This window comes from Pan troglodytes, chromosome 4 (assembly GCF_028858775.2).
Source record: "Pan troglodytes isolate AG18354 chromosome 4, NHGRI_mPanTro3-v2.0_pri, whole genome shotgun sequence".
NCBI lineage: Eukaryota > Metazoa > Chordata > Mammalia > Primates > Hominidae > Pan > Pan troglodytes.
Window position 1 is genome coordinate 149,485,696 of NC_072402.2, and position 50,935 is coordinate 149,536,630.

The window sequence follows — 50,935 nt, forward strand, 5'->3', positions numbered from 1 at the left end:
CTGAACACACAATACCCACAGTTTATTATATAAATCCAAGCCTGAAAAGTCAAAATTTCCATTCATGCTATTATTAATTGGCAAACAAAAAAAGCTCTTAGTTTTTGGAACACAGGTTTGAATCTTGTTTTATCCACTTTGTGTAACTGGGGACCTTAATGGTTTAGTTTCTGTACTCCTTCAGTGTTACTGTAAAACTTCCAAGCATTTGTTGAGACACTACATAGCTAGGTCTTGTTGCTTTACAACCTTGGGATGTAGCAGTCAACATTCAGCATAGGTCAAAATTCTTAGGCAGGGTTGTATAGGGTAATTACCCAGGAGGCTTTCTAAAGCTGAAGTCTGTATTACCCTCCACCTCCAGTGTAGTCTATCAGTATAAAGAGTGTAGTTTATCACTTATTATAAACTTGATATTTATATCAAGTATTATAAACTTGATAACTTCAGTTCCTAAAGTATTCAAAATATTTTTTGATTAGTTGACAACAGTTAAGAACTCTGAGTATGCTTGTACAACATTGTGAATATACTTAATGCCACTGAATTATACACTTAAAAATGGTTAGAAAGAGGAATTTTATGTTCTGTATGTTTTACCACAATTAAAAATTGGGCATGGTGGCTCTATTAAGTTTATAATACTTGATAATTATCAAGTTTATACGTAACTTGGACAAAGCATCTGCTCTGATCCTTCCTCCTGCCACCCCACTTCAGCTTTCAACACTGTACCATGAGGTGCCTTCTTGTTGGCATCAGGATTGTCCAAGATCTCACATCAGGCAACGGTGGCAGGCAAAACCAGCCTGTGTCATGGCAGAATAGGTTAAAAGCCAACATTACAAAACTGAGACCATTTTTGCAGAGCACATTCCCAAACTATGGGCAAGACCAACAGCAGTAAAGTCAGCTTTTTATTGAACACATTATAAAACAGGTTTAGTCAAAAAGACCAAAGCCCATGTCATCATCAGACTCCTCAGATTCTTCTTTCTTTGCTTCCATTTTCTTCTCCTCAGCTGAAGCAGCAGCAATGGAGGGGGCAGGACCTCCTGCTGGTGCAGCACCAGCTGCTAGAGCAGGTCCACCAGCCCCTACATTGCAGATGAGGCTTCCAATGTTGACGTTGGCCAGGGCCTTTGCAAACAAGCCAGGCCAAAAGGTTCAACATTTACACTGGCTGCTTTAATGAGGGTATTGATATTAACCTCCATGATGATCACCTCGTCATCGTGCAGAATGAGGGCCAAGTAGATGCAGGCAAGCTCGGAGATGGAGGCCGTGGCGCGGGCGAGTGTGGGGCTGACATTGCCAGAGGTGGTGCTAGTCGCTGGATGAAGTGATGGCCTCACCCCAATGTGGCCTTAGCTTCCTTGGAAGGACCAAGCACCTTGGTGGCAACTGAGGAAGGGGCAAAGTATCATTTTTCACAATGTCATGATTGAACAATTATTTAACTTCTTTTTGCTTTGGTTTCCCTATCTGTTGAAATGAGCTGTTTGAAGATTAGATTAGTTTTTTTTTTTTTTTTTTAAGACAGTCTCATTCACTCTGTCACCCAGGCTGGAGTGCAGCGGCACAATCTCAGCTCACTGCAACCTTCACCCCCTGGGTTCAAGCGATTCTCCTGCCTCAGCCTCCTGAGTAGCTGGGATTACAGGCATGCATCACCACACCCGGTATTTTTTGTATTTTTAGTAGAGACGGGGTTGTACCATGTTGGCCAGGCTAGTGTTGAACTCCTGGCCTCAAGTGATCTGCCCAACTCGGCCTCCCAAAGTGCTGGGATTACAGGCCTGAGCCACTGGGCCTGGCCTTAGATGAGGTCTTATGTATATTTTATTCTTGTTTCTTTTTTCCTTATTGGGCTTTGAATTCCAAGTGACATAAACCTGAGTCTGATTCTGAGCTCTGCCCCCTTCCAGCTATAGGCCAGTCATTTAGCCTTTCTGAGCCATAGTTTCTACATCTGTAAAAGAGTTAATACTTCATAGAGTTTTTGTAAGGATGACTTGAAAAACTGTAACTAGCACTGTGACTGTCACATAATAGGTGCTTGATATATATGCTATTTATTCCTCTTCTAAGCCACAGAAAGTGAGGACTTCTAATATGTGGTACCAGAGTGTGCAGCAAAGAACCTTCTGCAAAGAGCTTTGGCTGCAGATGATCAAGATTTGCCATGGACTCCAGAACTCTCAAATCACTTGGAAATTTGTCTATGCAGCATTATCTGGTGTCATGCCTGAGATATTGAAGGAAAAGCCCCAGCCTTTCAGGGGTTTCTGAGAAGAATATGCCCCTTTTCTGTATTCATAACTGTATCTTCCTTCTCTGGGCAGTATTGAGAGTGGGTAAAAGAACATGGACTTGAAGTCAGAGAGTCCCAGCTTCTAGCCCTAGCTATGTGACCAAGGGCAAGTTGTTTCCCTCTCTGAGCCTGTTTTCATACTTGAGAAATAGGAAATAGGGATGTTGTGAATATTAAATGAGATCGTTCTTGGAAAGAATATTAGCAAGGTACCTGGCGCACGGTCAGTGCTCCACAGAGTCTGAGGAGGTGATGTATTTGCCAAGAGACAATGCCAAAGAAGGGAGGAATGCAATTAGGCATGTCTTTCTAAGCCAGTAAAGGGCCTCTTTGGATCTTTGTATGATTTTATTTTATTTATTTATTTTTATTTTATTTTATTTATTTATTTTTTGAGGTGGAGTCCTGCTCTGTCGCCCAGGCTGGAGTGCAGTGGCACAATCTTGGCTCACTGCAACCTCTGCCTCCCAGGTTCTAGCAATCCTCCTGCCTCAGCCTCCCGAGTAGCTGCAACTGATTACAGGCACCTGGCTAATTTTTGTATTTTTAGTAGAAGTGGGGTTTCACCATGTTGGGCAGGCTGGTCTCAAACTCCTGGCCTCAAGTGATCCATCCGCGTCAGCCCCCCAAAGTGCTGGGATTACAGGCATGAGCCACCACACCTGGCTTGGATCTTTGTATGATCTTTGCATGGTAAGGAGCAAAAGGCAAAGAGGTTAGCAGTTTTTGGGGAGGTGAATTAAAACGTGGATACCTCATTTTCAAAACCTCTTGTAAGGCTGGGTGAAGTGGCTCACGCCTGTAATCCCAGCACTTTGGGAGGTTGAGGTTGGAGGATTGCTTGAGCCCAGGAGTTCAAGTCCAGTCTGGGCAACACAGTGATACCTTATCGCTACAAAAATTTAAAAAATTAGGTGGGCTTGGTGATACATACCTGTGGTCCCAGCTACTTGGGAAGCTGAGGTAGGAGGATCACTTGAACCCAGGAGGTTGAGACTGAAGTAAACTGTGATCTTGCTAGTGCACTCCAGCCTGGGTGACAGAGCGAGACCTTGTCTCAAAAACAAGAAAACCTCCCCAAAACACCCCTCTCATATACCTACCTACAAGGGCTAATGTATTACATCCCTTTTGTTTTAAAGATCAAAATTTCTATATTATAGTTCCTCATATCACTATTAAAATCTATACCTAACACTAATTAAAATAATAATACAGGCTTTTTTTTTTTTTTTTTTAAATCACACAGCCAGGCATGGTGGCTCACACCTATAATCCCAGCACTTTGGGAGGCTGAGGCAGGAGCACTACTTGAGGCCAGGAATTTGACATCAACCTGGGCAACAAACTGAGACCCTGTCTCTACAAAAAAAAAAAATTAGCTATGTACAATGATGCAGGCCTGTAGCTACTGGGGAGGCTGAAGCGAGAGAATTGCTTGAGCCCAGCAGCTCGGGGTCACAGTGAGCTATGATTGTGCCACTGAACTCCTGCTGGGTGACAGAGTGAGACCCTGTCTCAAAAAAAAAAAAAAAAAAAAAAAAAATCACACAGTACTATAGGGCACACAGTGAAAACTAAGACTCTGCTGTCCTAGACAAAGTTCGTCTCCCTTAGCAATCATTAATATTCATTAACATTTTCTTGTGACTCCTTCCATACATAAGCTGTGCATGTACAACAGCAAAAACATATGGGAACAAATGTGTAGTGAAGATAACTAAAGCAATACATATGTCTTAATGGACATAATCACCCCATGCTATCCCTCTTCCTTTATTATACAAACCCAGGAATACTTTTCTCATTATTCTGCACTTTGCTTCCTTCATTTACTGATATCTCTTGGCGACTGCTCTATAACTATACAAGTAGATCTACCCCATTTTCTGTATGGCTGCATGACAGTCTACTGTAAGTATACTGTTTTGTAGTGCTCTACCTAACCAGTTTCATTCAGCCAGATATTTCGGTTGTTTTCTGGCTCTTTCTACTACAAACAATTCTGCAATGACTATTAGTAACTCTGCAGAGTTTTTTTTTTTTTAAGACGAAATTCTTTTTTTCTTTTTTTTTTGAGACAGAGTCTTACTTTGGTGCCCAAGCTGGAGTGCAGATCTCCGCTTGCCGCAACCTCTGCTTTCTGAGCTCAAGTGATTTTCCCACCTCAGCCTCCCAAAGTGCTGGGATTACAGGCGTGTGCCACCACGTCCGGCTAGTTTTTGAATTTGTTTTGTAGAGACGGGGTTTCGCATGTTGCTCAGGCTGGTCGCGCAAACTCTTGACCTCAGGTGATCCACCCACCTCGGCCTCCCAAAATGCTGGGATTACATGCGTGAGCTACCGCGCCCGGCATGCTGCATAATATTCTATATTACGTGTATATCACTGTTAAACAGCTTATCAATTGATGAACATTAAGTGTTCGGGTTTTAAATCTTCTAGCAATGCTGACAAAGCTGCAGTGAAAGTCTTGGCACATGCCTTTGTAAACAAATGTGGCTATCAACCAAGTGACATTATTGTTTTGGGGGATATACACAATTTTATTAGATTTTTAAATTGCTGCTGGGCGCGGTGGCTCACGCCTGTTAATCTCAGCACTTTGCGAGGCCGAGGCAGGCGGATCACCTGAGGTCAGGAGTTCGAGACCAGCCTGGCCAACATGGTGAAACCCCGTCTCTACTAAAAATACAAAAAAATTAGCCGGGCCTGGTGGCGCGCGCCTGTAATCCCAGCTACTAGGGAGGCTGAGGCAGGAGAATCGCTTGAACTCAGGAGGCGGAGGTTGCAGTGAGCCGAGATCACGTCATTGCACTCCAGCCAGGGCGACAGAGCGACGTCCGTCTCAAAAAAAAAAAAAAAAAATTGCTTGGCAAAAAGATCTGTATCACTTAAAACTCCCTCCAAAAGTGAAGGGTAGCCATGTCCCTCATCGCGAGTCACCTGGGTTAAATTACTAATCTGTAAATGTTAAATTTCGCCAATCTTCTCTTATTAGTGTTTCAATTCGGAGAGTCATGTTGTGAAATGCCAATCTCTTAGCCCACCTTTTAAAAAACTTTGCAGGGGTTCTCCAAGGCCCTCAGAATAAAGTCCAGATTCCTTTGCAGAGCTAACAGGATACAGGAGACTCCCTGCTCCAGGAAACTTCTAGGGGCTTCTCTCCTGGGGCCTGTTCCCTGGTTTTGGGAGCGCTCGGGCGACCGCGAGCCAGAGCAGCGTCTCGCTCATCTCGGACCCAGGCCTGGGGCTCCACTGACGCCGACGGAGCCGGGCTGCTGCGGGAGTGGAGCCCTGGGGGACCAGAAGGGGCTTTCACTTCGCTCCTGGGCCTCCCGAGTTCCAGGCTCGGGCTAGCCCCGCGCAGGGAGGCGAGCGGGCCCGGCTCCCCAGAGGCCGAGGCCGGCGCCCGTGCTCCTTCAGCTCGGCCTCTCTTCCCCGACACAGGCGCTCCACATGCTTCATTTCCAAAATTCTCAGCAAAACTCCGCGGGAGACCCTGGTCACATGCCTGGAACGAGAACAAACCGGGGCGTGTCTGTGCCGGACGGCTGGGAACCAAAGCTATTTCCATAGAAATAGGGCCGGCCAGCCTCGAGTTGTGGCCCCGCCAGTGCCTGAAACGCCAGGAGGAGGGGACGAGTTGCCTTTTAAAGGCGTAGCGACGAGAATAAGCCCCCACCCGCGGCAATTCGAGGCTGAACAATAGTGGTGCAGCTCGGGACGTGATGCGAGGGCCCACGCTCCACTGGAGCACGCGCGGACCACCGTGCCTCAGCTGCCACAAAGGGAGCCTCGCCACACGCCCGCGGCCGCCTCCCAGCGCCCGCCTAGAAGCGCCTGGCGGAAGGGCGCACTCTCAAGGCCTTCCACCGGCGACCTTCCGGCGGCAGCCTGCGCGCGGCGCAGGAACGACCCTTCTTCCTCTGCCCCGCAGCAGTGCTGAGTAATGGTAAGAGCAGCAAGGCCCTTGGCGGCCGCACGTAAGAAAAAGTTGTAATAAGAAGAAAACAACCCGGGAAACTTTACTACTTGGTTCGCCAGGTACAAACCTATGCGGAAAAGGCGGGCTACAGGCCTCGGAGACCAGACCCAACCAGTCAGGGAAAGAAAGAGGGCAGAAGCCGCAGGCTGCACAGCCTCACAACCGCCCAGAGGGCACGGCGGCCCTGGGGCTCGGTCTCTTCCGAGCAGAGCAACCTCCGTGTCTATCAGCTCCTTCCGGCGTTGCGATTGGCCACAGGCTGTCTTGGCCTCTCGGACGCCCGCCTCCTAGTTGCTAGGGGTTTACTTCCCCAAAGTACACGGGCCCCACCTTGTGGCGCAACCGCTCCTGCATGGAAAACGGATCTCCGCCCAGGGGAAGACGTGTTAACGAATAAGAGCAGCCCCACACATTTATTGGCTACTTTGAGTATCAGTCAAAGAACTGCTCACTCGCCTTTCTATTGTACTTTTCGGTTATTGGTCTCTCTTAGTGCCGATCTGTTACTAGGGAAACGAGATCCTCACAGTCTCATAGGCATGAGTCAAAGCCAATCAAGAGCCACGCCTTCATCCCCGAGTCAGTGCCCAATTACTGTTCGAAGAGCCTGGAGGATGCGGTCGGGATTGGTCATCCGGTCGCCCGACCTGGCCGCAACAAGTTAGGGTGAGTGGCAGTTATATAGACCGGCGGCGGAGCACGCGTGTGTGCGGGCGCAGTTGCGTGAGGGGTTTGTGCCATCCTTGGTGCTGTGGTGCAGAGCTAGTTCCTCTCCAGCTCAGCCGCGTAGGTACGCCGGGGTGTGGGCGGGGCAGGGAGGCCAGAGGACTAAGCCGAGCCGCAGCACTTGTGAGAGGGAGAAGTCTGAGTGGCGCTCGCGGCGGCCGCGCCAGTCGCGTCCCCCACCCCCACCCCCACCCCCACCCCCACCCCAACGGCCGCAGGCGCGCGCGGCGGACGGACGGGCGCGCGGCGGCTCCTCGCTCCCCCTCCCCTCCCGGCTGGGGCGCGTGGCCGTGTCCGCCGCGTGCGCGTGCTGCGTCCAACGGCCTCGCGGGGCAGGAGTAAGCCGCGGCCGCCGCCTGGGCCCCAGGGCGGTCTCTGGGGCCAGGGGTCCCGCGCCCAGCGTTTCCCGCCCGCCACCCTCTCCGCCACGCGCCCGCGACGTCTTTTCCTCCCCTGGCCAAGGGATCCAGTCGGTTCGGACCAGAAGGAGGCTTTCGTTTAGGGTGGGGGCAGCACTAAAGTCTGATTGGAGTCTTGCGGTCCGCGCGTCGCAGAAGTGCCTTCGGTTTTGCAGAGAGCAAAGAGGGAGCAGCGAGTGCACGGAGTGGTAGTAACAACCAATGTTCTTTCCACGCCCTCACTGTGTGTCCGGCACTGTGCGGAGCCACTTTTCTGCCTTTCATTTGATTCTTGCAGTGAACTGGCGAGGTGGGTACGGCTATCCTCCTTCCTTAGCGGCCCAAGGCACGGGTTTGGAGAGCAGGGTCACAGGCACGCACGGGAAGGGCGGGGATTTGTTGACGCCGGACCCTCTGACTCCGAGCTACCCGCTTCCCAAGCCTGTTTTTAGTCTTTGCCCCCAGAGCACTTGTCCCTCGGGGCAGCATCAGCCTCAAAAGGCCACCTGCCGAGAAGGCTGCAGCGGCATTTGTACTTGGGCTAGTTCTGGGCTTCCAGGGAGACAAGGGTTGGAAGTGGGAATGTGACAAAGGAAAAGGGTTTGGGCTTCCTTTCTACGTGTACTTGTACAGGCCCTGGGTAGATGTGCCGCCACCGTAGCTTCTGGAAAAAAGTAGGGAAAACGATGAGTAAGTGCAAATGAACATGGACTGTGTTCCTCATCGGGTTTGAAACTCAGATTGCTGATGGGAAATTCCCGCCAGCGGGAAGTTAGGCTCCGGTTTTAGACGTTGAATTTTTTTTTCTCTACTTTTTTTTTTAATTGGAGGAGACTTCTGCAGAAAGACCTTGAGAAGATTCACTTTATAGTTGAAGGGAATGAGGTGCAAAGCGACGAGTTTAAGATCTCACTAGCATCTGTGGGTTAAAATACGGAATTGGAATGGAAAGGTTGGCGCCCAGTTACAGTATACGTTTGACCTCTGTGGAGCGTGTCATGCTGGATGAATTACTGGTGTTGGAGATGTGTTGGAAAAAACAACTGTGACAGTCGAGATCTGTGGATGAAAGTTTGTGTACACTCCGTTTATTTAGCATTTACTCTGCTGGGTTCTTGTGTATATGCAGAAACAAGATGCTTTTCTTCAGGGACTAGAGCTTATATTTTTCTAGTAGTTACCATCTTTTAGATTATTTAAAAGCCAACATACTCCTTGGCTTAGTGAAATAAATCTTCTATGTTATAGAAACACTTCTATAAACATAAACATTTCTATAATCGTGTTCTAGAAACCCTTTCTATAAACATGTTTCTATAACAGTATTATAACAATGTTCCAAGTAACATTTACTTGGAACTTTCCTGGTGTGGCGATTCCGGTTACTTGCCCTTACAGACTGGTTAACTATGGAATTAGCATTTTAACTTAGACTTAAAGTTGAGCAATTTAAGTTGTCAAATGGAAAAACACTAGAATGACCTACATTTAAACTGTTTAAGCTTGAGTCCAGCTAATTTTATTACTGCTTGAGGCAAAATAGAATGAAATTACCTTACGCATTATTGAGGGAAAATTTCGTTAGTTTCTACTTAAAATATTAAAAAAATACAGTTCTTGGCCTCAGGCAAATGGTTATCACTTGGGCAGGAACATGAAAATTACGTGATTATTTCACAAACTGGTGCTCTAACTGATTACTTGTGTATTTATCAGGAACAAGTGAATTGAAGCAAATTGTGGTAATGTAAGGCTTGGCAAGGCTGCCCTACATCCCTACCAAGTCATAAGTCAGTTTTGTTGGAGCTGCTTACCGGTACAAAAGTCTAAGCTTTTGTACCTCTTACAGGTAGAAAAGTAGACAGTTCTTTGTTTAACTCAGTTTGCCGTTCCTGAGCTGACACTGCACCAGGGGAACGTTAGGAAATTTTGGTAATGTTTGTTTGTGACCTACTTAGAGCAGTTTTTCTTTTGTAACTTACGGTTTTTTTTTTCCCACTCGTTCTAGTATTTTGCATAGAAAGTGAACGGCAGAAGGCAGTTTTAAGTTTTTGTAAAAGTTTGTGAATTTTATATCGTCCTTAGGACTGATGGGGCTAGTGTTAAAAGATAAAATTTAACATAAAGCTTACATTTGTGACTAAAGCCAATTTTATATTTTTTTCTTTATTTTTGTCAGTCTGATAAAACTGCCCACTTGGTCTTTTAACATTTTGCAAATTGATTTTTTTTTTAACTTTCAGAATTTAAATAGGCATTGTATGTTTGTTTAATTATATTGTGCTTTGGCTTCCTTGGACGAAACTATTACTGACTTTACAAAGAAGAATGGATAATTGTGGAAGTAGGTAGGTCGAAAAAAAAAAAAAAAAAAAAAAAAAGGAAAGCCTCGCCCGCCCCCCAGTAATTTGTCAAAAGCAAGTGGGAAAAATCTCTGGTAGTGCAGTACTGCCCTTCCAGTACTCCAGTACAAGCCCTGGAGTTGAATTTAGATTCAGCAACTATTATCTTACATGTAGTTGGTGATCACAATGTGGTGGCACACTAGGTTTATAATTTTATATCTCAGAAATCAGCTATTTACTTTTTTTTTTAAAGTATTCTTGGACATCCTGTCTGTCTTTAGTTGGGAAGGTCAAGTTGCAAGCCAGGTGATAGGGTTAAGAGTAGGAATAATTCACACACACGAATAGTGTCTTAATATTCTGTCTTACAAGGTGGAAAGCAATTTCAAAAAAATTGCCCTCACAGCCTGTAGCTTAGTAAATAAGGTCTTTAGGCGACTTTGTGATAGAGTCCCTCTTCTGTGAGGTGGCCAGTCTGTCATGTAATAAGTTCTTGGTATGTGTGTTGTATCTTAGGTACTTAATCAAAAGTAAAGATTAAAGATGATTGACAGAAATTTGGCTTCCTGGATGGTATACACATCTACTTAGTAGGGATGTAATCTTTGGTGGCTATTAACTTCACTGGCTATATAAAGCATCATTATGTATTTGTGTAACCCTTTGCATATTTAGAGAGTGCTTTCACACATCTTTGGTATTACCATACTTTTACTAAAAAGTGAATTGGAGCTCTGAAACCGAATTGTCAGAACTATTTTGAAAAGCGTGTGGCCTAATAGGCCAGCTTATTTCCTTAATTAAAAAATCTTAGAGGGATTTTGAATCTGGAATGTATGAATGTGACACCTGCCTGCCCTTGCAGGCTTCTCCCATATGCTGTTTATGCAAAGCCATAGGCTGTGCCTTAAGTACACCCTTGTTTCTGCACTGAGGTTGCCTAGATTTCCCTGGAGTGTATCCACCTGTCTTGATCTGTTTAAGAATTTTGCGGATGAGCATTAGTATTAACTGTAACATATCTTTTCACATGATGAGAAAGAACAAAGATTTTTTAAAATTGTGAACCTGAGTAGGTTTTAACTTTGGAGTGGGGAAGGGATACACTAAGATAAAAGATAGTTGTTAAGTATTCTGATTCCTGAAGTTTTTTTTCTTTCAGGAAAACGGTATTTTTGAGATAAAGTAAGATTTGTGGAAGAGTTGCAATAGAGAGGTCTTGAATACCCATTATCCACTGTTAACATCTTATGTAATCGAAGTACATTTAACAGATCTGAGAAATTAACATCGATAAAATACTGTTAATGAAAGACTTTATTTGGATTTCCTTAGTTTTTCTACTAATGTCATTTTTCTGTTCTAGGATCCAGTCCAAGATGCCACATTGTATGTAGTCTCCTGATCTGTGTCAGTTTCTGTCTTTCCTTTTGTCTTTCGTGACCATGACACTTGATCTCATTTGGATTTGATGTTAAGGATTAGACTGAAGTTACAGATTTTTGGGGGAAGAATACCACAGAAATTACCCTTATCACATCAGATTGGGGGTCCATAATATATAACTGATTGAATTTAACCTGATGATTTGGTTCAGGTGGTATCTGTCAGGTTAGTGTTTTTTTCCCCTTTACATACTATTCCTTAGATGCTAGTCACCAAGTCCAGCTCACACTCAAGGAGAGAGGGGAATTAGGCTCTACTTTCTAGAGGGAGGAGAATGTGAATTTGTGGACGTATATTAAAGCTACTGTTATTATTTTGGGGGAGATGCTTCGAAGCCATGCAAATAAAGTTCCCCTCCTTAATTTTAGCATTTTAATGGATCTCGTCTGCAGCTATTATTACTTTGGGGTTCTAATGGTGATTTTTTTTATTTCCCTCATTCCTTCTACAGTATAAATTTTCTGTGAGGAAGATTTGTGCATTCTTCATGTTTTTTCTTTTTTTCATTTATATCACTATAGACCACGGATATTAATTTTATTCTTTGGGTTGTAATCCACAATTATCCTTGCTGATGTTTACTTATTTATGGTTATTATTTATTTTATATTTTTATAAAATATCGTCCAGGCTGTCTCACACTCCTGGGCTCAAGCAGTCCTCTTGTCTTGGCCTCTCAAAGTGCTGGGATTACAGGTGTGAGCCACTGTGCTGGCCACAGATTATTTTGTTGTTCATGTTGTTCCAGCTTTTTTTTTTTTTTTTTGGCTCCTTTGTCCTTTTGACACTTCCCTGTCTTCTCTGTTTTTTAAAAGCACGTTTTTTCTTTCATTAATTACCAAGTATTTCAGGCTCATCTTGTATTTTGCCTGTCTCAGGTCCAGAATCAACCATTTCTCCAAGGAGGCGTCAGGAAGAATTTTGAAGGGAGGTGACAGGTGGTGAATGCGAAGAGTTTGGAAAAATAGATTGACAATAGGCCCAGTGATGTTGATACTTTTCTTGCTCTAAGCACAGATGTTGGCTTCTGTATTCATGTTACTCCAGTTCTGGGAAAAGATTTTGTTTCTAAATTCCCACGATTTAGAGAACCAGATATCAAATGTTGGAATACATAACATAATCCTGAAACAAAATTTACAAAAATTTAATGTATTCTCAAGTTAGTACACACAAACACTTGCTGTTTTTCCTTGGTGTTTTTGACAACTTTATTAAAGTAAAAAGACTACTTAAATACTATTGTACTCAGAATTAACATTTGACATTTTGCATTGCCCTTTAAGACTCCTTTTTTTCTATATGGGCTTCCATTCCCTTCCTTCCAGGGATCTTTTTCACATCTTTCCAGGCTGTTTTATTGATGGGGAATTTTTAAAAATAGCTTTATTGAGGTATAATTGACAATAAACTGCATGTTTTTAAAATGTACTGCCTGATAATTTCAGACACCTTTTGTAATCCCAGCTTCTCAAAAGACTGAGGCAGCAGAGAGGATTACTTGAGCCCAGATGTTTGAGGCTGCAGTGACCTATGGTCATGCTACCGCACTCCAGCCTGGGCGACACAGGAGACTCTTAAAAAAAGGTATACCCACGAAACATCACCACAATCAAGATTGTGAACCTATCCATTACCCCCAAAAGTTTTCTCATGTCCCTTTTCCCTCTTTCTTGCTTGTTCCTCCCACCCTTCTCCCTGCAGGAAATCCTTGATCTTTTTATCACTGTAGATTACTTTGCGTTTTTTAGAATTTTTTTGTAAATACATTATGTTCTTTTTTTAATTGCTCAGTGCTAGTCTGTTGTGTAGGCATATCACAATTTTTTGGTTTACCTGTTGGTGGGCATTGAAACACGGCAAAAGCTGTGTGTTTCCAGCTTTTTGACTGTTACAAATAAAGCTTCTGAACTTTGTGTACAAGTCTTTGTATGGGTATACGCCTTTATTTCTCTTGAGTAAATGCTTAATAGGGGAATGTTTAGATCATGTAGTAGATGTATGCCTAACTTTTAAAGAAACTCCCTGTTTTCCACAGTGGTTGTACCATTTTACATTGCCACCAGTGATGTTTGGGGGGTTCCAGTTCTGCCAGTATGTTGGCTAACAGTGTGTATGGTTAGTCTTTTTAATTTTAGTTGTTGTGACAGGTGTTTAGTGGTACCTCACAGGTTTTAATTTGCATTTCTGTAATTGCTAGTGATCAGCATTTTTCATTTGGCATTCATATAATTTCTTTGGCGAAATATCTTTAAGTCTTTTGCTCATATTTTATGGGATTGGTTACTTAATTATTAATTTTTTTGTTTTGAGACAGTGTTTCACTCTTGTTGCCCTGGCTGGAGTGCAGTGGCGCCATCTCTGCTCACTGCAACCTCTGCCTCCTGGGTTTAGGTGATTCTCCTGTCTCAGCCTCCTGAGTAGCTGGGATTACAGGTATCCACCACCACACCTGGCTAATTTTTGTATTCTTAGTAGAGATGGGGTTTCACCATGTTGGCCAAGCTAGTCTCGAACTACTGACTTCGGGTGATCTGCCCTCCTCGGCCTCCCGAAGTGCTGGGATTACAGGCATGAGAGTACTTTATATATTCTGGATAGAGGTATTTTAAAAATTAGAGATATGGGTCGGGTGCAGTGGCTCACACCTGTAATCCCAGCACTTTGGGAGGCCGAGGCAGGTGGATCACTTGAGGCCAGGGGTTCGAGACCAGCCTGGGCAACATGGTGAACCCTCATCTCTACTAAAAATACAGAAATTAGTCGGGCGTGGTGGTGTGTGCTTGTAATCCCAGCCGCCTGAGAAACTGAGGCATGAGAATTGCTTGAACCTGGGAGGTGGAGATTGCGGTGAGCGCCACTGCACTCCAGCCTGGGTGACAGTGGAAGATTCCCTCTAAAAAAAAAAATCAATCAGTCAATCAATCAGGTAAATGCCTTGCAAATATTTACTCCTAATCTGTGGCTTGCCTGCTTGCCTTTTCATTCTTTTGATGGTGTGTTTGCAGGACAGATGGTTTTAATTTTGAGGCAGTCTACGTGATCAATTCGCTTTCTTCTTCATTTGCTTTTGATGTGTCTAAAATCTTTGCTTAGTGTCATGCAAGTTTACCTTAGAAGTTCAGTTTTGGGTTTTACACTTTGATTACACTGAATCATTTTGAGTTAAATTTTGTATGTGGTGTGAGACATGAATTGAGGTTCTGTTTTTTTTTTTTTTTTTCCATATGATATCTAATTGTTTCAGTACCAGTTGTTGAAGAGAGTATACTTTTTCCGCTGAATTGTCTTTGCACTTTTCTTGGAAATATAGTTGTCCGTGTGGATATGTTAGTGAACTCCATTCTGTTTCATGGATCCATTTGTCTCTTTATGTCCAGCCTGTGTATCTATGTACGGTATCTGGTATTTGTGTATACTAAAAACACTTTTAAATATATGTAACGTTATCACACAGTACATATTTGGCAACTGATATTTCTTTTTAATAATGTTTTTGAGTTATGTGCTCGCTTTCTGGCAGGCATAAATAGGGTGACATATGTCTTGGTTTGCCAGGGACAGTCCTGATTCACTTCAGTTAACCTGACACTATTAATAGTAGTTGTTTTCAATCTTAAAAGTGCTCTCATATGGTTGTCTTAGGTATAGAGGTTTCCCTAATGCAAATAAACCACAACTTAATATCCATTCCTTATTTGATGGACATGTAGATTGTTATCAGTGTTATACTTTACAGATAAGGTGGCAGTTATTTGTTTTTGTCTTGTGTGAGTTTGTTTTGTCTTGGGTGAGTTTCTTTTGTATATGTACCTAGAAGAGAACTGCTAGATTTTCATCAGAGTGTTTTTGATTTTATTAGATAATGCAAAATTGTTCTCCACTGTGGTTGTACCAGTTGAGACTTCATCTTCAGCAGTCCTGTAGGCTCTTTTTTTTACTTGGTTGCCAATGTTTGGTGTTGACTGAGATTTTAATACTTTGGCACATCTCTTGTAAGGTATCTCCTGTGAGAAGTGATTTTATTAATGGCATTTTCCTGGTTACTTACTCTGTTTTGTTTGCTGTCCATTTAGTACTTTCCTGAGAATTGGCTGCTCCATTTCATTTGCCTGTTTTTCTCTTGGGTTACTCTTTTAGTGATTTGTATGCAGGTTTATATACATTCTACTAATCTTTTATTATATGATATTTTCTTATTATAAAACTGGCACTGAAAATGGGCTATGAAGGCATTTGGCTACTTTTTATTCTGTTGGAGTGAGCTTTGCCATTAAAAATGCAGGTGGAGTATGGTCTGCCTTTATGTTTCCCTGCCCGTCTGTTAAAAATTGGAGGATAATGCTCATAGTTATTTCCCCCTCCGCCGCCAGCTGATGGAGTCTTGCTCATTCGCCTAGGCTGGAGTGCAATGGTGCGATCTTGGCTCATTGCAAGAGCTCCGCCTCCCGGGTTCACTCTGTTCTCCTGCCTCAGCCTCCTGAGTTGCTGGGACTACAGGCGCCCACCACCATGCCTGGCCAGTTTTTTTGTATTTTTAGTAGAGACGGGGTTTTACCGCGTTAGCCAGGGTGGTCTCTATCTCCTGGCCTCATGATCGCCCACCGTGGCTTCCTAAAGTGCTGGGATTACAGCTGTGAGCCACCACGCCCGGCTGATAATGCTCATAGTTCTTTAGACCCTTAACATTTTTCTGTTAACTTCAGCACAATTATTGACGGGGAGTTTCTTTGGAGTTGCTTTGCAATCTGGAAACTTGGGATCAAGTGGAAAATTTGAAAGTTAATGTAGTACAGTTGAACCATGAACAAACATGGGTATGAACTGCTCAGGTCCACTTGCAGATTTTTTTCAATGAATATATTGGAAAATTTTTTTTGGAGATCTGTAACAATTTGAAAAAGCTCACAAACTGAATAGCCTAGAAATAATAAAAAAAATTAAGAAAAAGGTATTTCATGAATGCATAAAATATATGTGGATACTGTTATTTACTACCGTAAAATATACACAAGTCTATTACAGCTCTATTACAGAGTTAAAATTTATCAAAATGAACCCACACAAACACTTTGAGACCATTCAGGGCACCATTTGCAGTCAAGAGAAATGTAAACAAATGTAAAGATACAGTATTAAGTTATAACTGCATAAAATGAACTTTAGTATATACTGTACTATAATTTTTTTCCTAGCCACCTCCTGTAAATATTGCAATGTGCTTGTGTTGCAAGTATCTGCTTACAACACTGTGTGATGCTAATCATCTTTATGTGAGCAGTTCTTCTCTCCAGTAAATTTGGATGCAGTAAAAAGTGATTTCTCTTCAATGAGTAGTTTTCATCATGTTTAGTACAATACTGAAAGCCTTGAATAACACCATGGGACCCATATGAAGTATCACTAATGATGCTGAAAGCACTCCCAAGAAACAGAAAAGTTATGACATTACAAGGAAATATTAAATTGCTTGATCTGTACCATAGGTTGAGGTGTGCAGCTGTGGTTACCTGTCATTTCAGAGAGACGATTTGTCTTTTAAACAGACAGCATAAACATATACAATACTGAAAATGTATTTTGCAAATGATTTTCTTATTTTCTTTAGCTTTATTGTAAGAATACAGTATATAATATAACCTACAAATAGTTAAATGATTGGTTATATTATTGGTAAAGCTTCTGATCACCAGTGTGCTATTAGTAGTTAAAATTTTGAGGAGTCAAGTTATACACAGATTTTCAACTCTGGGCTATCCATGCCCCTAATTCTCACCTTGTTGAAGGCTCAACTGTAGTTCATCCAAAAGGTAGATACAGTTTTATGTTAAATGCTTGGGATTTTTTTTTTAAACTCCTTTAGGAAATTCACCATTTTAATCTCTAGGAAAATAAGGAAAATATCCATCCAGGTGACACAAGAGAGTGGGATGTAGAAATGGTTTTCTTCTTTATAGCTAATAATTTTGATACTGATAGTAATAATAGCTAACATTTATTTCCTGCTTACTGTCAGGCACTTAATTGTTATAATTCTGATTTTAATTTTACAGACAGAAGAATTGAGGTGAGAGAGATTAAGTTACTAGCTCAAGGTCACAGCAAGTGAATGGTGTTGGAGAATTTTCCTTAGTGAGAATTGGTTAAATAAATTTTGGGGGTTTCCTTTTGTTGTCTTTGAAATGTTTATTCACTATTTAAAAATAACACTCAGTTTTAAAGTTCATTTGTCATGTTTTACTCATGTTAAAGGTAGCCTTTGACAACTCTTAAACTTTGTCTTAAATTTGGATGGTTCAGTTAGAACTGGTAAACTCAGGGTCATGTTTAATAATATGATCTTTCTAGATCTTACTGGTGTCAGTGTATATCATTCTTAAGAATATTATTTATATTTCAACATCCATTGGTGTATGCTGTTATATTAGGAACAGCCAAAGTCCATAGTTGTAGAAATTTTCAAAACATCTTTAGAAAAGGACTTAGTGTGCTGAGAGTGTTTATAAATGAGGGAGAATCTTGGAAATTTTTAGCATATATTTTCTTTTTTTTCCCCTCTGATATTAGCATGCGTTTTCATTGATAATGCATACATTTAAAAAAAAAATTATTCCCCCCCAGAGGTAATTCATAGATTTCATAAAATACCTGTCACAGTGGATTAGTAACTGGCAAAACACTGTCTTTTCTGTGACTCATCTTTTTTTTTTTTTTTTTTTTTTTTTTGAGATGAACTCTCGCTCTGTCGCCCAGGCTGGAGTGCAGTGGCGTGATCTCGGCTCACTGCAACCTCCGTCTGCTAGGTTCAAGCGATTCTCCTGCCTCAGCCTCCTGAGTAGCTGGGATTACAGGCGCACGCCACCATGCTTGGCTAATTTTTTGTATTTTTATTAGAGGCGGGGTTTCGCCATGTTGGTCAGGCTGGTGTTGAACTCCTGACCTCGTGATCCGCCTGCCTTGGTGTCCCAAAGTGCTGGGGTTACAAGCGTGAGCCACCGCACCCAGCCTTTCTGTGACTAATCTGTTTAAATTTGCTTACTTTAATTATTTTTAGATTTGATAGAATTGAGAGAGTGAGAATTCTTTCTCAAGAGGTATTATGTTCACGTTTCTCATAGCTTGTGTTTTATTTTTGGTCCAGAAAAGATGAAGATTTCAGAGAGATGACAATTTTTTAGGATTTATTACACTATATAGATTCAAATTGCCAAAATTTACATTTTCTTTCTTTTTTTTGCTGTGAATGATCAAATAAACAGATTTTTTTTTTTTTTTTTGGTAAGGCAGAGTCTTGCTCTGTCACCCAAGGTGGAGTGCAGTGGTGTAATCTTGGCTCGCTGCAACCTCTGCCTCCCAGGTTCAAGTGATTCTCGTGCTTCAGCCTCCTGAGTTTGCCACCATGCCTGGCTAATTTTTTGTATTTTTAGGAGAGACAGGGTTTTGCCATGTTGGCCAGGCTCATCTCAAACTCCTGGCCTCAAGTGATCTGTCCCTGTTGGCCTCCCAAAGTGCTGGGATTACAGGCGCCAGCCCCAATTTTTTTTTTTAACTGAGAATAACAAAATTACTCGCTAAACTTTCAGTGTGTGATCTTTGATCAGTGAAGAACTTACCTAAACATTCTTTTTTTTTCTGGAGATGGAGTCACGCTCTGTCGCCCAGGCTGGAGTGCAGTAGTGCGATCTCAGCTAACTGCAACCTCTGCCTCCTGGGTTGAAGCAGTTCTCCTCCCTCAGCCTCCCGAATAGCTGGGATTACAGGCGCGTGCCACCACGGCCAGCTAATTTTTGTATATTTAGTAGAAATGGGGCCTCACCATGTTGGTCAGGATGGTCTCGATCTCTTGATTCCGTGATCCGCTCGCCTCGGCCTCCGAAAGTGCTGGAATTAACAGGCGTGAGCCACCACACCTGGCCAACATTTTAAAATTTATTTATATTTATATTTATTTTTATACTTTATTTTTTTGAGATGGGGTCTTGCTCTGGCACCCAGGCCGAAGTGCAGTGGCATGATGATAGCTCACTGCAGCCTCAAACTTCTGGGCTCTAGCATTCCTCCTGCCCCAGCCACCTGAGTAGCTGAGACTTTCAGGAATGTGCCACTACACTTAGCTAATTTTTTTTTCTTCATTTTTTCAGAGATAGGGTCTTGCTTTGTTGTTGCCCAGACTAATCTCAAACAACATTTTTTAGTAATTAAACAGTGTTATGTCTGCTATCTTAATCTAAATGCTGGAAAACCTGCTAAGTCAGTTTTGATAGTTAGATGGTCAGAAATCAACTCTGCTAGTATAAAATTCTAACCTCTTCCCTTTGTGTGAGAAGGTTGAATAAAATTGTGTCTGTTATGTGTCAGACATTAAGTTTTGGGGCTAAAACGTTGGGTAAGAAATGGTCTCTGCTCTTAAAAAACTTAATATTTGGGGAAAAGTTTGTATTCTTTATTCAGTATGTTTTATCTGACCATAACTAATGTAGATTTTGTGAAGCCTTTGATTATTTTAATTTAGGACTTAGATTTTTTTTAAATAGTGAAGCAATATACTTTCATTTTTTTACTAAAAGGAAGTACATATTTAGTCATGTGGAACTTAAAAAAAGTACTGCTACTGTTTCCCTTGAGCTCTTTGGTGGATATTTATTATCAATAGATAATATATTTATTTACATTAAAGGAGTGACTTTAGGAGCCAGCTGCCACTTAAATGGAACTGTTTATAGTGTAAATGGGAAACTATAAGTGTATTTGAGGCAAATCTAATGTTGAAACTTAACTTCAGTACAAGAGTGTTGAAAATTTGGTTTGACTAACAGCTGTTGCATGTTTCTGAAGTTGACAGTCTCAACTCAAAGTAGAATGTTTGGAAAATTAAATGCTAATTGAGACCCTAATTTGCAAAATGATGTAAACTGTTAAAATATTAAACTAATGACGAAATGATCCACCTGCCTCAGCCTCCCAAGGTGCTGGGATTACAGGCGTGAGCCACCGTGACCAGCCAACTTTTAAAGTACATTAGTCTAAGACTTAGGATCTAGATTGTTACTGATATGCTCAATACACATGCCTGAAGGCAAAATACTCCTAGTATGACTGGGAAGCTTCTTCATATTGATCTTAGTGGCTGTAGTTTTGGGGACAATAACAGGCATTGGTGAAATAAATACTAATTGGGGTAGATATTCAAGAATGATGCAAAGATGGAACTAGATGAGAGTAAATATGTCTTCACAAATTGCTTGTTTAGAAATGGATCAACCAAAGTCAATCTATTTTGTCTACCCCTGTTTAAAAAAAAACCAGCTAAAATTTTTCTTTCTTTTCTGCGGTAGTTAAATCTGTATATATTCTCTGTTTGCCTGTATGTTTAAGTTTGGGATAATTTTATCTCTTCCCCCGTGAATGAAATGCTGGGATGATCTCATTGCAGGTTTTTTATTCAGAAAGTGTTTTTTGGTAATAGCTTACAATAATTGGACTCCTCATGGGACAGGTGCCTTTCTTGGCATTCAAAGGTGTTAATTTTACATTATCACAATTTTGATACAGTAGGAATTATTTTGAGTATAAACATCTTGTTTGTTAACTTTCCCCATTTTATTTTGAAATTTTTTTATTACATGATAGAATGAAGTAGTAAGCATATTTAGAATTTTTAGTCCTGTAGTTTGTTTTTAAAAGATGCTATACTAAAAGTTTATCTGATTTAGATGGGCCAGAAAATGTGATAGTTTGTCCCTGGATGTCAAAACTATGTTGTTTAAGATTATTGCCTTTGAATCTAATATTGCCTCAAATAAGAATGTGCTTGTAACTTTACAACTGGAACACTCTTAATTGGGTTTAATAACTTAAGAAAATTACCAGGTGCTGTGGCTCACGCCTGTAATCCCAGCACTTTGGGAGGCTGAGGTGGGCAGATCATGAGGTCAGGAGTTTGAGACCAGCCTGGCTAACATAGTGAAATCCCGTGCTAAAAAATACAAAAATTAGCCGGACATGGTGGCGCTTGCCTGTAGTCCCAGCTGCTAGGGAGGCTGAGGCAGGAGAATCGCTTGAACCTGGGAGGTGGAGGTTGTGGTGAGCTGAGATCGCACCACTGCACTCCAGCCTGGGCAACAGAGAGACTCTGTCTCAAAAACAAAACAAGAAAATTATGGTGGGAGGTATGTTGGAAATATATACCTTTAAGGTTCTTACGTCTTGAATATTGGGGATAATGATGAATTCTTCATAATGATTTCCCCCTTTTGTATTCATATGATTGCAGTACATTTGTATAAAATCTCAACTGGTCTGTATGGGCTCTGTTTGTTTTTATGATGTTTGTTCATGTTTTAAACAACTTGCTGAAATGATCTTGTCTCTGAGTTGGTTTCAGCTAAATGATTCGGTCTTTTCCCCTGTGTTTGATCCTTCAGGTTTGGACATATTTGACTCTTTTCCCCCCAGGTTGAATTGACCAAAGCAATGGTGATGGAGAAGCCTAGTCCCCTGCTGGTCGGGCGGGAATTTGTGAGACAGTATTACACACTGCTGAACCAGGCCCCAGACATGCTGCATAGGTAAGACATTTTTCTCCTGCATCATCTAATGTTGTCTTTTAGTATGTGGTACTTATCTTTGAGATTCTCCCACTCATCATCTTATGCTTTGTAGGGTTGTTGCGTAATACTTATTTACATATAAATATCCCCCAATTTTTTATTTGAGACAGAGTCTCGCCCTGTTGTCCAGACTGGAGTGCAGTGGTGCGATCTGGACTGACTGCAACGTCCACCTCCCCAGTTTAAGTGATTCTTCTGCCCCAGCTTCCTGAGTAGCTGGGACCGCAGGCGCTCACAACCATGCCCGGCTAATTTTTGTATTTTTTTTTTTTTTTAGTAGAGATGGGGTTTCACCGTGTTGGCCAGGCTGGTCTCAAACTCCTAACCTCAGGTGATTGATCCGCCTTGGCCTCCCAAAGCCCTGGGATTACAGGCGTGAGCCACTGCGCCTAGCCCCAAAAAATAATTTTTGAAAGTTAAACTAAGTTATCCAAACTTGTACATTATTGGAAAATAACAATTGAAATGTAAAGGTATAGTCATGCATTATTTACTAAGAATGTATTAAAGATTGCTGGAGCTGAGGTGTATGTAAAAAATAAGAATGTATTGAAGACAATCCCTGACTGTTCCTGTAATACCATACTTTTGTGTTGATGCGCTTTAAAAAATTAGTGTCTTCAGTAGAAATGATGCATGCTTATTGAAAATTAGAACACAGATAAATTATGAAAGTAGTAAAACCACAGAAACAATTTTTCTATATATATAGAAACATGTTTTAATATACTGTCTTAACTTTCTTACTTGATAATCTGGAGTCATCTTTCAGGGTAATACTTGTATCCCATTAATTTTAGTGGCTACACAGCTTTTTATAGAGATGTAGTGTACTTTAATCTCCTAATGATGGATCTATAGATTGCTTCTATTATTTTCTCTTACAATGTCGCTTTATACAAAACTGTCTATTTATGTGGACTTGTTAGAATAATTTCATAGAAGTTTCAGAATGTGTATTTGCTGGACCAGAACTATTTTTTCCCGTACACCTTGACCAGCTTGCATATTGGATACCACATGATTATCAGGTATAAAATAAAATTTATGAATGTTTTCAATACTGGTTCTGACATTGCTCTGACAATGGAATATATCTCGTGTGTGTGTGTGTGTGTGTGTGTGTGTGTGTGTGTGCGTGCATGTGTGTGTGTGTGTGAGAGAGAGAGAGAGAGTTAAGTCTCAGCTGTCTCCCGGGCTGGAGTGCAGTGGCAAGGTCACAGCTCACTGCAGCCTTGAACTCTTGGGCTCAGACGATCCTCCCACCTCAGCCTCCTGAGTAGCTGGGACTGAGGTGCAATCCACCATGCCCAGCTAATTTTTTGTAGAGACAGTTTTACCATGTTGCCCAGGCTGATCTCAAACTCCTGGGTTCAAGCAATTCGCCTGCTTCAGCCTTCCAAAATACTGGGATTACAGGTGTAATTGGTTTTTTTTTTAAGGCTTTAAAATTTCCAGAACATTTTTTCTCATTTCCTCCTGATCATTACAAAAATTTTTACTGAAAGGTAGGGCATTGTAAGAGAGTTAACTTCATTTTGCAGATACACTCAGAGGGGTTAAAAATTTGCAGGTACATATGCACATGACTATTAAGTGATAAAACAAGTCTCAAAGCTGTTTTTACCCTTTCTTTCTTTCTTTCTTTTTTTTTTGAGACAGTCTTACTCTGTTGCCCAGGCTGGAGTGCAGTGGTGAGATCATAGCTTACTGCAGCCTTGACCTCCAGGGCTCAAGTGATCCTCCTGCCTCAGCTTCCTACATAGCTAGGACTACAGGCATGCACTACCATGCCCAGCTAAGTTTATATGTGTGTGTGTATGTGTGTGTGTGTGTGTATATATTATTTATTTATTTATTTATTTTTAGTAGGTGGAGTCTCGCTCTGTCACCCAGCCTGGAATGCAGTGGTGAGAGCTCACTGCAGCCTCTTCCTCCCAGGTTCCGGTGATCCTCCTGCCTCAGCCTTCTGAGTAGCTGGGACTATGGGTGTGCACCACCACCATGCCTGGCTCTTTTTTTTTCTGGAGACAGAGTTTTGCTCTTGTTGACCAGGCTGGAGTGCAGTGGCGCTATCTCGGCTCACCACAACCTCTGTCTCCCAGGTTCAAGTGGTTCTCCTGCCTTAGTCTCCCGAGTAGCTGGGATTACAGGCATGCGCCACCACGCCTGGCTAATTTTGTGTTTTTGGTGGAGACGGTTTCCCTGTGTTGGTCAGGCTGGTCTCGAACTTCCGACTTCAGGTGATCCGCCCACCTTGGCCTCCCCAAGTGTTGGGATTACAGGTGTGAGCCACCGTGCCCAGCCTTTTTTTGTATTTTTATATTTGGTTAATTTCTTTCTACCCCATAGAATAAAACTGACATAAAACATAACAAAAAGAAAAAAGCATAGGCCAGGCATGGTGGCTTATGCCTGTAATTCTAGCACTTTGAGAGGCTGAGGTGGGCGGATCACTTGAGGTCAGGAGTTCAAGACCAGCCTGGCCAATATGGCAAAGCCTTCTCGCTATACTAAAAGTACAAAAAAAGGCGGAGGTTGCAGTGAGCTAAGATTATGCCATGGCACTCCAGCCTGAGTGACAGCACAATACTCTGTCTTAAAAAAAAAAAAGTGTATTTATCTGGAAGACAAATGTCAAATCTTAATAGTGGTTATCCCTGGATTAGAGCATTTTGGTGTGTTGCTTTCCTGGTGGAATATTATTTTAATGAAAATGGATCAAAGGAGGACATAGATGGGTGAAAACCATGAGGAATTGACTTTGACATTCTTAATTGCATCAGCAGAAATGGTTAAAAAGTACTTCTAAAACCACTTGCATGAGCTAGGTGTTTAAGGGGAACTGCTCACGCTTATTCTCAGATACATTAATAAAAGGACACTTGAAGTCTATGAAGAAGATAGCTGTTCCAGCCTTACCACACATTTTCTTCCTGAGTGAAAATAGGAACTTATGTATTGGTGGCCATCTTGACATGAAACTACAAGATCCTTCCCAACAGTATCATCCTACACTGAAACCTGGAACCAAATCCATTCCCATTCAGCAAATGTTGATCAAGTGGCATGTAGGGGATAGCGAGATGATTGCATACAAAGATGAAAAAGAAAACGTTTCTGCCAGGGCCAGGCGCGGTGACTCACACCTATAATTCCAGCACTTTGGGAGGCCAAGGCAGGCAGAATTGCTTGAGTTTGAGTTTGAGACCAGCCTGGGCAACATAGTTGACCTTATCTCTACTTAAAATAATCAGCCAGGCATGGTGGCATGTGACTGTAGTTCCAGCTACTTTGGGAAGCTGAGGTGCCATTGCACTCCAGCCTGGTCAGCAAGAGCAAAAAAAAAAAAAAATGTGCACATCAAAGATCATAGCCCCGGCACATCGAAGCTGCAATGAGCTATGATTGCATCACTGCACTCCAGCCTGGGTGACAGAATGAGACCCCGTTGCAAAAAAAAAAAAAAGTTTGCCAGTATCAGACGTGAAAAATAAACTTAAGATACTTGAAGATGACAAGTAAATCATCTTCCCATTTTACAGATTTTATGGAAAGAACTCTTCTTATGTCCATGGGGGATTGGATTCAAATGGAAAGCCAGCAGATGCAGTCTACGGACAGAAAGTAAGCATTTCAAGCCTTATTTAGGCTGTTAAGCAGGTAGAAAATAACTCATAAAATTGAAGTGGATCATACTTAATAGATTTGCTGATAAAGATCCAGTTTCTCAACTTTTTAGTAAAAGTTGATGTGTTTTATTACTGTTTGATTAATATATTTGTTGAAATACTTATGTGATGTCAGATTTGTTAATTTTGTATGATATATTCTAAAGCTTTTGTGTGTTGGAAGATAATTGGCTTTAGCATGGGGATCATCTTTTCTAAACTTTGAAAAGTGTGTTAATTCAGGACAGTTATTTAAAAAACTCAAGCGCTGTCACTGGGAATAGAGTATACAAAGAAACATCAAAATTCAGTCTGCATATCCTGTAATTTAAATATGCACATTCTCTTGTGTTGTGTTGGAAGTTTTTTTTTAGTTGGAGGTTATTTAAATTTTAAGGCATTCACAGTTGATTATTATTATTATTATTATTATTTTTTTAAGGAAATCCACAGGAAAGTGATGTCACAAAACTTCACCAACTGCCACACCAAGATTCGCCATGTTGATGCTCATGCCACGCTAAATGATGGTGTGGTAGTCCAGGTGATGGGGCTTCTCTCTAACAACAACCAGGCTTTGAGGAGATTCATGCAAACGTTTGTCCTTGCTCCTGAGGTATGTGTAGGAATGATTATTTTGTAGTGATCCAATACATGAAAAAAGAAACAATGAACTGTTGTGCATATCTTTAAAAACACTTGAAATTTCAGACTTACAGAAAACTTGGAATAATAGTACAGTAACTCCTATATACTCCTTACCTAGAGCAGCTGTCACCACTTGCCCACATGTGTATAATTCTTTCTCTAAAATAGTTTAGTGGGCATTTCCTAAGAATAATTCTCTTCCATTCTGTAGTACAGTTATCAAATTCAGGAAATGTTGATGCAATATAATCTATAATCCATTTTTAAAATTTGGAAATTATCTCAATAATGTCTTAACAGTAATTTTTTTTCCTTGTCCAACATGGAATCTATAATTACACATTGCATTTAGCTATCATGTCTCTAGTGTCTTCTAATCTGCACTTGTTCCTTAATCTTTTGTTTTTTTTTATTGCATTGACATTTTTGAAGAGCACACTTTTTTTGTAGGATGCTTTATGGGTGTCATTCAGTGCTTCACATTAGGCATATTATGTCATTTAGTTGTGATATGAATTTTGATTAGTTAGGTTTTGCCACTGTAAAGTTAAATATCTTTTCTCTCTCTCTCTTTTTTTGAGACGGAGTCTCGCTCTATTGTCCAGGCTGGAGTGCAGTGGCTCCATCTCTGCCCACTGCAACCTCCGCCTCCTGGTTTCAGGCCGTTCTCCTGACTCAGCCTCCTGAGTAGCTGGGACTATAGGCGTGTGCTACCACACTCGGCTGATTTTAGTATTTTTAGTAGTGATGGGGTTTCACCATATTCGTCAGGCTGGTCTCTAACTCCTGACCTCAAGTGATCTGCCTGCCTCAGCCTCCGAAAGTGAGATTACAGGTGTGAGCCACCATGCCCAGCCTTATTTTTTCTCTTTTTGATTTGTAAATGAAGGATGGGAGATTCTCTATCTTTTTATCTTTCTTGAACACTTATGGCATAATATCTTCCAGGTTCATCTTGCACTGTTCCTGGCCCAGTCCCTATTCTTGAATCAGCTGTTCCTTCAAGGAGGCCTGGTTCTTTTTAGTTATACTCATGAAAGGACGACAAGTTTATGTTGAATGATTGCATTTGTGTTTTCTTCCGGATTGGTCTAGACTGAACAAGGTTAGGAATCCTGTCTGCTTAAGCATGTATATAGAAATGGCATAGTAAGAAATTGTTGATTAAATCATTGTTTTCTCTAGCATTAATCTTAAGTTTTCTTTTTAGGATAGCAAACCTGAAACGCCTAAAATCTTTTAACCTTTGAATATGAGATAACTTTTTGTCTGTGCAAAATTACATGAAGCCATTATAGTCATAATTTTTAGAGGAAGGCTTAGATTAAAATGTAAAGATGTGGTAGACTTCTAAATATGCAAAGAATCACATGGAGTATGATTGTCAATTATAGGTTTAATTACAGTTTTTTTCTTTTAAAGGAAGTATCTAACTTCTTAGTATAATACACTATTATATAAACTGTCTCATTTAATACAGAGAGTATTGAGGTATATGTTGATATCTTTCTTTTTTGTTTTTTGAGGTAAGAGTCTCCCTGTGTTACCCAGGCTGGAGTGCAGTGGTAGGATCATGACTTACTGCAGCCTTGACTGCCTGGGCTGAAATGATAATCCCACCTGAGCCTCCTAAATAGCTGGGACCGCAAGTGCAGGCCACCATTCCTGGCTGATTTTTGTTTCTGCTTTTGTAGAGACTCACTCTACAAAAAACTCACTGTTGCCCAGGCTAGTCTCAAACTCCTGGGCTTAAGCAGTTCTCCTACCTCAGCTCTCCAAAGTGTTGGGATTTCAGGAGTGAGCCACTGTGCCTAGCTGGTACCTCTCTTTTTACAGAGGAGTAACAGCCTTAGAAACTGAATAACTCATAAATTATATAATTGGATCTGCACTCAGGTGTGTCTTATACCTACTGCGAGCAATCTTTTTCAGGCTGCACTACCCTTGAGTGTTTATATCAATATTTTTGGAGACACACTTGGGGAATTTTAAATATCTGCTGAAGTTAGGAATATGATTGCCTTTTTTTTTTTGAGACAAGGTCTTACTCTGTCGCCCAGGCTGGAGTGCAGAGGTGCAGTCTGGGCTTACTGCACCCTCCACCTCCCGGGTTCAAGCGATCCTCCCGCCTCATCCTCCCTAGCAGCTGGGACTACAGGTGTGGGCCATTATGCCTGTCTCATTTTTGTATTTTTAGTAGAGATGGGGTTTCACCATATTGGCCAGGCTGGTCTTGAACTCCTGACCTTAGGTGATCTGCCCGCCTCGGCCTCCCAAAGTGCTGGGATTGCAGGCATGAGCCACTGTGCCCATCCGGGATATGATTGCCTTATAATGTTTTGAGGTGTGGGCTGTGGCATTTACATACTTAGAGCTTTGTCAGTTTTTGGATATTTATCTTGTGGTGAGGTAAAGTGTTCTGAGCAAACAAAATGTATGTGAGTGTAGTCTTTTTACCGGCTATTGTAGAGTGGGCATTTTCAGTCTTGGCACTGTTGACATTTTGGATCAACTAATTCTTTGTTGTGGGAGCCTGTCCTGTGCATTGTAGGAATTTAGCAGCATCCCTAACCTTATAAGTTGTCAGTAGCATTCCATGTAGTGAATACTGAAATGTCAGCAGGGCATGCTGGCTCATACCCATAATTCAGAACTTTGGGATGCTGAGGCGGGAGGACCACTTGAGCCCAGGAATTAAAGACCAATCCGGGCAATATAACAAGATCCCGTCTCTACTCAAAAAAAAAAAAAAAAAGAAAAGAAAAGAGAAATTAGCCTTGCATGGTGGCGCGCCCCTGTAGTCCTAGCTACTTAGGACGCTGAGGCAGGAGGATTGCTTGAGCCTGGGATGTCAAGGCTGCAGTGAGCTGTGGTGGCCCACTGCATTCCCACCTGGCTGACAGCAAGACCCTGTCTCAGAACCCCACAACAACAAAAACTGAAATGTCTCCAGACATTGCCAGATGTCTCATGGAGGCAGACTTGTCCCAGTCACCAATGGTGTAGAGTGATTTGACTCTCTAAAAGTCTGTTGAATAAATTAAAACTTTCTGTTGGCATTGCAGGGGTCTGTTGCAAATAAATTCTATGTTCACAATGATATCTTCAGATACCAAGATGAGGTCTTTGGTGGGTTTGTCACTGAGCCTCAGGAGGGTAAGTAGTGAAATACTTTAAATTACTTGTCTAAATTTTTTTTAATGGCATCCGATTGCCCTTAAGAGACTATGGGTTTCTTTACTGTTTTCATTACACTCTGTTCTTCATTAATAACTAATTATGGTATATGAAGAGTCTGAGGTTTTACCCTACTTGAAGCTGCTAACAGGTTAGCTTATATCATGGATGTTAGTAGAAGACATAAGACTCTTAGGTCAGAAGGAGACAGGCTAACTCACAGCGACAGTAGTAGTATTTTTGCCACATTTACCAATAGGATGTCATGGAGAAGGCTAGGTGATACTTCTACTGCAGTGGGTTGTGTTAAAGGCATGGGACACTGAGTTTAGGGAACCCAGATCTATTACAACAGGCAGTAAACATGACTACTCTTTGTGCTGGAGGGAGATACTCTTCCAAAGCTGTTTGCTATATAAATGTTCTTGAAAGACAGTCTAGAAGAAAGGGTAGGCATGGAAGATGTGTAGATACAGAGACTTATGGAAAATTTTCTCCAAAATAGTAGAATTGAGTGTTGTTTATACGGCTGAGAGTATATTTATTTTGTAATACAGTTTTACAGATAAGCAATCATTTGCCTAGTAAAGTGGTAGAGCCTGCATTAGATAACTGCCTAATGTAATTTGGCTAATGTCACGTAGCCAGTAAGGTGACAGAGCCTGCATTAGGCTCCATGCTCCTAAAAACCAAGACACTACAGTAGCCTTAAAGTCTATCCTTAAGGCTGGGCGCGGTGGCTCACGCCTGTAATCCCAGCACTTTGGGAGGCCGAGGCGGGCAGATCACGAGGTCAGGAGATCGAGGCCATGCTGGCTAACACGGTGAAACCCCATCTCTACTAAAAATACAAAAAATTAGCCAGGCGTGGTGGCAGGCGCCTGTAGTCCTAGCTATTTGGGAGACTGAGGCAGGAGAATGGCGTGAACCCAGGAGGTGGGGCTTTCAATGAGCCGAGATCGCGCCACTGCACTCTCTAGCCTGGGCGACAGAGTGAGACTCCGTCTCAAAAAACAAAAAACAAAAAAAGTCTGTTCTTAAAAGCCTTAGTTCTGTCCTTAAAGTCAGTGCCATGATTTTACCAAATTGTCCTACTTTGTTTATTTATATGTTTTTCTTCACTGTTGTTTTGTGAACATTGCGAAAGTGAATGTATATGTGAATTCAGTAAGTACAAATTACTTTAAATATCTTTTTCTCACTTAGAGTCTGAAGAAGAAGTAGAGGAACCTGAAGAAAGACAGCAAACACCTGAGGTGGTACCTGATGATTCTGGAACTTTCTATGATCAGGCAGTTGTCAGGTAAGAAGATTTTGTTCACATGTCCGGGGCTGCATAAGAACTTGCATTGTCTAGTCTTTCCCTTTGTTGGAGGGCATTTACATATTCTGAGAATTACCTCAAAATAATAATTTCTCAGAAGAATGGTTTTGTTTCTGGTAATTTTGACTAAACAAAAATATGTAACTTGTTTGTTAATAGTAAATTGTACTATGAAGGCAATCTACTATTGCTTAGTTTAAATAGTATCAGTTTCTTTTTGGTTTAGTTTTTTCTTGGTGTTAAGTGAAAACTTGCATATTGTTTATCAAGAGTTGAATGTATTGAGGTATTAAATGCTTTGAGGGAATATGAAGTGGACAGAGACCTATTTAATTAGAGATCGGGCATAAATTGATATAAATACCAATATGTGAGTTAAGTAGCAATAAAGAATTTCATTACCTTAGTAAGTGCATCATTATACCTTTGGGTTTTTTCCCCCTTGTGATTGGAACAGAAATGTGTTTGATAGCAATAGAAATCCATATTTACTTGTTACCATGTTATACTGAATGTTAATATTCAGTGCCTGAAGGGTGTTTTCAAGTGTTTCTTAAGGTGTGATGAACTAATCAGGTTACTCACTTGGGTTGCTGGTTGAAAATGAAGATTCATGGTCCCACTGCAAACCTACCGAATTAGACTTTCAGGAGGCAAAACATCTGCAGTTTTGTTTGTTTTTGTTCTATTGAGACAGAGTCTCGCTCTGTTACCCAGGCTGGAGTGCAGTGGCGTGATCTTGGCTGACTGCAACCTCCGCTTCCTGGATTCAAGCAATCCCCCTGCCTCAGCCTCCTGAGTAGCTGGGACTACAGGCGCACGCCACCATGCCCGGCTAAGTTTTGTGTTTTTGTAGAGATGGGGTTTCGCCATATTGGCCAGGCTGGTCTGGAACTCCTAACCTCAGGTGATCTGCCCACCTTGGCCTCGCAAAGTGCTGGGATTACAGGTGTGTGCCCAGCCCCCTCTGCAGTTTTAACAGCATTCCTGGTTGATTTGTGTGGAATTTTAAGAATTGTATTCTGAATCATAACTAATATATTTTCTCCCCCAAATTCCTTATGTGCTTGAAAGAGTTTTTTGTGTGTTTGTGTTAAAAGCCACATATCATAAAATTTGCCATCTTAACCTTTTTTCATCTTAACCATTTTTAAGTGTAAAGTACAGTAGTGTTAACTGTATAGATGTGATTCTATGACAGATCTCTAGGACTTTTCACCTTACAAATTTTATTGAAGATAACTTTATATACCTTATAAACAGACTATACCCATTGAACGGCAACTTTCTTTTCCCCCCTCCCCCAGCCTATTTTGAGAGTTTTTCTGATGTTGTATGCTAAACGAATTGTAATAGTTGTGGGATTCCAGCCATAAAGTGGTTTGGTTCATTTTGATGTCCTGATTCATTTGCTTATCAGAATTTGCCAAACAAATGGATTCCAGTTAAGTTATTGAGTGGCATTTTTAAAATTACTTTTTAAAAACTCAGATATACAATTCTTAGATTTTTGTTTTGGATAGAAGGAGCTAACTCTATGTTCTGGTTTCTGATTAATAAATGATGGAGGAATTTTTTGTGAAATAAATGGTGGCAGAATGATATTTCTCAAATTTTCCTGTCAAAGTAATGACGTGGAAGAACATTTAGAGGAGCCTGTTGCTGAACCAGAGCCTGATCCTGAACCAGAACCAGAACAAGAACCTGTATCTGAAATCCAAGAGGAAAAGCCTGAGCCAGTATTAGAAGAAACTGCCCCTGAGGATGCTCAGAAGAGTTCTTCTCCAGCACCTGCAGACATAGCTCAGACAGTACAGGAAGACTTGAGGGTATGAAATGTGTCTTCATTTTTATTCTATTCCTAGTTATTTTTTTAAAAAAAGTTTCTGTTCTTTTGTATTGCTGTTTGGTTGACTTGTAGATATATTTTGATATTGGTGGTTCATTTCAGGGAAATTTCTTAGATATTGAGCCATACCTTTGATAAGAGAGAGGTAAGATGTGTATTAGTTTATTTCATCAAAAGAAACCACTCCCTTCCCCTAGGTAACTTGAATGCCTGTCAGACCAGAAATTTTAGGTGCCACTGTAGCACCCTATCAGTGATTCCTTTTCTATTTAATATTTAATCTTTTACACTATAAATTATTACATACTTGTTACTACAAGTGCATAACATCTTTTCAAGAAAAATAACATGGCAGAATATACTTTTTTCTATGAAATTTTATTGAAGATAACTTTATAGTGGAAGTAGAACTGAACTGCTGAAGTAAAACTTCTTTTCTAGTTGGCATACCTGATTTCAGAAGTTTTGAGTTTGTCCTCCTGAGTCTCGTCAGGGTGATTGTTAACTGAACTAACATTGAAACCTTTGCATTTGGTGCTCTGGGAAGGAATATAATTTTTAGTGCTGTGTTTATAGGCTCAGGGTTATGTCATTTGTTTGTTCAATAATTCAAATTCCTGCTGTGTGTTAGGCATTGTTCAAAGTGTAGGTATTATATTGGCAAAACAGATAGGGGTTCTTGTTCTCTGGCAGCTAATAGGTGAGTAGGAAAGAGCAATGTTGAAATGACTTTAGCTTGCAAGTGGAAAAAATTAGCTGGGCATGGTGGTGCCTATGTGTGGTCCCAGCTGCTTGGGAGGCTGAGGTAGGAGGATGGCTTAGCCTGGGAAGTCAAGGCTGCAGTGAGCTATGATTATGCCACTGCATTCCAGCCTGGGTAATAGAGTAAGACCTTGTCACAAGAACAAAACCATAAGAAGCAAGTGGAAAAGTAGGTTGGCTGGACCAGCTGACCACTAACCCTAGTGAGAGAGAATGATGGCTTGAATTAGAGTTGTGGCAGTGGAAATGGAAAAGAAATAATTAGGTAGAATAACAGGTTTTGGCGATTTTTAAATGTGCGAGAAAGGTGTTTATGATGATTCTACAATTGATGTAATTGAGTTGATGTTTGTACGGTGGATTGGATGGAATCACAGTAGGAAGAGCTGAGCTGATTTTGGAGGAGAGGGAATTTTGTTTGATTCACAGATTTGAATGAAAGTAGCTTTTGTTGGGCCAGGCGTTGTGGCTTACGCATTTAATCCCAGCACTTTGGGAGGCTGAGGCCAGGAGGATTGCTTGAGTTTAGGAGTTCAAGACCAGCCTGGTCAATATAGTGAGACTTCATCTCTACTAAAAAGAAAAAATAGCTGGACATGGTGGCACATGCCTGTAGTTTCAGCTGCTTGGGAAACAGGTGGGAGGATCACTTGAGCACAGGAGATGTAGGCTGCAGTGAGCTGTGTGCATGCCACTGCATTCCAGCCTGGGCAACAGAGCAAGATTCTGTCTCAAAAAAAAAAGTGAGTAGTTTCTTGAACCTAAGCCTCTCAGATTTGCTTGGTAGTTGATCATCAGTCCCAAGGAATTTCAGTACTAAATTTTGAATAGCTGAAAGAGAAGAATCTTAATATATATATAAACTCCATCCTGCCTATGAGAATGTGTTACCATTTGTTCTGTACAGGAAATCAAGAGTTAGTAGCTTTTATATTGTTTTGATACCTGGTATAATTATGTAATGTTGGTATTGCTCCCTTAGACATTTTCTTGGGCATCTGTGACCAGTAAGAATCTTCCACCCAGTGGAGCTGTTCCAGTTACTGGGATACCACCTCATGTTGTTAAAGTACCAGCTTCACAGGTAAGGTCCTAATAAAACTTGTACATTAGGCAAATTTACTTCTATTGTGGTAATTTGATTCAACAGAGGTTTAGAGAATGTGAAAACTGGTCAGGTGCAGTGTGGCTCATGCCTGTAATCCCAGCACTTTAGGAGGCTGAAGCCAGCTGATCACTGGAGCCTAGGAGTTTGAAACCAGTCTGGGCAACATAGTGAGACCCTGTCTCTACAAAAAATAAGAAATTAGCTGGGCCTTGTGGCATGCATCTGTAGTCCTAGCTACTTAGGAAGCTGAGGTGGGAGGATTGCTTGAGTCCCAGAGGTTGAGGCTGCAGTGAGTCATGATTGTGCCACTGCACTGCATCATGGGCGACATAGTGAGACTCTGGCTCAAAAAAAAAAACCAACCCAAATCAATGTAGAAACAGAACTGACATATAGGACGGAAGAGAAGGGTATAAGATGGTTTTTAATGATTTTTCTTGTGCGGGAATTGTCCATTTTGTAGTTTAAAACTTGTTAGCTAAGAAACTTCATTAAGAAAAAGGATAAGCCTGCTTTGTTTTAACACAAAAGTTAACTTAAAATTTTTCAGCCCCGTCCAGAGTCTAAGCCTGAATCTCAGATTCCACCACAGAGACCTCAACGGGATCAAAGAGTGCGAGAACAACGAATAAATATTCCTCCCCAAAGGGGACCCAGACCAAGTAAGAGCTCAGAAGGGCGATTTCTCGTTTGGGGGATTTTGAGGTGAGAGCTTATTTTGGGAGGGCAGTTGATATTTATATACTTTAAAATAAAAATATTGTAGGGTTGATGGAATTACCTGTTTTTAGTGTAGAGGGAAAACTATTGAATGTGAGCAGTCACTGAAAGATGTCTTCTTTCTCTTGTCTTTCATTGATGTTTTTGTCTCCTTTTAAGTCCGTGAGGCTGGTGAGCAAGGTGACATTGAACCCCGAAGAATGGTGAGACACCCTGACAGTCACCAACTCTTCATTGGCAACCTGCCTCATGAAGTGGACAAATCAGAGCTTAAAGATTTCTTTCAAAGTAGGTTATTGAGTTTTAAACACTAAATTCATCTAGTGTCTCTCTAGCACTGTCCAGTAGCAATAGAAAATGAGCCACATATGTAATTATAAATTTTCTAGTAGTCATGGTTAAAAAAAAAAAGGTAAAAAGAAACTGGATAATTTTAATAACATTTAACTTAAGGCATTGTCATTTCAACATGTAAGAATATTGTGAGAGATATTTTACACTTTTTCATAATAAATCTTTGAAATCCAAATGTGCCTCCCATAATTTTACACTTATGAGAGGCACATCTCAATTCAGACTAGCTATATTTATAATTCAAGTGCTCAGTAGTCACATGCATCTAATGGCTACTGTATTGGACTGTGTACATGTAATGTTTAAAGACAATGGTCTAAGTAGTTATCTGAGAATGTGTTTCACTTGCAGGTTATGGAAACGTGGTGGAGTTGCGCATTAACAGTGGTGGGAAATTACCCAATTTTGGTTTTGTTGTGTTTGATGATTCTGAGCCTGTTCAGAAAGTCCTTAGCAACAGGGTAAGCAGCTTTTTGTCTTGATTTTTTTTTTTTTTTTTTTTCCAAAAAGGGTTTTGGTTCTTTAGAATATATCTTTACAGCTGGGTCTTTATGTAAAGTGCAGTTTATTCCAACATGTTCAGGTAATTTATTCATTATTTGCAACCATTATTAAAAGACTTGCCTGGGGGTTTAGGAAAACAAAACTTATGTTTAAGTAACTTAGTTTTTGAAAACATGAATTATGAGAATGAGAAAATGAGTAGTTATCAGTACACTGAGATTTACGTAACTACCTTTCCTTGGTGGTGGCTTTTGGTGTACAGGAGATGAAATACAAACCTACTTTTAACTATTAACTAAGATAAGAGCCAGTTTGCCCAGGGCAGTTTTGGTATACTGCTGTTTTTAGAGAATAACTATTAAGAGCTTCTCCTTTAAGTTAATAAATTGGATTTGGAAGATAAATTATATAGTCAACCTACTTGGAACCATCCTTACTAACAGTACTCTTACTCTGTACGTTCTAATAATAGAAGAATTTGTAGAATGGAAATCTTACTGTGGGATCCCCAAAGAAAGCTTCCCTTCCTCTAGCAAAAAACTACTTTTTGTAGTAGTAGAGAAGAACAAGGGTATAAATAATATTAATTTACTAAGCTATACTTTTTTATTGAGGTGAAATTTACATAACAAAATTAACCATTTAAAAATGTACAACTTAATTGCATTTAGAACACATTATTGTGCAACCATTACCTTTAATTCCAAAAGTTTTTTACTAAAAGCCATAAGCTCTTTACTCACTAAGCAGTCATTCCTTGTACCTGTCTCCCCAACCCCTGGCAGCCACTAATCTGCTTTCTGTCCCTATGAATTAAAATTGTGTACTTGAAACCATATAATAAAAATATTGCAGATCAGTGATATTCTCCAGAATGTTAATGGGCATACTGCAAAGTTTTTTATTTTTTTATTTTTTATTTTTGAGACAGTGTCTCACTCTGCCACCCAGGCTGGAGTGCAATGGTGTGATCTTGGCTCACTGCAACCTCCACATCCCGGGTTCAAGCAGTTCTCCTGCCTCAACTTCCTGAGTAGCTGGGATTACAGGCACCCGCCACCATGCCTAGCTGATTTTTTTGTATTTTTAGTAGACATGGGGCTTCCCCAAGTTAACCAGGCTGATCTCGAACTCCTGACCTCAGGTGATCCGCTGACCTCGGCCTCCCAAAGTGCTGGGATTATAGGTGCGAGCCAATGCACCTGGCCATACTGCGTAGTTTAATGTTGTGGTTATAACATTATGTCAACCTGAGTATGCAGATATACATTATCTTTCAAATTATTTGACCATTTATTTTTGTGAAGCATCTCCTGCAAAATACTGTTTGAGAAATGAGAGAACAGTGGTTTATCTCACCAAAGCCACTGAAGAACCCAGAAATGTCCAGTAGGCTTTGTAGATAAATCCGTCATTCAGCATGTATTAGGCCTAGTGGCCACCCTTCATTTCATGGTATTGATAGAAGTCTACTATGCTCCCTTCACTAATTTTTTGTGTGAGCAGAAATAGCTTATGTAAGACTGATTGCCCTGGTGTATGACATACTGTAGTGTAGCTTACCGTTTCAAAGCTTATTTTTCCCTGGAGGCCTTGGTTTGTATTCTCCTTTCATCACTCATTAGTGTTGTGACCCATGGGACAAGTTACTTAACCTCCCCAGCCCTTAGTTTGCTAGTCCTTAAAGTAGGTATCTACCATCAGAGGGTTGTTGTAAAGGTTAAGTGAGCTAATGAATTTGAATAGAGCTGGGCGCAGTGGCTCACGCCTGTAATCCCAGCACTTTGGGAGGCTGAGGCGGGCGGATCACGAGGTCAGGAGATTGAGACCATCCTGGCTAACATGGTGAAACCCCGTCTCTACTAAAAATACAAAAAATTAGCTGGGTGTGGTGGCGGACGCCTGTAGTCCCAGCTACTCGGGAGACTGAGGCAGGAGAATGGCGTGAATCTGGGAGGCGGAGCTTGCAGTGAGCCAAGATCGCGCTACTGCACTCCAGCCTGGGCAACAAAGGGAGACTCCATCTCAAAAAATAAATAAATAAATAAATTTGAATAGAACACTTCCGTGACACATAGTAAGTACTCTTAGATACTCATTTTTAAGAAATTAGAAAATTACATTGCTGGTGAAGAGCATAAATTGAATATATTGAAATGTTTCGTAGCCCGTTAACTACTTTGGCTCTGTTAGGAGGAAACGAAGGCCAAGACTATCCAAAATTCTCAGGAGGTGTTAAAGAGCAAATTAAAGTTTATGTCAAATTAATGAAGTTTTTATTTTAAATGTATATGTACTTTGCATAAATATGTACAGTACCATCTTTTCACACTGGTTATGATGAGGTTTTATTCTAAGCCTCCAAATCTATGGAGAAGGTGGCAATTTTTTTTATTTTTTATTTTTTATTGGGACGGAGTCTCACTCTGTCGCCCAGGCTGGAGTGCAGTGGCACGATCTTGGCTCACCGCAACTTCCGCCACCCGGGTTCAAGTTGCACTCCAGTCTGGGTGACGAGTGAAACTCTGTCTCATTAAAAGAACAAACAAAACACTGAACTGTGAGAACTTAGCTGATTTATAATCTGCTGGTTCTTTTATTTTTCTGAGTCGGAGTCTCGCTCTTTTTCCCAGACTGGAGTACAATGGCGTGATCTTGGCTCACTGCAACCTCCGCCTCCTGGGTTCAAGCAATTCTCCTGCCTCAGCCTCCTTGAATAGCTGGAACTACAGGCGTGTGTCACCATGTCTGGCTAATTTTTGTGTTTTTTTAGTAGAGACGGGGTTTCACCATGTTGGTCAGGCTGGTCTTGAACTCCTGACCTCGTAATCCACCTGTCTCGGCCTCCCAAAGTGCTGGGATTACAGGCATGAGTCACCATGCCCAGCCTCTGCTGGTTCATTATTACAGCTTTCTTTATCTTTGATAGTGATAGCCAGCTCATCAGTACTCTAAGTCTGGTCACCTTGATTCTTACAGCCCATCATGTTCAGAGGTGAGGTCCGTCTGAATGTCGAAGAGAAGAAGACTCGAGCTGCCAGGGAAGGCGACCGACGAGATAATCGCCTTCGGGGACCTGGAGGCCCTCGAGGTGGGCTGGGTGGTGGAATGAGAGGCCCTCCCCGTGGAGGCATGGTGCAGAAACCAGGATTTGGAGTGGGAAGGGGGCTTGCGCCACGGCAGTGAATCTTCATGGATCTTCATGCAGCCATACAAACCCTGGTTCCAACAGAATGGTGAATTTTCGACAGCCTTTGGTATCTTGGAGTATGACCCCAGTCTGTTATAAACTGCTTAAGTTTGTATAATTTTACTTTTTTTGTGTGTTAATGGTGTGTGCTCCCTCTCCCTCTCTTCCCTTTCCTGACCTTTAGTCTTTCACTTCCAATTTTGTGGAATGATATTTTAGGAATAACGGACTTTTAAAGAAGCAAAAAAAAGACTGAATTTCCTTGCTTACTTTGCATATACAGACTGGATTTTTTTTTTTTTTTACAGCCATTTCCCCAAAGGAATGTCTTGCGTATTACTGACATTTGGTATGTTTCATTCATTGGAATATTTCTTATTTTCTACGTGTTTGAAAAGCCTGTAAGAAATACAGGATTTGATAATATTTTGAAGGCAGGAAAAACCCAAATTGTTTCTTCTTTGAGAGTCATAACTACCTTCTGGTGTGGAGAAATTGCCATTGGAAAATTTGACAATTTTGATTCTCACTGGTATGTTTAAAAACTGAATAAAAGGAATAGAATTTTTTTTTGATAAAGGATCACAAAACAATTCTAAAACCTACTGTTTTTACATTGAAATTTAAATTGTGATAATAGGTTTTAAATGTCTAGAATGCAACTGATAGGCTTTTCTTGAACTGTTAGTTTTTTTGAAGTAGTTTTTTCATGTTTAATTTGTATTTGTAAAAAAACAAAAAGCAAAAAAATTCCCAAAACCCAGATAACAACCAGAGCAAAACTGTTGTGCCTTCTATTTATCTTTGATTTCAGTCTTGGCAATTGTTTAAAAAAAAAAATCTAGATTTGTTTTATTAGGTTCAGAGTATGTGGGGAATTACAGAATCCCTCTTTCATCACTTTGTGTATGTCTTTTGTTAACATATTTGTTATGCCTTATTCTAAAATTGAGTCTCAAACTGGAATGCCTTTGAAGACAGATGCTTCTATAGAGGTTCTTTGACCTAAATAGTTCAGCATTTGTATTTTTATTCTGGTATCTAATCAGATTCCTAATCATAGCCCGTAAGAAGGAATGTTACTTTAATATTGGACTTTGCTCATGTGCTCGTGTCCGCATTTTTTTTTTTCTTAAAATCATAGCCATATGGTAAATTTTCTATTTTGTTATGGTTCTCTTTTATTGATGGGCATGCAGTGGGTGTTACTTGGAAATGGCCAATTTTTATTAAAATATTTCTGGAAGAAAATTTAATCTGGCAATATAGACTAATACTCGTTTCACATATGTGTTATTTGTTGAGTGCTGTGTGTGAGATGGGTGAAGGTTTTGTTCACACGTGTGAAACAAACTTCTGTGTGATTGTCATTACTAATTGAAGGGCAACCAGGTTGTAAAATTCAGCGTATTTATTTTCTTAACAGTATTCATCTTTAGGACTGTCGTTTGAGGATAGCATAGGAATATTTGGTTTGCATTACTGAGAAACTCTAGGTTTGCTGTGATGGTTAAGACCACAGTGAAGTTGGTATTACCAGTTTGGTTCCAGTTCCTCAAATATTTGAAAATTGGCAGCATCTCCTTTACATAAACTTAATGTAACTGAATCACATGGCTTTTTTGTAGGGTTAAAGTAACTTTGGTAACCACTTTTGGCCCATATCACTGATAATAGGAAGAAATACAACTTATACTTTTGTAGCTTATATTAAGCATGTGGTGGGTGGAAAAAAAAGTTTAGTCTGAGTCACTTTGGAAAAAAAGATTACTTTGTGGTAACTTCAAGGTCATAAATTATGGATAGCCTAGAAATTATCCTTCATGAGTGAATACTAAATTATACATTTCAAAACAGAAGTTCTTCCTACTTGGAGACTTAAGGGCATTAACTAGATGCAGCAGTCCTCAGCTTGGTGTTATCACATACTAGAGGACATTTGGAAATGTGTGAAATTTGGAAGGGTTGTTGGAGAGACATGCATCTGGCATTTATTGGGTGGGGTCTAAGGATACCAAATGTTGTGTAAAAATGAAGCAACCCCATTGAGAACACTGATAGTCCCTATTCCTGTGGGTGGGTGGAGCTGTGGGATTAGGAAAACTGGAATGAAGACTCATTCTTTTGAAACTCAGCCTCAGATAAATAACAAACTAGGAAATGGAAATCTGTTTCAAGAATTGCAGTAACATCTACTCTAAGGAATTAGTAATTTCACTTTTTATTATTTGTACCAAATGTATGTGTGTGTTGTGTATGTTGGTGTAAATGTGGAGAGGTGGTAGCAATACATACTGATGCTGCTTGTAATTTGTTGCAGGGAATTACTGCACAATCTCAGAAAATAGAAAGCTTCCCCAGTGCTTTCTGTCGTCAGAGTTGGGATGATTGTGAGGTTTTGAATGATAGTATTGGACCTAAGAAATAGGATTAGCATCATGATCAGAACTGTTGAGAATCCTTGTACAATTATGTACATTATTGCATGTAGAGTAAACCTGAGAGCTTAGAGATGTATACGTTTCCACTGCTGGAAAATCATTATAAGTTAGGGCAACATTTTCTATAGGTGGCAGCAGTAGGAGCTCATCACATTGAACATTTTCAGATTTTAAAATGAAAATTTTCATCCGTAGGAATGGCCCAATATATAGTTATTAGCTACTGAGCTTAGAACTCTTGACCCATGAGATTTTTTTTATTTTATTTTTATTTTTATAGAGGCAAGGTCTTGCTATGTTGTCAGGCTGGTCTCAAGCTCCTGGCCTCATCAGTTCTCCTGCCTTCCAAGTAGCCAGAACTACAGGTGTGCACCATTGCACCTGGCCTCATGAGTATTTTAGTTAGATAAGATTTGTTTGGTTCAGTGGGTCTTAGTTTTTTAAGACCTGTTAATTTGTAATTAGACATCTTGGGCCTTAAACTGTATTTTTGTTTTAGTGGTGAGGTTGGGTTTTACTTTGTGTATTCCAGCGTTCTCAACTTTGTCAGATATTGCTAGGGACCAGTGAGATCAATAATCCAAAAATAATAATTTGACTTTGGTTGAGTATGTCATTACCACAGTGTTAGTTGAATTGCACTTTAGGTTAGAAAAGTTAATTTTCACATCTGTGCTGCGGGTTAGGTGATATTGTCCTCAGCACAATAGATGAGGAAGAAACTGAATCAGAACAGTTAAATGACAGGCTTCCAAGTCATCCATGTAGCAAGGAGCACATTTGCCTCCCAAACTGATGCTTTTTCTCTAGAACCATAATGCCCGCCTAATTACATTTCAGTAGCATAGACCGCAATGAACTTCCTACTGTAGGGAGACTTGAGTCTGGAATACATTCAGAACAAGGTTAACATTACAGTTCTTAATTTCCTTTAGGGCAAACAAGATAATTAAACTTGGATTTTGTGAGTCTTTTTTTGATTTGCAGATTATATATGGTAACACAATAATGGTGGTTTGTTTTTAAGTTTTTTCTCATCAGGTTTGATAATTTAATGCAAACTTCAAATCTGGATGTGAATAATAATATTTTTATTATAGTATAATCCAGGTGAGTTTATAGAATTTGTGTTTTGTGCTTATAAACTGTCACCTTCTGATACTTTTCTTCATCCCTCTATTTGAAAAACCCTTGTAGAATTTAACGATTTAATGGAAAATGTTGCACTTTATAGAAAGCCATTTTAGAACTTACAGGTAACCTTTTTGAAGAGCTTAGATTTGTAGACCACTGTTTATGCTGAGTGACATTTCTTTTAAATGGTTGCATTTGTCAAATCTATAAAGATGTTTTTTATATTGCAGTTTTCTTTTTGTGCTACTTAAAGGAATCTTTGCAGTGCTGCATATAGATGAGATAATTGTTGACCTTTTTAGTTCAGCAGTTTTTAAACTTGAAGTAACATCAGCATTTATTTGAATATCAGGTTTTAGCTAACTGCCTAATGTACCAAAAAAAAAATTAGCAATGTCTTATGTGGGATGAGGGGTTAAGTTAAAGTTGCTGATCAAGTAATGGCCATGTGGCACAAGATGATAACTAAGAATTTCTGATTCTAAGGTAGTAATGCCTTTTGGGATTTATATTTGTTTAATGTTGAGATTCTGGGGACCATAGGTGGGCCTGTCAACTCTTAACAGACTATAGTAAAGGAGAGATGGTGGCACATGTGAGATAAAACTTGTTTATATTTACATTCTTATTAGTGGATAGATATCACTTCAGTACAACACTGAAATTAAACTGCCTTGTTCATGCTTTCATGTCTCAAATCAAGGCCTAAATGAGTAAAAAGATGATTACAGATTACCTAAAACCCTTAACCAGTTTTGTTTTTTGATTATGCATATGTGTTGGCTTGCAATTAGGTTTTTAGTTTCTGTTTATGTGACTTGTTTGAAAACATTGGATTCGTCTTCTCTCCACAGTTTCTACTTGAACCTAGTAGCTTATTTTAATTCCCTGTAAGAGGAAAATAATATAGGGAATCTGTTCAACTATTTCTTTAATAAATCATGTGACTTGGCCAATTACAGAAATTCCTAAGTGTAGTATTTTGAAATGTGGCCAGTGTCCCAGATTTGTAAGGTACAGTGTGCATACAGTGTGTCTTAGGATTTTTTTGTAAGTAAATTAAGGATGTTTACCAGAAATTATTGATTTACTGAACCAAGTATTTATTTTCAGAAGCCCACTTTTGGGGAAGGTTGCCTATATTTTTGATAGTAATTAGATGGAAGATTAAATCCTGTTTAACCTGGATAGAAACAGTTTTAACTATTGCTGATGTTAAAATCACTTTGGGGTGGGGTGGGGTGGCTCATGCCTGTAATCCCAGTGCTTTGGGAGGCTGAGGCCAGAGGATTGCTCGAGGCCAGGAATTTGAGACCAGCTTGGGCAACATAGCAAGACCCTGTCTCTACAGATAATTGAAAAGTGAGCCAGATGTGGTGGCGCATTCCTATAGTCTCCGTCTCTCAGGAGGCTGAGGCAGGAGATTGCTTGAGCCCAGGAGTTGGAGGCTGCAATGAGTTATGATCATACCACTGCACTCTAACCTGGGTGACAGAGTGAGACCCTGTCTCTAAAAAACAAAAAATTAGAAAACAACAAAAACCACTTCGGTTACTCACTGTCCTCATGCTTTGATGTCAGTTCTCCTAAATTTTAAAATTTTGTTATGAAGATTGGATGTACACTGATTTGGCCCTTTAAATGACATTATACCAAGAAGTTGGTAAAAGGGAGTAGGAGATGAGAAAACTTTTTGAAAAATCATTTGGTGCATGCTAAGGTAGCTTGTAGGACGTGGTTTTAAAAAATTCATGGATTTTGAAGAAGGATAGGGTGGAAGTAAAATTGAGCTGATAGCATAGGGATCATTTGTGATTTATATAGAAAATAATTATATTTTTGAGTGAGAAGCATCAGACTTAAATTTTTTTTCTTCTATTTTGGTTATTACCGCAAGGAACAGAGAAACTCTCAGAATTCTTTGAATCATAGAATGTTAGTGCTGGAAAGGACTAGGAAGTGACTTGTACAACCCCTTCATTTTACAAATGATCAGAGAGAATTGGTTAGTAGAGTCCCAAATCTGCTTTTAGAAGTAATACGGTGATCATCAGTTTAGATTCACTGTAGGAAGGGCAGCCCTGTTAAAGTTTGTCAGGAGAAAAAGGGAAGGTATCACTTTTTGTATGTTCACCCAGTTGCTTCTGTAGTTTTCATACCCCTGTTTTCTCAGTTTTCTTAGAACTGTCTTTAATGGCCCAGCTCTACCAGGGCTTGTTGTCTAAGGACATTAACTTGTGCTCCCCTCAGGGATGGGTTTACTACTAGCTGTCAGAAAGCTATTGGGTATCCTAATGTGTTAATAGCTGAAACTCAGCTGTAATTTCTCCTAAATACTTCAGCATTTTGCATTCTGTACATTGTGGTGCTTTTTCCACCTTGTATTGTTGTAACTGTAAGCTCCTAGGGGGCAGCAATTTGGTCTTAGGCGTGTACCCTGTTTAGTGCCTGGCAATGCCATGTTTATATCAAGGTCTTAATATTACTTTTGAGTTATTTCTCCCACTCTTCATGGAAGTGATGCTCCAGCCTTGCTAAAACAGAGGGTCCTCCCGATAAGCCAGGCATTGTGATTCCTTGGCTTCAAGTGCCTTCTCTCTTCCCTGAAGGTCCACTGAGATCTACAATCCCCCCTTTCCTCTGATCTCTTGCCATGTAAGTAATTTTTTGAAAGATCAGTACAAGAGCTATATTTTTTCCTAAGAAAAAATTTCAACAGGAATGGGGAGTAGCCCCTTTTTGGGGCTGATCTGTCCAGAATTTGGAGTGAGGAACAAATCCATTCTCATCTACTTTCCACATTTTCCCTCTTGTTTGAGGTCCTGTTCCAACCTTCATTTCTGAAACTGTTCTAGAGCACTTTGTCTTTCTCATAGTTCATAACTTACAAGCCCTTCAGTCTAGAATTAGAATTACATTATCTGTTTTACTACTTTACTAGACTGTAAGCTCCTAGAAGATAAGGACTAGGGAGTTCATCTCTGTATTCCACCAGAAGGTACAGTGACTCATAACTAGTGTCTTTAGATGATAACTTACTGAGTTGAATAACTTAACATATTTCTGTTTTCATTCCCAAGGGAGGCATGTCTGGAGATAGACCTTGAATTTAATAAATTTTAGGCACTATACCATTTCAGTGGAGAAAATTGTTGGGAAATTTGGGGGGATGGATATATAAGGGGGAGGAAGTCACTGGCCAGTTTGAGGTGCTTCCATTGGTCTGGGTAACTAGCCATTTCTTCCTGATTGTGCCTAGTATATCCCAGACAGTTTGTTTCTATGCAGAAGAATTTTATATGAAATTTTCATTTCTTTGCAAAAACTTGTTCCTTCTTTCAGTTCATGACATCATCCATGCTAAAGTCTGAGTCATCTGCTTCCATTTTTGTTATTCCCCACATCCAGTCTTCAGCTAAGTCCTGTCAGTTCTACCTCAAGTCTTTCCCGTCTTTCTTCCTCACCTATGTAATTTCAGTAGTCTCTCAGCTTCACTTAACCTCTTATTCCAGCCTACTTTATACACAATATTAGATTCATCTTACTGAAACATAGTTCTGACCATGTATTCCATGTATGTGTTCTCTCTCCCCTATTAGACTGTAAGCTCCTTATGGGCAGGATCTGTGTCTGAGTCATCTTTGTATCTTGCCTAGCACCTATCAATAAATACTTCTTGAATGAACAAATGAATTCTCATTTCTCGACATAAAGCCTTGTCTAAAGTGAGATATTTTCCAGGTCATACATAGGTTTCTCCCTGGGGTAATTGGAAGTTATTGCATATAAAGTTGGTTAAATAGTAATAATTATGAGTTAACCACAGAAAATTTCAGAAAACTTTAATTTTTTTCCATTGGAATCAGCATGGATATGTGTATATGGATGGTTCAATAAATATACTTTTATATACATGTTTCACAGAAATTTTACATTCCATCTTCAAACTGCAGAAATATTTTTTTTTTTTACAAGCCAAAAAATAACTGCCATAACTTTTATGACTTCATGCAAAAAAAGGGGGGAAGAGTAAGGGGCAAAAGGGAATTAGTTGTTCAAGGTTGAGTGTCCAGTAAGAAGTAAAAATGTTACATTAAGGAAGCGATTGCTTAACACGCTGCTTAAGGTGGTAGCCAGACAAATCCTTAACTGCAGCATTAAGGCCATACCAAGTTTATACATATATACAAAGAAATTTCCATATAAAAGACATACTATCACATTTTCTTCTTCATAAGGATGAGGAACTTTGTAATTCTGACCTAATTTTCTAGGCCAATTAATTAAAATGTCCCCAGGCTGCTTTTTAGAAGTATCTTCTACTTTGGCTAGCTGTCAGAGTTGCCGCTATGTGAGCTTGTGACTTCTGGTCTGGCGTGAAAGTATGAATCATCTTGAACCTCTTCCATCATAGCACTATGTTGCTGAGCTAATTCATGCTGCCCAGCTAAGCACATTTTCTACATCCCCAAAGTATTTGGAATCACAGAATTGTAACTTGTGATTGTCTTACCTGTAACAGACTCCACAGTCATGCTGGCATTGTGACCTGAAGAATTACACAGTGCCCTTCTTAGATTCTTTGGGGTTAATGTAACTTCTTGAATAATGTACTAATGAACCATAGTGTTTGAGGAAACATGCCCTAGCTATTGGAAGTTTGTAACTTTTACCCCTTGTGTGCCGTGATACATTTAAGTTGGTAGCTACATTTTTGGAATAAAGGAAATGTAAAATTATTTGCAGAATAATAATAACCTGGGATTTGCTCTTCTGCCTAAACATCGAACTAGGGAACTTTTAAGACAAAGGGTGCATCTTTTGTGCAAGTATCTAAGCGGGCAAAATGGGGAAAACATGAAGGGCAAGTCCTTTGGGGATGACTTCCAATTAATGCAGAAGTCATTTGCTTTGGCAAGGTTGGGTGGGACTCTGAGATTGCACACTCTTGCCCTGTTGGCAGAAACTAGCCCATCTTAAGTTAGTCAATGAATCCTGAGTCAAAATGAAAGGTTGCTAAATCTAAGATCGAGTGTATAAATAACCCCTTCCTCCAGTGACTGTGCATTTATTTTGTAATAAACTCATTTTGGAATGTTTTAGCAATGAATTGGTATCTCTCTGTTGTCCTGTTCATCGCCAGTTTTCAAGTATGGCTCCAGTGTGTTCACAGCTATGGCTGCAAGGTAATTTGGTCTCTTTCTATAGCTTCCCTAGGCCAGTCAAGTTTGAGAATAAGGTCTCCGTAAGTGGCCTGTCCTGGGAGAGAGGACCAAGTGATTTGTGATTTGGAAGCACTGTGGTATGTTTGAACACTTGCCAAGTTAACAGTCACTGAGTATTCTAATCATGCACCAGCCACTCTTCACCCTAAATGTACTACAAGTTATTCATTGCAGTAACTTGCATCAATTCTAGATAAGGTGATTTTTAATCAACAGGTCTACTGTGAGGCTGATCTAGACAATGAGAGTGGAATAGCCTTTGGCAGTCATGGAATATCAAGAGGGCTTAAAAGTATTAGGTTTTTGTTTTGGTCATTTTGTGGTTCACTTTGTCCATTTCAAGTCCAAAGCAGTTGAAGACATGTTTTATCCAGTTTGTCAGACGTACTTGGAGACCACTGAGGTCCCTGCTATGTTTGTTTTGAAAGTAGAACTCAAGCTGTTTTTTTTTTTTTTTTTAAACATTGCACTAACCTTTTGTCTAATAAGCACAAAAATCACATTGAGTAGGTATTTTGTCTAGATCCATTCAGTATACTAAGCAGGCGGGACCTGTTGGGGATTTAATTTACTTATATCATTTTAACTGTTGTTAGTGCTGAAAATACAATGGCTTAAGTATTGGAAGATTGAACTACTAAAATATGAAGAAGTATGAATTTAAAATGCTCTGAAGTACCTTGTGGGAACTCAATTTTTTAGCCTTTTCTATACCATTCAGGCTAAATTGACATGTTGAGCATGGTATGCTTTTAGATGAGGTAGAAATACATCTAATGTGGGAAAAGTTGAGTTTAGCAAACTGCTTATTTGATATGTAAACAATTTTAAAAAAGATTTGAGGCAATCTTTACTGTGGTAGGTAATACTAACTTTTCTTTTCCCCAGTGTTCTAAAGAATTTGCTTAAGAAATGTAAACTTTTGTGAAAGAAACTATTCCTTTTCCATACTTGGACTAGCAGTGACTTAATACCAGTCAATACATGTTTGTCTTTATTTTTTTTCTACTCATATTTGGCTTCTTTTCCCCTCAGTGTACCTTTTTTCTTTATGGACCTGATTTTCATGCTTTGAATAGAGATACTCATTGGGAGAAGTAATTTCAGATGCAACTGAGGGTGTAAAAAAGGACATGCTAGACTGTTTTCCTCAGGCCTGTTTACTATTTCAGTTAGATCAATAAAACGTAATAGTTTGGATCAAAAGCTCTCCTTTAGAAATACTTTCTTCATTGTACTAAGTATTGCCTTGATAAACAACTCATAGACATAACTTTTTCAGAATAAATATAGAGTAGTGAGCTCATAGTAAAACCATGACTTTACCATACCTATCTATCTCCTTTCTGGTGGCTACCTAGGACAAACTAAATGCCTAGCACTTACTGGTTCAAACGGACACTCTTGAAGATGTGAATTTCTAGTGGGTACTCTTACTTCTGAGACAAAGGAAAAGTTAAGTTCTCTCAAAATAAGTACAGGGAAATCTGAGCTGGGCTGAAGGTGTCAGCTAATGGAAAGAAGATAGAAAGCCGCTCTGTTTGTGAGGGAGCACCCTATTGGTTTGTCTTTGAGAACTGCTATATTAATGAGTCCTGACCCTTTAAGCTTTTGATGTACTCTTAAATCTGTCTTCCCAAACATGTCTCCCATTGATCACACTTTATCCAAATGGATAATAACCTGGAATGTGCTGTCTATTTTTTTAACATCCATATTTTTGCTCATACTGTTCCCTCTGCCTGGAATCTTATCCTCATCTGTCGAAATCTCATCTATTCTTTAGGTTACTGCTGACATTCCATGATTTAATTTTTGCCCTTTCCATGGCACCCTCCTCATCCTGTTACATACTACATTCCACTTTAGTAATGACATTGGTGCTTTTATTATCCCCTCCTATATTGTAGGAAAAGGGGCTGTGTTTTTTTTCTGATGCCCTGCTTTCATGGTATACTGATTTGCCATTATAGATTTAATATACAGCAGGTAGAAAGACAGGTATAGGGAAGTTAAAAATCTGAATAGAAAAACTGGAGATTATGTATGCGTGTGGTTTTATGTAGTAAAATATATTCTAGTTCTTCCTGAGCCCATTCTAACTTATACTTTGAAAGAAGATTAACATGCTTTCTCCTGGCTAAGGAAACATTTAAAAAATCATCCAAAGACATGTACATGGACCTGGAGACCCACTAAACCAGACTAAATAGGGACCATTCAAAGAGTGCCACTTTTCCGAACAACATCCAGAGCTGACCAGAATGGGTACTGTGCTGGCCCTTAGAGCAGTAGCTAAGACATTGCTGACATCACTGCTGTGGCTCATGGTCCTGTCATGCCAAAGACCAAGCTAGATGCAACTGAAGAGACAGGTGAGGCCAAGTGGATTCTATGAAACACAATCGTAGAGGCCTTGTCCAATGAACTCATCTGGCTAGTTTGCACAGATAAAAGGACTTCAACACAAGCAGGAGCATCTACTTAACTTTTTTGGAGAGTGGCACCTCTGTTGACACACTTCTCTTATAATTTCATTTTCCTACTTCATGTCCAGAGCTTGGGTGGGAGTAAAGAGCCATTAGAAACTCCTCAGCTGGAATGAGACCACAATTACATAAATCCAGATAGTAAACTGCTATGGAAAAGAACCTTTTGTTTAGAATCTGAGCTCAATTGTCCCATCCTTCAAGAGATTTTGGATTGATTGACTCTCGGATTCCATTGATATAAAGCATACATAATATCCCTGTTGAGAAAGAGAGTGTTTTCTGATTATAAGAAGTGTTGAAACCATAGGAGTGCAGAAGCATTTCAGAAACCTTTCCAGGGTGAGGTCTTGTTTGAGGGTGAATATGGAGAGAGCTGGCTCAACTCCAGTCACATCTGCTATAAAATTGCTTCTTTTTATTGTAGTTAGTCAATGGTATGAATTTAGACAAACCCTCCAGTGGTCTGGAATGGTCGCACGTTTTCTGCTGTAGCTGCACTTAGAGTAACA

At 40.1% G+C, this 50,935-nt stretch overlaps 2 protein-coding genes and 1 pseudogene across 12 annotated transcripts; 1 reads left to right on the forward strand and 2 right to left on the reverse strand.

Moving 5' to 3' along the window:
- Positions 1–904: 904 nt before the first annotated feature.
- Positions 905–1,367, reverse strand: LOC101058111 (large ribosomal subunit protein P1-like; annotated as a pseudogene).
- On the reverse strand, positions 905–6,711 carry LOC107974904 (uncharacterized). Of its 3 annotated transcripts, XM_063810849.1 has the most exons (4): positions 6,633–6,711; positions 5,365–5,828; positions 3,249–3,346; positions 905–1,404 (listed from the first exon to the last, which is right to left on the reverse strand). In XM_063810849.1, exons 1-2 carry the CDS (start codon positions 6,654–6,656, stop codon positions 5,430–5,432), a joined length of 423 nt encoding a protein of 140 aa, XP_063666919.1. In that variant the 5' UTR covers positions 6,657–6,711; the 3' UTR covers positions 905–1,404; positions 3,249–3,346; positions 5,365–5,429. The 3 variants fall into 3 exon arrangements, 2 of the variants coding, with proteins under 2 accessions (XP_063666919.1, XP_024212552.1); XM_024356784.2 differs by lacking the exon at positions 3,249–3,346; XR_001717997.3 differs by lacking the exons at positions 905–1,404; positions 3,249–3,346; positions 6,633–6,711 and adding an exon at positions 6,370–6,509 and having other exon boundaries at positions 5,693–5,828.
- Positions 6,089–40,385, forward strand: G3BP1 (G3BP stress granule assembly factor 1). 9 transcript variants are annotated; one of them, XM_063810846.1, is made up of 13 exons: positions 6,089–6,361; positions 6,796–6,968; positions 21,673–21,785; positions 25,373–25,454; positions 25,941–26,114; positions 29,212–29,302; positions 30,530–30,626; positions 32,275–32,476; positions 34,241–34,342; positions 34,917–35,028; positions 35,246–35,374; positions 35,792–35,901; positions 38,924–40,385. In XM_063810846.1, the coding sequence occupies exons 3-13, from the start codon at positions 21,691–21,693 to the stop codon at positions 39,128–39,130; spliced, it is 1,401 nt and encodes a 466-aa protein (XP_063666916.1). In that variant the 5' UTR covers positions 6,089–6,361; positions 6,796–6,968; positions 21,673–21,690; the 3' UTR covers positions 39,131–40,385. The 9 variants fall into 9 exon arrangements, with proteins under 9 accessions (XP_063666916.1, XP_063666918.1, XP_054540700.2 ...); XM_063810848.1 differs by having other exon boundaries at positions 6,209–6,361; positions 6,813–6,968; XM_054684725.2 differs by lacking the exon at positions 6,089–6,361 and having other exon boundaries at positions 6,462–6,968.
- Positions 40,386–50,935: the final 10,550 nt, after the last annotated feature.

Bases quoted from the DNA above. Each gene is read 5' to 3' on its own strand.
- LOC107974904 (XM_024356784.2), bottom strand. From the start codon at position 6,656: ATGCAGGAGCGGTTGCGCCACAAG. The intron at 5,829-6,632 runs GTGGGGCCCGTG...TTCTCGTTCCAG, and splicing joins AGGAGCGGTTGCGCCACAAG to GCATGTGACCAGGGTCTCCC.
- G3BP1 (XM_063810846.1), top strand. From the start codon at position 21,691: ATGGTGATGGAGAAGCCTAGTCCCCTGCTGGTCGGGCGGGAATTTGTG. The intron at 21,786-25,372 runs GTAAGACATTTT...CCCATTTTACAG, and splicing joins GCCCCAGACATGCTGCATAG to ATTTTATGGAAAGAACTCTT. The intron at 29,303-30,529 runs GTAAGTAGTGAA...TTTCTCACTTAG, and splicing joins TGTCACTGAGCCTCAGGAGG to AGTCTGAAGAAGAAGTAGAG.